The sequence below is a fragment of the Somniosus microcephalus genome, chromosome 4 (assembly GCF_052327205.1).
Source record: "Somniosus microcephalus isolate GS21.2 chromosome 4, FLI_Smic_1.0, whole genome shotgun sequence".
NCBI lineage: Eukaryota > Metazoa > Chordata > Chondrichthyes > Squaliformes > Somniosidae > Somniosus > Somniosus microcephalus.
The window spans coordinates 207,936,149-208,008,237 of NC_140990.1; the positions used below are offsets into that span (position 1 = coordinate 207,936,149).

The 72,089-nt window shown below is 44.8% G+C and overlaps 1 protein-coding gene across 1 annotated transcript; it reads left to right on the plus strand.

The window, feature by feature from the left end:
- Positions 1 to 19,448: 19,448 nt before the first annotated feature.
- LOC147120180 (ETS translocation variant 5-like) lies at positions 19,449 to 52,641 on the plus strand. Its single transcript, XM_085985742.1, has 13 exons — positions 19,449 to 19,946; positions 20,387 to 20,537; positions 20,706 to 20,793; positions 20,900 to 20,947; positions 21,128 to 21,181; positions 30,669 to 30,795; positions 31,925 to 32,194; positions 34,143 to 34,393; positions 37,857 to 37,925; positions 40,226 to 40,294; positions 46,554 to 46,723; positions 50,043 to 50,144; positions 50,776 to 52,641. Exons 2-13 carry the CDS (start codon positions 20,487 to 20,489, stop codon positions 50,995 to 50,997), a joined length of 1,521 nt encoding a protein of 506 aa, XP_085841868.1. The 5' UTR covers positions 19,449 to 19,946; positions 20,387 to 20,486; the 3' UTR covers positions 50,998 to 52,641.
- Positions 52,642 to 72,089: the final 19,448 nt, after the last annotated feature.

Genomic DNA, 72,089 nt, shown 5'->3' on the forward strand with positions numbered 1-72,089 from the left:
TGTGACTCCTCCATAGCCTTTTCCTTGACGTAACAGCTTGAACTTTCGTCCTGTTGAACCGGCAGTGCCGACTTTTATAACCAACTGGCTGTCTTGATAATTTCCCACTTTTCAACTAATTTAGCTCCTTTCGTAGGTCCCCTCCTGAGCTGGTAGGAGTGATAATATTTTAGATAGTTATTGTCTTCTGCCTCTTCTTTTTCTTTTCTGCCTTTTTGAGACTCTCGGGGCTCCTTTCTCGGCTGCCAGCTGTAGCGCCACCAACTCTCTATGTTCCTTAGACCTTAAGTGTTTCATCCTGATTTCAGCACTTTGGGAGTTTTCCTCACAACTTGGGCAGACCACATCCTCGTAATATTCAGTGTCACTCAACAGGTCATGGTAATATTCGGGTTCATCCTGAGTTAGGCCAGCGAGAGGGCCTTCTACTTCCTCCTTACCCATCTGGACGTTAGCTGACTGTGGTTCCTTCCCTAGACATCTTTCTTGAAAAGACTTCTTCATGCATTCATCTTCATCCCGCTCTTCCTGGGTTTCCTGCAAATCCTTCACTAATGACCTCATTTGTGATTTCAATACTTCCCCTTCCCTCGGGGATTGATTGATCGGGCTATTCAATCCTTCTACTGGAGCAGCTGTTTCAACATTCTGTTGTTCACATAGACGCGATTCAGCGTACTTTTGGCATCCCAGTAAAGTCTGTTTTGCAACCTCAGCTATTTCCCAAACTTTTGGGAGCTCCGAACTCCTTCCCGTTGAAGATTGAAGCTCGTGTTCAGATTGTTCCCATTGCAGAGTCTTTTCCCTCAGCATATGAAGGAGTTGGCTGACCGTTAACTCTTCCACGGGAACACTGTGGATCAGAGTCTTCTCCATTTCATCCACCTTTTCCTCCAATGCTTCCACCTTCTGTTCCTCTTGTACTTTGGCTTTCAGCGCTCGGAAAAGTTGCGCCCTGATGCTCTCTAGCTCATGTTCAGGGACCATTCTTACAGTCTCTGTGTTTCTTACAGTTTCCTTTTCTTCCACTGAAAGGATTCCCAGTTGAATCTGTTCTTCAAGTTGTTGAACCTCGGACATTGCCGCCTCATATTTGTCTTGGGTTTCCTTCAATATTTTTATGAGTTCTTGGACATCTTGTCTTTCATGTTCTGCCATGTCTTTCACCTCTAATTTCTCATCTATGGATGGAACTTCTACCGATGAGTCTGTCTTGGCCTTGAGCTCATCAAGAATTTCCTGCAGCCTTTGGACTTCTTGCTCATGTTCAACCTTTAGTTGTTCATATGCTTCTACTGAAACTAGCTTTTCGGAGGTTGCCGAGTTAACCCCCTCCAGAATTGTAGCCTGGGCCTGTTCATACCGTTCTTTCAACTTCTCACACTCTGCTTGTAAGGAGTCGTAGAGAAGAACTGGAATAACATCCTGGCTTCCTGAAGATTCCTCTTCATTTGCTTCTTTCGCAATTTCCTGTTGGAGTTCAGCCAAGGCTGCTATGCTATCTGCCTCTCGAAGTCTCACTGCCATCAAATCTTCTTTATTCTTGCAGTCTATCTCAGCCATTTTCCGATTACTTTCATTTAACTGAGTGAGTAGTCCCTTATTCTGGGCTGAGAGATATTGCACCTTCTCATGTAGACCATAGCACTCCTTCTCTGCTCGACATAGCTGGTTACTGCTGATTTGGTTCTGTGTTTCAAGTTCCAACATCCTTTGCTTAGCTTCTTTCAGTTTCGCCCCTTTTAGCTCCTCTTGCAACATGGCCACATTATTCACATCAGGTAAAGAAGCGTTTCTCTTTTCCATGTCCAAGATTTTTTTCTGCATATCTTTAAGTGCACACTGCGATTCAGCTTCTCTTAACCTTGCTTGCACTAGCTCCGTCTCCAATTGCAGAACAAAATCCTCAGTGTAGCGTGGTTTGCCTTTATGCTGTATCTCTAGATCATGCAAATATTCTAACTCCTGAACATCATAAGGGAGATGTGGTCGGTAATTGGTCACGATGGCTCTATGGTCGCTCTTTGCTTGAGCTAGCTGCCTCTGCTGTCTTTCCAGGTTCTCCCATTCGGTGTCCCAGAACTTTTCCATTGTTTTCATCTCTTGTACGAGACGGTAACTCAACTGTTCTAATTGTTGTCGTACTTTGAAATAAGTTTGAGTCCGAGTTCGGTGTTCTTCCGTCGTGGATAAGTCCTTAACTTGAACAGGCTCAGAATTCTCTGTCAAACTGGAGTTCTGCTCTGAAGCTTTATTCTTCTCGGTAGCATAAGCCTTTATGCATGTCTTCGCTTTCTCCACCATAGTCGGCAAGTTCATTTTAGCCTTGTCGTCCATATTTGAGTTGGTCTTATCGTCATCCGTTTCAGAATCTGAGCTGATAGCTTGCACCGAGTCCTCACTCATTATGGCTTTTAGATAGTGCCATTCCATGTCTATTTTCTTGATCCACTCTCGTCCTAGAAGTGGTGGTCCTCCCTCAGATAATACGTACAAGTTCATTCTTGGGTGTTCTTTACCCCTCTCACCTTGACTCTTATCTTCCCCATGGGGTATACCTTATGCCCCGTGTATGTCTGTAATACGAACTTGGTATTCCTTAAGGGTATGTGAGAGAATAGCCGGTGGTAGTCCCTTCGATTGATGACTGATAGAGCTGATCCAGTGTCCAACTCCATTCTTACTTGGACTCCAGCTATTCTTAGCATGACCCAGATAGTTTGTAGATCAGCTTCCCTCCCCACATTGTGAATTCTCAGACTACCCAGCTCCTGGTTGTTTGGGTCTGAGTCTGAATTCTGTTCGTCTGAACTCTTCTCAGCCACCTTGTGTACCTTGCTGTACTTTTCTTGTGGTGGCTTCCTTTGGTTGTTGGTCTTCTTCCCTGACCGGCATACCTTTGCGATGTGACCCAGTTTGCCACATTTCCTACATTCTTGGTTCTTAAACCAGCATTGATTCTGGTCGTGCGTTGTCTTCCCACAACGATAGCATTTTGTTGTATTCGAGGTAATTTGGTCCACCCCGAGTGCCGCCGCCTTCAGCTGCATTTCTGCCGTTCCTTTTGCTGCGGCTTCGTGCGATGCAGCTATAAGAACAGCCCTGTCTAGTGTGAGGTCGTTCTCTTCCAGTAGTCGCTTTTGCGTCCCTTCTTTGGACAATCCACATACGAACTTGTCTCGCAGTGCCTCTGTCAGATTCCCTCCGAACTGGCAGCATTTCGCTAGCCTACGCAGTTCGACCAAATATTCCGCGTTGCTTTCGTCTTTCCGTTGCGTTCTTGCATAGAATTTGAATCGTTCAGCCAACATCAACGGTGTGGGGTTCAAGTGGTCCTTCAGAACAGCCACAATCCCTTCGAAAGTCTGATCCGCCGGTTTAGCTGGTGCTAGTAGATGCTTCAAGAGCCCGTATGTCTTTGCGCCCATCGAGTTTAGCAATGTTATCGCTTTGTCGTATTCCTCTATTTTGTTGACTTCACAATAGATCTCGATGCGTTCCACGTACGTGGCCCAGTCTTCTATCTCAGAATTAAAATCGTTAATATTCCCTCGCTTAGGCATCTTCCTTTCCTTGGGAGCAGCACAAGTATTTCTTTAAATTCTTATTTATTATTTATTTATTTCTAAGATGGCGGTTTTTCCCGCGAAAATGGCGGTTTCCCGCTCTTTCCTTCTCTCCCCGCCCCTTCAATGGCGGTCTCCCGCGTCTGTCGTCTTCTCCGCCTAATGGCGGCTTCCCGCGTTTCTTCCCTGGTGGGAGGGGTACGCTTTCCCCACAGCGGACAGGTTCAGCCGCTGGGCTGGCTTCCGCACAGCTCCCCTTACTCGGCTCTGTCTTTCTCTCCCGCTCGCACGGCTCTACCGGCGCTGGGTACCCCGTTCACGGAGAACAGTTCAGCCGCTGGACTGGCTCTCGCGCAGCCTCCTTTGGTCGGCTCTGCCTCTCCCACACGCCCGGCTCCCGTTCGCCTCCCAGCCCTCACGCAGTCCGGTGCTTCCCTCCCCGGCTGCGGCTGAGTTTCTCTCTTCCCGCACCTGCTCCCGGTCTCAGCGCTTCGTGGCTTCGGTCGCTGCCCGGCTTTTCCTGCCGATCGCGGTCCGGCTATCTCACGACGCCGTTGGACCCGACTTCCTGACCAGCTCTGCTCCCCCTCGACCGTGGTCGAGTGCACAGCCCTTATCCTCCGGATTTCGTTACACTTTCCCCTACTCACAGTCTCCGCGGCCGCCTTGTTTCCTGCTGATCGGCTCACTCCGCACCGTGGTAGAAGGGTAGTCAGTGCCTGTTGCTGATGGAAGCTTTTGTTGCTAAGTCTTCTTCCTTTCTATTGCTGCAGCCTTGTGTTTTCTCCCAGCATAACGACGAGGGTGGTTGCCTCTCTTCGACGCTCTTTAGTTGCTTTGGTAGTCTTGCCGCAGGGTACGATCGGACTCGTCGCCACTGTAAAGTCTGTGGGTTGTACTGTTAATAACGACACAGACTTCAGGAGTAACAAACAAACAGGTCTTTACTATTCGAAGGTCAAGGCGAATCTGCCCCAGCAATCCTGCCACAACACTTATATACTGGTGTGGTCACTGTCGGTATTACAGTATACAGAAGCAAAACAAGTAGTGCCACACCTAAAGTAGTTCTCTTAAAGGTGAACGGTTACATACAATAGTTTCCTTAAAGGTAGACGGGTACATACACTACAGAGGACACCAGGGAGCGCAGGGGTAGGATTGGCCCCGGACCCGAGAATGGTCCACGCGCAGGATCCCGTCCTCAAGGCGGCCATAACAACCATCCTCGGTGGAGGAAAAACAGAGGGCCCGTATGATACTGTGGACGTAGCTGTGAAGGAAGGGATGCTGTTTAAGGGGGATAAGTGGGTGGTCCCAGTGCAACACCAGCGGGAGTTCCTACAACTGGCCCATGAGGGCCCAGGTGCAGGACATCCCGGGCCAGAGTCCACCTGGCAGAAGGTGGAACAGGCAGCATGGTGGCCAGATCTCCGGACCGACGTCCGCGACTTCTGTGCAGCCTGCCTGGTGTGTGCAGCAAACAACCCAGACCCCCAGAAAAGAAAGGCATCCATGGGGCACATAAGGCGGGTAGAGGGACCATGGCAGTCGATCCAGGTCGACTACATAGGACCCCTACCGATCGCCCAGGGAGGATAAAAGTACTGCCTGGTGTTGGTAAACGTATTCTCCAAGTGGGTGGAGGCCTTCCCTTGCCGAACAGCCACCGCAATAGGGACGGCCAGGATCCTGGTCAGGGAGGTGTTTTCAAGGTGGGGACTGCCACAGTTTGTGGAGTCCGACCAGGGGAGGCACGTCACTGGCCAGGTGATGCAGGCCACCCTAAAGGTACTAGGAATTAGGGCAAAATGGCATGTTGCCCACAACCCCCAGTCCTCAGGTCTAGTGGAATGCATGAACCGCACCATTAAAGAAAGACTCTGCAAGGAGACTGGGGACTCACCGAACAAATGGGTAGAGGTCTTGCCTCTGGTCCTCATGGGAATTCGGGCCAGTCAGTCGAAAAGCACAGGGTACTCGCCCCATGAGCTGATGACTGGACAGCCCATGAGGACCCCGGTACACGTGTTGGTGCCCGGCCTCACCGAAGGTCAGCTTCGGGAAACAGACCGGGACCGCTTTGCTGGGAATCTGCTGGAACGACTGCAGCAGATTCACTGGCAAGCGGCCACCAATATGGGGAAACAGCACCGCAGCAACAAACTGCTACTGGAACCCCGCAAGTAGCAGGACTGGGAAGTCGGCGACCAGGTCATGGTCCGCAGCTTCGCCAGAGTGGGGGTGTTTGAACCACTGTACATGGGTCCTTATAGTATCGTTGATAAGGCCAGCCCAATGGTTTATGCAGTCCAATTACCCCGCCGGGTGAAGTGGCACCACATTAACCAATGTAAGCAGTTTGACCCCACTAGGGCAGGAAGCAAGAAGGTCCCCAAACCCAGAGAACCCCCAGAAGTGACAGGGGACGCCCCGGTGGAGGTGGCAGCTTTGACAGAGATCGATGTCGGCCCGAAGGCTGTGCCGCCCGGGATGGTCCTCTGCCACTGCGGAGACATCACACCACTTGACAGACAGGCAGGAAGGATAGGACAGGAAGTTCAAAGTCAAGGTCACAGGGAGGCTGGAGCTCAGTGTGAAACCAACGCGCAGCCGAAGGAAGCCCTACGGCACGCAGGAGAGAAGGGAATTGTGTTAAGCATAGTAACCGGAAAAGCAAAGGAAGGGGAGGATCAGTGGGAGGACGAAGGGATACTGCCCATGATGTGGGACTTTGTACCGCTGGTGAGGCGTAGTTCCCGGGCGGTCCGACCCAGGGTGACTTGGTCCCCCGTGTATCCTTCCCCGAATACAAGGGTTCAAAAGCAGAGGAAGCGCCGGAAGGGTAAACTCTGTACTGTGAGGGGTAAGTCCCCGTCACAATCCCCAGAACAAGCACAGGGGGACAGTTGAAGGAGGTCCTCCTGAAAGCCCTATGAAAGGGGGTATCTCGATCCCCTGGGCAAGGTCGACAGGATGACCAGGAAAGGGGAGGCAGTTACAGAGACTGACCTGGCCACCTGGAGACGGGTGGCGTTGTACATAGCACTGTTTTTTGGGGTTTTTTTTGAAAGATAGTTGGGGTGATTTCACAGTGAGGTGAGGGTGTTTGGTTAAGCAAGGAAAACAAAACTTGGTGCTACTCCAGTCGAGCCTGAAGAAGTCTCAGGCAAGACTGTGTTTTTCAATTTGTGTTCCAGAAGATGCTCCGGACCATTGTGATGATAATCACCTACCTGGGGACCTGCGCCGGACAGCGAGGAGTCCCTGGTGTACGGGTGTTCCGGGGGCAGGGCGCCAACCGTAACCACGGGAGAAGGGATCATGGAGGCTGAAGACCAGGCCACCTACTTCCACGAGGGAAGATGGCCTGGGTGGTTGGGCTCGAATTCCACCCGGTATTCGAGCCACAAAAGCTTTACTTATGGAGAGGCCTCCATCCCCTGTCCGAACATCGAGGTGGCCACTTCCCGGGTTAGGGTGACAGAGGGGAAAAGGGTGTGTTTGACGTGTAAGGGGGACGTACCTTTAGGACGCTGGTGGTGGCTCAGGAAATTGAGCACGGACATCGAGGACAGGAGCTCAGACTGGGAACGTCTGAGCAACGATACCTACCGGACCATCACGGGATCACCGGGGGAAGTCACAGTGTGTTGGGAAAAATGGTGGGCCTACGACGAAGGGATGTACGTATGCCCATGGGGATCAGCCCAAGTATGCCCAGCGGGGCTGTCCATCGCCTTTGTCAGGTGGTGGCAGGACACAGGGTACGGGTTGGAGTGGGATAGAAGCGGGGAAGCTTGCGTCACCCCTCGCATCCGAGTGCCCATCAATGCCACCGAGCTCCTGGCTCAGGTGAGGAAACCCCTACCCCCGCCCAAACACACTGATGCCCACGGATGTCCGACCACCACTAGGGGACCTGGGAATGGGTTGGTATTAGTACCGACGGGTAAGTTGGTGTACCAGGGAGTGCACTATGCAGTTGCATCTGTGGTCCTTAACCTAACAGAAGTTCGCCTACCTGCGTTCTGCCCCCGGAAAACCGAGTTGCTGTATCAGGCTCTGCTGAGGCAGATGTTCCGAAGCTTCTATGAGCTGGACTTCGGGGACATCAGTGTGGCAGACCTGTACACAAAAGAAGACACGACCGAGAGGGGCAGACAGCGCAGGGGGGTTTTGAACGATGTTTTCACTGGGTTTACTACCGGGGCCTTAGTTATGAACAGCCTGGATGATGTGCAGCTGGCCCTACAGATTAATGGGCTAAAGTCTCAGCTACGCAGCATCCTAGGGAAGGAGAATGATGTTTTGGGCTCCACGCTTCACGAGGGGGTGGCTATGACAGTGCACCTGAAGGAGATTGTCGCCCAGCTAGAGGCTCTTGCTCGGACAATAAACACCTTGATTAAGGAGGACTGGCTGGCCTCTGATCAGGCGGCACAGAATGAGGTGTGTGTGCTCTATGGGGCCTGGTTGCTGGGAGAGGGCCGCAGTAACTTGGAAGACCTTAGGCAAGGTCGGGTCCCCTCCTGGATCAGCAACCAGCACCTGGAGGCACTGCACCCCTATAGCCACACCCTCAGCCCATGCCAGCTCCGAGTGGCGTCGGAGGCCTATCCTGTCCCGGTTGACTGTGGGAAATCCAACCACATTATTATGGGTGTGGTTGTGCGAATGCCAGTGATGGGGTCATCTGCCAAACCAGCACCCCTGTATCGTGTGGAGAATGTCGGGGTCATTCGTGGGGGGGTACACGTCCGTTTCACAACGGTCCCACCCTATGTCATTGTGTGGGAGCACACAGTGACGGGTACTGACCTGTCTGGTTGCTGTAGCCGGGGAGCACAGGTGATACTGTGTCCCCAGCACTTGAACGCCTTCAGGAGGTCACAGTGCGGGTTTAGCACTGCTGGGGCAGAACCTATAAATTGCACGATGGAGGTAATGGCGCCTGGCCATGTGCCTCCACAGATAGCATATGTGGGTGGTGGGACATGTATTGTGTCGCCACGACTGCCCGCCGGTATAGGCACGGCCCGAGTGAGTGGTGTGATATACCGGACAGCAGCTTCTGCTTTAAACCTAGGGCAGAAGTTCAAGTGGCCCAGGAAAGGATCATTCCAATCCCGGAACCCTCCACAATTCACCTCATGGTACAGCACAATGTAAGTGACTTGCAGAACTATGTTGCCCGGTTTGGGTACTCTATACCACTCTTACCTGAGAAACTCACTGCCTTATTGAAGGCAGTGGACCTCAGTCAAAAACATTACTTCACCCTTGAACAGAAAAACAAAGACATAGCTCTTGGGATCGCAGACATACAGTCACCCGCGTGGTGGGAATGGGGAACGAGGGTAGATATCCCTGTCGGGCTTCGCATGGCCTCCCACACGCTGGTAATTGTACAACTGGTCATTGTAGTGTATCTCATTATAAACACCTGCAAAGCCAGAAGAGCCCTCAAAGCACACCGGTATCTGAAATTATTCAACAAGCAGCAACAGAAGGACAGCCCAGTATAACCATGAGAAGAATGCCCTTTTGTTTCCAGGTATTCTTTCCTCGTCGGAAACAAAGGACCATTCTGATGCACTGTATCGCAGCACTACTCGCATCCGGAAGCTGGCTAATACCATACGCTACGTAAGCTGTCAAAACTTATATACGGCAAAGTTGTACGAACTTACACCATCACGGATGGATAGGGTGAAAGCTGTACAACTTTGCAGGAAAGGACGCAAGGAACACACGCGGCATGGGGTATTTGTTATGCTCTATGTAATGGAAAAATGTAGTACCTTGTTTTGATGTATACCTGAAAGGGGATATGATTATTGTACCTTTTTCTTTAAGGAAAATGATATTGTTTTGTACACACTAACTTTGTAAGGGTTATTAGTTAGAGTAAACAACGGGGATGACTGACACTTGGTAGGCCTTTGGATTTTCTTACATGTCAATTGACACATCCCAGCTATATCCGGTTGTGTCAAGATGGGGGACTGTAGGGTTTGAAAATCCACAACCACGTTTTATTGGAGCCCTCTAAGGGCAAGGTGACCAAAATTGGATTGCCCTATACAGTTTAAAACCAACATTTTCGGCCAATGCAGTGGTCCCGAAAAGCAGGCTGGGATATCTGAATACAGGGGACTGTGGCTCAGAAGCGAGCCATAGATGTCGGCCAATCAAAACAAAGTGCATTCTCAAAGGCCAATCAGGGGACTGAGTCGGGCCTGAAGCAAGGAAATCCCCGGCCAATGGGGACGACCTGGCCCAGGTTTGAATATGTGACTCACCCCTAATCAAGCTATGAGTACAGGCCATCATCACCTTAATCAACTCGGACTAGGGACAATAGTTTTGGGATCACTACAGTTAAGAGATGGCCCAAAATAATCAAGTCCCAGGACTGACACAATGGGACAACAGACTTGGAGGAGCCGCTGTGCACTCAAAACAATACCCCTGCCCTCACACTTGTAAACACCACTTTAAATGGGCGCGAAGAGGCCGAAATGGAATTGGGTATAAAATACAGAACCAAGAGATTATTAGAGAGACCAGAAGAAAGAGCAGGAGAGCGAGTTAAGAAGCTGAGGGAGAGACGAGCTGGGGCGAACTACCATCTAAAGAACTCCAACCACGCTGATGAGAAGATCCACCATCAGGCCCCAGACTCAATCGGCATACTGAAAGTTTACTCCGCTACCAGACGGCACAACATCACCGCAAGAAACCGCACCGTATACCGACTCCCGTCCCGGGGACATCAACAAGAAGACACCAACGACCGAAGTGGCTGTGGAAGACGGCATTCACTCCCGATATGTCGGGAGCCTTTTCCATCAAGCACAAACCAACCAACAACAGCAACAACCCAACAACCGCACTCAAAATAGGCTGTGAGTATAATCCAAGGGCCCGCAACTGTCAGTCTAGTCTAGGTAGGAAAGTGGGTTGGTGGGATTGGACTTGGTAAAGTTAAAACAGTGTAAAACATTTTTGTTATGTCCGTTCTCTCCCATATTTTATTTATAGTTATAGAGTGTGTGTGTTTATTACGTTTGTGGTAGAACCAAATAAAATTGGTTGTCACCTGTTTTTTTCCAAGGACTACTTGTCTCCGAGTGTCTATTTAAAGTGCATCGTTCTCCATCCAAATTCTGGAGTTAGAACCAGATAGGGGCATTAGGGTGCTTCGAACCCGCCAAACAAGGGAACAGCAGGCTAGGGAAAAAGAGAGAGGACTATAGGAGCCCTTGGGCTCAGGAGTACCCCGCAGATTAGGTATAAACTGTGTGGGTCGTCACCGTATTCTAGTCCTCCTCTATAAGCTGTTGTTCTCTATCTCCTTAGAGGGTGTTTAGTGACACCCGACCTGCAGGCTAACATAAGGTGCAAGGGTATAAAGGAGACAGAGGCCCAATACATTAACAGGCACTAAAGACCCCTGTAATTGGGCAGAGCAAAACCCCCTACACAACCATGGCTAACAAGGGAAATTAGGGATAGCAAAAGATCCAAGGAGAGGACATATAAATTGGCCAGAAAAAGCAGCAAACCTGAGGATTGGGAGCAGTTTAGGATTCAGCAAAGGAGGACAAAGGGATTAATTAAGAGGGGGAAAATAGAATTTGAGAGTAAGCTTGCAGGGAACATAAAAACTGACTGTAAAAGCTTTTATAGATATGTGAAGAGAAAAAGATTGGTGAAGTCAAGCGTAGGTCCCTTGCAGTCAGAATCAGGGTAATTTATAATGGGGAACAAAGAAATGGCAGACCAATTAAATACATACTTTGATTCTGTCTTCACAAAGGAGGACACAAATAACCTCCCAGAGATGTTGGGGAACATAGCGTCTAATGAGAGGGAGGAACTGAAAGAAATCAGTATTTGTAGGGAAATGGTGTTAGGGAAATTGACGGGATTGAAGGCCGATAAATCCCCAGGGCCTGATAATCTACATCCTAGGGTACTTAAGGAAGTGGCCCTAGAAATAGTAGATGCATTGCTGGTCATCTTCCAAAATTCGATAGACTCTGGAACAGTTCCCATGGATTGGAGGGTAGCTAATGTTACCCCACTATTCAAAAAAGGTGGTAGAGAGAAAATGGGGAATTATAGACTGGTAAGCCTGACATCGGCAGTGGGGAAAATGCTAGAGTCCATTCTAAAAGATGTAATAGCAGAGCACTTGGAAAACAGTGACAGGATCGGACAAAGTCAACATGGATTTACAAAAGGTAAATCGTGCTTGACTAATCTACTGGAATTTTTTGAGAATGTAACTGGTAGAATAGATAAGGGAGAACCAGTGGATGTGGTGTATTTGGACTTTCAGAAGGCTTTCGATAACGTCCCGCATAAGAGATTAGCGTGTAAAGTTAAGGCACATGGGATTGGAGGCAAGGTACTGACTTGGATAAAGAACTGGTTGGCAGACAGGAAGCAAAGAGTTGGAATAAATGGCTCTTTTTCTGAGTGGCAGGTAGTGACTAGTGGAGTACCACAGGGATCGGTCCTGGGACCCCAGCTATTCACAATATATATAAATGATCTAGACAAGGGAACTAGATGTAATATCTCCAAGTTTGCAGATGACACAAAGCTGGGTGGGCGTGTGTGCTGTGAGGAGGATGCTGAGAAACTCCAGTATGATTTGGACAGGTTGGGTGATTGGACAGAAGCATGGCAGATGCTTTATAATGTGGATAAATGCGAGGTTATCCACTTTGGTGGCAAAAACAGGAAAGCAGGTTATTATCTGAACGGCAATAGATTGGGAGAAGGGGAAGTGCAACAAGACCTGGGTGTCCTTGTGCACCAGTCGCTAAAGGTAAGCATGCAGGTGCAGCAGGCGGTTAAGAAGGCAAATAGTGTAATGTATATACCTTTAAGGGGGGAACTATCTTTTACAGCTCATGTATACTGCAGTACCGGCAGCGACCACACCTGTATATAGCACTGAGTTGTAATCTGTACAGATCAGTTCCCGTGTGAGCCACGTTGAGTAAACACCTGTTGTACCGTTCTCCTGCAGTCTGTGTCTTATTATACACAGACACAACATTGGTGACAAGGCAAGTTCGAACCTACCTGCAACTCTGCATCACCTCCCGGGGATTCATTCCTGGTGATCAGTGGATTGGAGGTCAAGGCCAGAGGCTCGGGCGTCAACCATGGGCAACCACCCAGTCATCCAGCAGAGACTCGAGAATTGCGCGGGAGGCTGTCGAGAGCCAGGCTTGGCTTTCCAGTCGAGGTGGTCCAGCGAAACGGGCTGGCAACAGGTAGTGCGCATACCCTTTCTGGACAGCGGCGGGCTAGAGCCCGACCGAGCGGCACAGCAAAGGGCCGAGCAGCGTCGACGGGGGAGAGAGAGAGAGGGCAGAGTGCACAGGGCGCAGTCGGTGTTCAGGGGCTGAGCAGCGTCGAAGAGAGGGAGAGAGAGACGCGCAGAAACCCGCGAGGCGCCGCCATTGCCACGAGGACTGCCGAGAGCGGCGTTGGCAGCAGCGCAGGAGAAGCGCGCGAAACCTACAGGGCGCCGCCATTGCCACGAGAACCGCCGGGAGCGGCGTTGGCAGCAGCGGGGGAGGAAGGAAAGCATGGGAGACACCATTTTAAGCCATTGGGAGACGCCATTTTAAACCACACCCAAAATGCTGAAGAGCAGCAGTATCACCGCGTTTGACAATGAAGTCGAAGATTGGACTACATATGTCGAACGAATAGAGGTGTACTGCAAGGCAAATGAGGTGTCAGATGACAAGAAAACGTCGGTATTGTTAAATTTAATTGGTGCAAAGACGTATGGTTTATTATGAAATCTAGTAACCCCAACGAAGCCAATGGAAAAGAGTTTTGAAGACATAGTAACGATACTACAGGAACATTTAAACCCCACACCGCTGTTGATAGCAGAAAGATTCAAGTTTCACAAACGGAACCAGCATAAGGATGAAAGAAATGCTGATTATTTAACAGAACTGCGCAAACTATCGAAACACTGCCAGTTTGGAGCGGGACTGGCAGATACCTTAAGGGATAAGTTTGTGTGTGGGCTTCAAAGTGAAGGAACCCAGAAACGGCTTTTATCTGAAAAGGACCTTACGCTGGAAAAGGCTTTCAGCATTGCGGTATCATATGAAGCAGCAGCACGGGGCGCTGCAGAGATACAACAGAGACCGCAAGAATATGGCACAAACGAAATGTCATATAGAACAGGGAAGTGCTATCGCTGCGGCAGAACAACACACGACCAGAATGATTGCTGGTTCAAAGACAAAGTGTGCAGACAGTTTGGAAAAGTAGGACACATAGCACAAGTCTGCAGGTCGGGAAAGAAAACCAGCAATAAGAAACCTACCAAAGAAAAGTACAAGAAGGTACATAAGATGACGGAGAATAGTTCAGATGAACAAAAGAGTGATAACGACTCCGAAAGCAGGGAACTGAGTTGTCTGAAACTACATAATGTGATCACAATGGAGGATCACCGAACCATTTGGGTCACTCTCAAGATAGCAGGAGTCCAGGTAAAGATGGAATTGGACACAGGATCAGCCCTAACAGTCATAAACCGACGGGACTACGAGCGGCTATTCTCACACATACCCTTGAGAGACACAAAAATTATTTTGAAGACGTACACGGGGCAAAAAGTCTACCCCAAAGGAAAAATAAGGGTGACCGTTATATATAACGGTAAGGAAACACCAAAACTAGACCTGTATGTATTGCAAGATGGAGGACCACCATTACTGGGACGTGAATGGATCCGGAAAATACAACTGGATTGGCATTCCATACAGGCACTGACTGTGGCTGACAAAAAGGATGATGACGTCACACCTGGGCGACTGTCAAAGATCCTAACTGATGCGAAAGAAGTGTTCCAGCAAGGACTCGGAACACTAAAAGGCATGACAGCAACGATTAAAATTGAAGAAAACGCAAGCCCAAAATTTTTTAAGGCCAGACCGGTACCTTATCTGATCCGCCCAGCCGTCGAAGAAGAGCTGGAGAGTCTGGAACATTCAGGTGTACTGTCCAAGGTAGACTGGAGCGAGTGGGCTACACCCATCGTCCCTGTGATGAAAAAGTCGTTGAGCAGCACGCCTGGGGAACCAAGGAAGGTTCGCATCTGTAGGGACTTTAAGGTGACAGTGAACCCGGTCCTTCACACCGTACAATATCCACTCCCGCGGATTGAAGATATTTTCGCCTCGCTATCTGGAGGGAAACGCTTCACTAAGATTGATCTGGCCCAGGCGTATCTGCAAATGGAGGTAGAAGAAGCATCAAAAAAATACCTCACAATCAACACCCATAAAGGTCTCTACCAATACAACCGGCTGGTATTCGGGGTAGCATCAGCTCCGGCTATTTGGCAGAGGGCAATGGAACAAGTCCTGCAAGGGATCCCAGGGACCCAGTGTTATTTGGACGACATCCTCGTCACGGGCGAAAATGACAGTGATCACCTTGCCAACCTGGAGCAGGTGCACACTAGATTGCAGGAATATGGGCTCCAAGCTAACCGCCCCAAATGCGAGTTTTTTAGAAAACAGATCTCGTATTGTGGCCACGTTATCGATAAAGAGGGGTTACATAAGTCCCCAGAGAAGATTGAGGCAGTAGTCAAGGCTCCAGCACCGGAAAATGTGTCACAACTGAGGTCATTCCTCGGACTGGTAAACTACTACCATAAGTTCTTGCCAAATTTGTCTACAATATTACACCCACTGAACACCCTACTGCAAACTAGGGTGCCATGGAAGTGGAGTGATGAATGTAGACGAGCTTACCAGAAGAGCAAAACGCTAATCACATCGAAAGAGGTATTGGCCCATTACAACCCGGCATTACCAATTCGGTTGGCATGTGATGCGTCACCCTACGGTATTGGAGTGGTGCTGTCACACAAATTCTCGGACGGCTCAGAGAGGCCAATAGCCTTTGCGTCACGATCACTAACCTCGGCCGAGCGTAACTATGCCCAGATTGACAGGGAGGCCCTCAGCCTAGTGTGGGGAGTGAAAAAGTTCAATCACTATCTGCACGGGCAGAAACTCACCTTGCTGACTGATCACCAGCCTCTTGTCTCCATTTTTAATCTGAAGAAGGGCGTTCCGGTGATGACTGCGCAACGACTACAAAGATGGTCATTTTTTCTAGGGGCGCACCACTATGAGATTGAATATAAGGGCACGAAACAGCATGGAAATGCTGATGGGCTATCACGCCTGCCACTGTCTACTGCGGAGGAAGCACCAGCAGTGGATCCTGTCGAAATATTCCATTCGACCATAGTTGAATACCTACCGGTAACTAACGCTTGTATCGAAAAGGAAACCTGAAATGACCCGACACTGTCTCGGGTATATGATTTGACGGTGAAGGGATGGCCAGCACATGGCGACTCACTGTTGCCAGCATTCTCGACAAGGAGAGAACAGCTGTCAGTGTGCCGGGGGACCTTGATGTGTGGATCCCGAGTGGTAATTCCACCCAAGTTAAGGGATAGAGTGCTCAATGAGCTTCATGAGGGTCATCTGGGAGGGGTAAAAATGAAAAGCCTAGCCAGGGCTTATGTGTGGTGGCCGGGAATCGATAAACAGATCAAGGACCTGACCAAGAGCTGCTCAGGATGCCAGAAAGTCCAAAATGCACCACCACAGGCCCCTCTACACCCATGGGAGTGGCCCTCATCTCCATGGCAACGGGTGCATATTGATTTTGCTGGTCCATTCATGGACTCAATGTTTTTAATAGCTGTGGATGCGCACTCGAAATGGCCTGAGGTCATCAAAATGTCCTCCACCACCACGGAGAAAACTATTGCAGTCCTACGGACCATTTTTGCCAGGAATGGCTTGCCAGAACAGATTTGCTCCGACAACGGACCACAGTTTGTGTCCGAAGAGTTCCGGAGGTTCTTGAAAAAGAATGGGGTAAGGCATTACACGTCCGCCCCGTATCATCCAGCCACAAATGGATTGGCTGAGAGGTTCGTACAAACCTTTAAGAAGGCAATAAAGGCTATGTACAATGATAACATTCCGCTGCAGCACAAGGTGGACAATTTCCTGTTCGCCTACCGGAATGCGACACATGCAGTCACCAACCAGGCCCCAGCCATGATGTTCTTTAACTGAAGGTTAAGATCTTGCCTGGATTTGCTCAGACCAAACATACGAAGAGATGTTGAGAGTAAGCAATTGCAGCACATCCATGAGAAGCCAACAAGGAGCTTCAATGTAGGGCAACCAGTCTTGGCCCGCGACTACCGAACAAAAGAATGGCAGCCAGGAATGATATGCACATGGCAGGGCCCACTAATGTACACAGTGGACGTTGGGGAGAGCATCATGAGACCCCATGCTGACCAGATCCTAGAGTCACAGGAACAAGTCAACCCCATGCCTCGCCCATACGTACCTGGTGATGAACCCGACATACAGGTCGCATCTACCCCAGAAACAGTAGCATCGGAAGCTGATGAACCAACCGACGACAGGGGGCCAGAATCACCTCCGCACCAAGAGCAAGCCACTCGGGAAAGGCGCTATCCAGAAAGGATCAGGAAGCCTCCCCAAAGACTGAATATATAAATAGACTATTTTCAGCTAATGTTGCATGTTAAAAGTGTTAATTGTAATTAATTTGATATTTAATTGTTAAATGAGTATTATGGTACTGTTAATCTAAAAGGGGAGGAATTGTAATGTATATACCGTTAAGGGGGGAACTATCTTTTACAGCTCGTGTATACTGCAGTGCCGGCAGTGACCACACCTGTATATAGCACTGAGTAGTAATCTGTACAGATCAGTTCCCGTGTGAGCCACGTTGAGTAAACACCTGTTGTACCGTTCTCCTGCAGTCTGTGTCTTATTATACACAGACACAACAAATAGTATGTTGGCCTTCGTAGCGAGAGGGTTTGAGTACAGGAACAAGGATGTCTTGCTGCAGTTGTACAGGGCCTTGGTGAGACCACACCTAGAGTAATGTGTGCAGTTTTGGTCACCTTAACTGAGGAAGGATGGTCTTGCCATGGAGGAAGTGCAGCGAAGATTCACCAGACTGATACCTGGGATGGCAGGAATGACGTATGAGGAGAGATTGGGTCGATTGGGCTTATATTTGCTGGAGTTTAGAAGAATGAGAGGGGATCTCATTGAAACTTATAAAATTCTAACAGGACTAGACAGACTAGATGCAGGAAGGATGTTCCCGATGGCCGGGGAGTCCAGAACCAGGGGTCACAATCTAAGGATAAGGGGTAAGCCATTTGGGACAGAGATGAGGAGGAATTACTTCACCCAGAGAGTGGTGAGCCTGTGGAATTCTCTACCACAGAAGGCAGTAGAGGCCAATTCATTAAATATATTCAAGAAGGAGTTGGATATATTTCTTAAGGCTAAAGGGATTAAGGGATATGGGGAGAAGGCAGGGACAGGGTACTGAATTTGGATGATCAGCCATGATCTCATTGAATGGTGGAGCAGGCTCGAGGGGCCGAATAGCCTACTCCTGCTCCGATCTTCTATGTTTCTATGTTAAGTCTTTCTCTCACCGCCACCCCCCCACCCAAACCTCCCCCATTTGATAGCTGTATGGGTCAAACAAAAACAGAAAAAGCTGGAAACACTCAGCAGGTCAGTCAACATCTGTGGGGAGACAGGTTGACACGAGAACTAATGAAAGGTCCATACCTGAAACGGCAATGTCTGTTCTCTCCGCAGATGCGGACTGGTCTGCAGATTGTTTCCAGTATTTTCTGTTTTTGTTTCTGATTTCCTGCAGTTGCAGGTTTTTTTTTTGCCTTTTATGGGCTCCAGCTGTTATAATGGAAATGAAACAGCATCAGTTCACAATCAGACCTCCACGTTTTGCGGGACTAACTGTAGGGGACCTATAAAACCGGGTTACAGTGGGATTATGCCACTAATTTGAATTGAAATCGATGTAATAATAGATCGGCGATAGAGAGAGACCGGGCAGATTAGGACTGTAGGCAGTAGGTGCCTGTTCTCGTTGTTGACGATCGTTCCTCAAGGAAATGTAGCAACAATGGAACGAGAGGGGAGAGTGGAAATGGAAAGAAGGACTTTTAAGGTCGGGAATTAATCAAACACGTGGGGCTTGAGAAACCTCTCTCCTTCACTCGCCGGATAACACGGCTCGACTGGGCCGAGTGTGTCTGAGGTTTTGCCATTTCTGATGTGTTGTTTGCTTTCCTCCCACTCTCACTTCACATCAGCTACAAGTGTCCGCCTGGATATAGCCTGAGGCTGCCCGATCCGCGAGAAATAGAAGTCCTTCCAGCTCCTGAAAATCTAGGTCGCACATGCAAAGTTTGTGGCAAGGATGCAGTATTCTTTCAAACGGATTATTTGTGGTGAAAATGCACTAAGCATAGATCTTTGTTTCTGATGTATAACAAACGAAAATGCAAACTGTTAATTCGGTAGACCTAAAAATAAATACCACATCTCCTGGCCATTTGATACTGATAGCAAGATCCTAATGATTTAAAAAAATATATAGATCGTTTTTATAGTTACCAAAGTAGAATTCATCCGCTGTTTGCTCATTTATTTCCGTCTGCTTACTTTTTTTACTTTTAAAAAATCGATTTATTTGTGCATTTAACAATGCAAAGTGCATTGAACATTTCTTGGGGTTGAGCCGAGAGTGTTTGCTTCCAGATGCGTGTCACAAACACACCTTCCTACTTAAGAAAGTACGAAAAATGTGTCGGCTAATTTCACAGTGCAACTGATTAGGTTTTGGTAATCCTTTGGGGTTGTTCTACATGTGTGTTTTTAATGCTGTTTGTGACCTTGCACGGGATCAGGCTACATCGAGCGGCTCTATTGTGATCTCCAGTCCCTCAATGGCGCAGTTACTCAGCCCTGACCAATTTTTCGTGAATGAAACCCGTCATCAGGCCAGTTATCAATCAAGGGCACGCCCTACATTCTGATTGGTTGGTGCGGGCCTCTTTTTGTGTGTAGCTAGCTCGGTGTTGGAGCACAATCCGATTTCGACCAATCGGATTCATTGGTTCGCTTTCGCTGTTAGTCAATTGGTTGGCTTGCTGTTTCAATAATGACGAATAGTGTGGTTTGCGTGGTGATTGACAGGTGAACGGACCAATCGCAGTGCGGGTGAACTGCGCGAGCCCGAGTTGCCTCTGGGGAAAACAAGTCGCGTTCACTTCGATTGAGCAAAAAAACCCATTCAACTTTTTTCTGAGCGGCGACTCGGGAGTCCAAGTGCGTGGTGTTTTGTTTCGAATTTTTAAGAAAGCGTATGTTTAAAAATACTTTTATAAACACAATACAAACCATTTCACAGGTAAGCAGAAATTACATCCGAGGGTGCAAGGTTGTCTTGAATAAAGTTTATATTTTTTAATGGGTGGGGAAAAAAGGGGGAAAAGTGTTGCATCTAAAAGCTAAACATAGATGCTAATGAGAGCTTGTGTTGCAAATGTTCGCCATTTTCTTCATTATGCCTGTGCGATCGGGAGAAATGAAGTGCCGCCCGCCGTCTAGGAGGCCGATGTGATTTTGTGCAGATTAGTGAAGGTTTTTTTTTCACTGTGAGCTTGGGGCGGTTGCATTGAGTTTAAAGGGCGCTGAAGAAGCGAGTTGTTGTTTGCTGTGTGGGAGGCGGTGGGCGGCGGGGCTCAGCTGTGTTTTTTTTTGTGAATGGGGCGCTCGGATCCCGTTACGCTCCTACCTGACGCCAGCCAGCCTTCCCCCATTCATAATTTTCTCTCTGCTTTCTCGCAGGAGGAGCTGCGGAGCAAAGGGAAACAAAACAACCATTTGTGCTCTGCGAGTCCATGTTAAAGGTTTGTAGCGGGACTTTTAAGAGAAGAGCAGCTACAAAATGGACGGATTTTACGACCAGCAAGTTCCTTTTATGGTGCACAATGTACCGGTGAGTGAAAGAAATATTCTCTCTTTTTTAGATTTAGAATTCATTCTTAAATGTTAAGAAAGTTGCACAGATTTGTGCTTTGGATGGAGGGTAGGGTTAAATGCAATGTTTTTTTTTGTGCATAATTTCTTCTTCAATTTTCCATGTGGATTTATTTGGTTTTCTCAGAAAACACGTGTGGAAGAACTTCGGGGCCGGCAAATGAACGACAGAAAAAGGAAACTTGTGGAAAGCGACCTTGCTCACGATTCGGAAGGTAACTGAACTGTGGTGGATTGTTTCGGATCTTTACATCGTGTAGAATTCCCCAGTGTTCCAGTGACCTGTCTCGTTCATACTTCTGATCTGTTTCCTTTCCCCAGAACTTTTCCAAGATTTAAGCCAGTTGCAAGAAACGTGGCTAGCAGAAGGTAAGTTGAGCGTGTTTTTTTTTAAATCATCCTTTTCGGCCACGAATCGTTAACTATAATTGCATATTTATATTTAGTGGCAGAGATGAAATGTGCCCATGTAAAAGTGATTGACCTGGGAACACAATGGAGTGTTCTAAATGATTGTAATTGATTTCCTTTTCTCTCTCTTTTTCGCAGCCCAAGTTCCCGAAGAAGATGAACAATTTGTACCAGACTTCCAGTCGGTTAACTGTAAGTTTTTTTTACGTGGGGTAGGGGAGGCTGCTGATTCCGTTTTATGAGCTGGCTATTTTAGTACATATACTGTGCTGGGGTAACCTTTTCATTGCTGGCCAAAAGTGACTTAAGTTTCAGATTTAACCCTTTTTGCAGGATAGCAGTTAGCTCGCTAGAATTTCACCAAAAGCATTAATCAATTTTAAATATTCAGGGCAGTGAAAAATCGAATTATCTGCTGTCCCAGGCCGGGAAAGACTAGTGCAGCGCCGTATTCAAAATTAAAATATATGCCTGTCTTACTTTAACACCAGTTACAAAATGATTATTTGCAGTTTTTTTTGATTGGAGTATTCTAAACACAGATTATATCTGTATCCCTGCTGTGCTGAGGATTCTGTTGAGATACAAATTATTTGAAGAGTTGGAGCTGATCTTAGCCCAGTTTTACCCTGCACATCTAGAAGCTTTTGGTCAAATGCTATTGCCCAGGATATTGAAGCTTTCTAAAAATGTTGATTTTTCGATTTGATCTGTTTTCTTCAGTCTTTTCACTAAACCCTTGTGATTTTATTAATATGCAGTGGTGGTTCAAAACTGTGTATGTTGGGGTGTTTTGTAGAGGTGCATTTTGCAAGTCTCTTGAAATTTCTTCACAGCACATTGAGTGGCTATTCCTGGACAGGAGGGAGCAGGTTGGTTAATTCCAGACTTTCCCGACCAGTTTACCATCACTTGGAGGGTGCTGGGAGTAGATTTAAAGTGGGGCCACCTGACTTCCAAGCGGATAATCAAAATTCAAATTTCTGGAAGAAGGAACATTTTGAGTGTATTTAGTAAAGATAGACTTTTTGATTGGAGAGGAGAACATCACTTTGATTTTATAAATTTAGCAACCTTTTCTTTCTCTTCCCTCCTTCCTACCCTGACATATACCAGTTCATGAACATTTAACTGTTTTCACTCTTATCGAAGTTGGATAACTGTCAGAAAGTGACTGCAGATTTCGCTGGGATCCACTTTCTAGATTCCATGAACTGTTTCATTGACTAAGTTTATATAAATAGACTAGATGGAAAATGAGGATGAGATTTGTTGTTTTCCTCTTATTCTTGGCTCCTCCAGGCACATGGGAAATTGTAGACTCCTGTAATGGTCATGTGACCAGCTTGATATTTTGGGTTGGGGGGAGGAGGGGTTGGCACAAAGCCAGGGCCTTCAGTCATGTCTGTTCAGATTTATGATGGTTCTTGAGTGTTTGGTGTTTAACTCTTTATTGGCCTGCTGAGGAGAACTGACCACAAATGTCAACTTAATCCACTTCCATTTTACCTACACCCTGGAGACCCTAATGTTTCTCTAACAGACAGTTCTCTGATGTTTGGTTATCTTACGACTCTGGCTGATCAAGAACCATGACTGAAACTTGACAATCTGTTGGCAGCTTTAGATGGTATTAGCCATTGTGATCGTCTCTGGCGTTGGGTAACTTCCTATGTTTTTCTTTGTTTCCTTTATTGTGGTGAAGTTTACCACAATGGGACATTCACAATAGTAAATGAAAAGGAGAAAAAGACTTGCATTTATATAGAGCCTTTCATGATCCCTGGATGTCCCAAGGCGCTTTACAGCCAATGAAGTACTTCATGAAGTGTAGTCACTATTGTAGGAAATGCCGTTACTACTTGGTGCAATAATGGGCTTTCTTTCTACTATCTTTATCCCTTTGGTTAATTGTGATTACAGGCTGCAATGGCTGTGCAAGCGCAATGTTTTTACGACTACTGTAGAGTTTCCTCATTGCCTTTGCCCTGTCGTAATTTGCAACAATTTAAGTATAACATTTAACTAACTGGATCTCCCTTCACTTTATTTTAACCCAAAGCATTAAATGTGAAGTTTTAAGTCCAGACTGCACGCTCCTCTTGCCTTTTAAATATAAACTTGTGCCTCTGACGGAGGGTTACTGCAGGTGAACCTGCTTCATTCGGAACCCTTTATCCTCGTGTAATATTGCAACCACTTGGAGAACTGAGCGAGCTGACTTTTGTGAGCATGCTCCTTACGGGAGCCGCAGAGTGGTGGCTCCGACGCATGGATTGGGTCCCTGTTGAAGTTTCTAATCTCGTCTGCTGTCCGGTGTTTGCCAACGACTTCTCCTGTGTAACTCCTAATGACCAGTTGCAAAACCACATGAGAAGACACTTGGAACAGGTGGCCTGCCCACACTGTCAGGGAATAAAGGGTGGAGTGAGAACTGCTGGGGTGGAGGGTGGAGGGTGGAGGAGGTGGTACTCAAAGAATGTATTTTGCCAGATGATGTTCTGGCATTCAAAATAATGTGATTGATAGCTGAAAATCAGGGCGGGTAGAGGAGGTGGTGGTGCTGGTCAATATAGATAGTTCACTTTACTGTGATCCTTGTCTAAAGGCAGATCCCAGCCTTTGCGGGAAATCCGGAAACCCTGTGCAGTGCAATAATAACCCTGACTACTTATAAATAGCGATTTTCACAGTAACATTTGTTATTTCAGACAATTTTTAACCTGTCAAGTAAAGCATGGTATAAGATATGTGTGTCTATGCACTTTTGGCAAAAATAATAGCAACACAAATGTCTTAACATTTTCCTCCTCCCTCACCGCTACTAGGTGAGATGTATCTTGACTGCTCTCTTCCGTTTCCTTCTAAAACCTGTTTAAGCAAGAAAGCAATACTACCACCCCCAGGCCAAGTTTCTCAATATACTGTCCAACAATGGATAGTACTTCTTGAAATAAAATGGCTTTCTTCCAAAATAATCTGCTGTTGAAGCAAAATTTACCTAAAGTAACAATGCTAGCTTAGTTAAAAACATTGAGGCTTAATTACATTGAGGCTTAATTTTGTGTAGAATACCTCTTCTGTGTAAGGAGGAGTATTTTTTTTTTCTCCTGCCCCCACCATCTCAAAATCTCATTCCCATTGTTTTTGGAGCACTTGGAAGTCCAATGAACATCAATTTAAACCAGAGCTGGTAACCTGGAGAGCCTGGCTCTGATTCATCACGAGGCACTCCAATTTAATTAGGTTTAATGAAACATAGAAAGCCAACCTTGATTGCTGATTGGCTTCCCTTCCTATCACAATTACATTTGCATTGTAAACAGGGCTTTTTGACCAGACTAGGTGATCTCAGAAGCTGCTGCTTTACAGCCAAAGCATTATGGTGTTATTAACTGGAAACCAGCACAAAGCGATAAAGGTTCTTTAATTGTCATGAAAACTGAGGTTTTTATTGCATACAGTAACGCACTTGTAGAAGTTTACCAGAAAGCCTTGTATTGAAAGAATGCAGGAGAAGGTTACGTCCTTAGCTAGGCTGAATTCTGTTCTGTGCAATCATTCATTGCTAAAATGTATTTCTTTGAATACTGTCCAAACATGTCTGTGTGCAGAATGTAACTAAGCGGATTGATCTGAAGTTGTTAACTTAATGTAGTGTCTTAAGTCAGTTTTCCAAAGTTGCAGTGGTGCTGTGGCAGGTCAGGCTGCTCCTTGCCATTGCAGTCCTCCAATCTCTCGGGAGCTGTGAGATGCATTTGGAACATCTTTTATAGTTCATCCAAATGTGGCTTCAGTGATCCTTTAGTATAACTATGCTGAGTTCAAATGCGATGCAGCTAGACCTGCTTTAATTAGCTTGTAGGATTTTATGGTTGTGCAATGCCAGCTCCATTATAATGGCAGGAGCTGGTACAGTGCTCTCAAAATTGATGCCCATGTTCCCATGTTGTTCATAGAAACCTATCTATCTTTCTGCACACTCACTATTCCCGGTGTGGTAGGCTTGTGCTGGTAAATGGGCTCCAGTGCACGAGGCCAGACGAAGAGTCTGCACACTAGGTGTGCCAATTTGCTTTTACAGTCACATGTGCAGGTATTTTGTAATATACATGAACTGTGGCCCTGAGGAGTTTGTGTGGCAATGCGACAGGTGGGCATGCTCTATGCTGGTATGAGTAGGATATTTTGTTTAATGCATCTCAACTCCTACAGAAGCCTTTGGGTGCCAGATATCATTAGTTTAAACACTGCAACAACAAAAAACAACTGACTTAATACACATACTCCCCACCAGAGCTGTCCTGAATTTTTGTGTGTGTGTGTGCGTGCAATTCTTGATTGTGCTAATCGTTAATGTAGGTGAAGAGTTGAAGTTATTGCCTTGGAGCTGTGCTAATATTTAAGCAGGAGGAGAAAAATTCCGCCCAGCTTGTAGCTTTCAGATAATGCATCAATGCTTGCTGTGGCTTGGGTGATGGCCATCTCAGTCTGGTTCAGTGCTTCTTCATTGATAATTTGATATGGCTGGAGGCACAGCCTAGGTTGGGGGAGATACAAATTTTCTTTTAAACCAAGCCATATGAATAGCATGTTCTAATTGTGGCTCTTGCATTTCCTCAACACAGCAATTAGAAATAGTAAAGTGTGAGAAAGTGACAAGATATATCTTAATCTTGGAAATAAACCATTCGCTGCTCACGATGCGGTCTCCTCTACATTGGGGAGACCAAATGAAGATTGGGTGACTGCTTTGCGGAACACCTCCATTCAGTCCATAAGGGGGACCCCAAGCTCCTGGTGGCCTGTCACTTTAATTCACTGCTCCATTCCCACTCCGACCTCACCGTCCTCGGCCTCTTGCATTGTTCCATGGAAGCTCAGTGTAAGCTCGAGGAACAGCACCTCATCTTTCGATTAGGCACTTTACAGCCTTCTGAACTCAACATAGAGATTTCAGATCATAACCTCGGCCCCTATCTCACACATTTTTCATCCACACTTTTTGTTTGTGCTTTTTTTCCCCTCCCACATGGCAGCTGTCTTTCATTCTGCCAGCGCAATTCACAATTCATCTAGAGCCACCCTTTGTTTCTTACCCTGTCCCATTACCATCTCCTCTTGCCTTGAATGTCTCTTAATGCCTCTTTACTTCTCCTGCCTTCCATCCTATCACTGACCTTCCCTTTTGTTCTTTCATCCCCTCCCCCCTTTTCCCAGCCCCTAACTTGCTTCACAATCTATTCCTTTTCCTGCTTTTTTCCAGTTCTGACGAAAGGTCTTCGACCTGAAATGTTAACTCTGTTTCTCTCTCCACGGATGCTGCCTGACCTGCTGAGTTTTTCCAGCGTTTTCTGTTATTTCAGATTTCCAGCATCCGCAGTATTTTGCTATTGTACTGGTAGTATCTTCATGGTGCATTAAGTGTTCTAAAGTAGGAGCGATTTTTTTTTTTCTTTTTTTTCCTCCAAACTAGAGAATAGCATTTTATAATTATTTTCCCTCAACAATTGCTGTTTGCAGTTTTTTGTCACTTCTTCAGCTCATTATTTACATATCATTTGTAACCTGCTCCTGAAGACTGATACTCCATCTATTGCCTTCCCAGTCAGCAGAATATAAAAATGTGTGCATTATCAGAGCTGGTACTGGAGAAAAATTAAATTACATAAGGTCATGGCTTCACAAACCACCATATTTAGTGTGATGTAAAAGTGAGATTTTGGTGCATGAAATAAGTCAAGTTTTATTGATCACACTTGGCTACGAGCACTTGGTTTCAAGATCGATAGGTTCACTGTGTAACAGGAGTTTCTTTCAGTTATGTAATTGTGAGTACACTGGTTTCAAAAAGAGAGGAAATCGCACTCATTCAGTCCCCTTTAAAGCATATGTTCAACAGGAAACTGCAGGGCTTTGTGTTCTGAGCTGATGGCTAATGTAGGCCATTGCAGAAGTTATAATGCTGATGTAATACCATTTGCATGGAAATAAGCCTATATAGACAGAACTGAATGCAAAGTGATTGTTAAATATAAAACAAAGTTCACAGGAAAAGAAACTCAACTTGTGATGCTAAACATGTGGATTTTTGTGAGTGAACTGATTATTATGAATGGAATGAGGACTTTGGCTTGCTGTTGGCCGTCTACCTCTAACATTGCCCGTCTCCACCCCTGCCTCCACTCATCTGCTGCTGAAACCCTCCTCCAGGCCTTGTTACCTCCAGACTCGACTATTCCATTGCTCTCCTGGCTGGCCTCCCATCTTCCACCCTCCATAAACTTTGAGCTCATCCAAAACCCTTGCCGCCTGTGTCCTGACTCTCACCAAGTCCTGTTCACCCATCACCCCTGTGCTTGCTGACCAACAATGACTCCCAGTCCCTGAATGCTTCCATTAAAAAAATTTTCATCCTCATGTTCAAATCCCTCCATGGCCTCACTCCTCCCGATCTCTGTAACCTCCTCCAACCCTACAACACTGAGAAATCCAACTCTGGCCTCTTGTCCATCATCCCCTTCACACCACCATTGGTGGCTGTGTCTTCAGCTGTCTAGGCTCTAAGCTCTGGAATTCCCTCCCTAAACCATGATAGCCTCACCCCCAAACCTAAAACCTACCTCTTTGACCAAGCTTTTGGCCACATGTCCTAATAGCTCCTCCTTTGGCTCCGTGTCAATTCTTTTGTCTGATTACGCTCTTGTGAAGTGCCTTGGGATGTTTTACTGTGTTAAAGAAGCTATATAAAAGCAAGTTGTTGCCATTTACTAAATAACTAGTCCCTGTTATATTTGAGGCATGTAATATACAAGAAATTAAGGCACTCCACTTGAAGATTGTGGTTTGGGACTAGTGAATTTGATGGTTTCAGTTGTCAGTCAAGAATCCATTGGCGTCATGTTTTCCCTTCATCACAGCCAGTGTTAATTAAGAACAAGTATTGGGCTGTATGTGAAACCCTGGCTTATGAAGCATAAGCTAGTGATCTTTAATTTTCTAAAGTGTAATGTTTTAGCGGGTGTTCTATAGAACATAATAATTGGTAAGTAATCTTTGACGACTTTGGTGCAGTTGATGACTGTGATACTGAAATGTGCTGTCGCCTGACGACAGACCATACTACAAATATCAAATTCTACCCACGTTGACTGCAGAATAAAAGTCCTAAGTTGACACAAGCTACCCACGATGACTCAAAAACTGCAAAACATAAAGCACTTGAGAAAATACAGCAGTAGCTCAGTCTTTGCAGGCTACAGAAATAATCAGCACATTTAAATGACCCAATGACTTGGCTTATTTATCTGCTTACCTGTACCAGTTCACCAGTGGAAAATGATGCTCGAATAGTAAAATGCTTAGAAATGGGGCATTACTTGAAGCAAATCTGGTTTCATTTCCACCATATGCTGCAAGTGAGTCCAGATTGTTAAAAATGTACGTTGTAATCTTCCACAACTTGCAGACTTGAAATATAAATTCTTTTTAACAGCCACAGTTGTATATAATTAAACGAGGATTATCATTTTCCCTCTGGTTATTGTAAGCAGTTTTTATTTGCACAGTTGAATTCCTGCAGTCAGCTACCAGCTGTGTTTGTGAGGCTTATCGGCTTATTCATCTGTGGGGAAGTCATCCCTTAGTGAACTGTTGCATCATCTGCTTAGAAAAGATGGATGGAAGCAATTAGCCCAGGGCCATCACCTATAGTGTAGTTTGTTCTCTTGGTCCAGCTGGAAGTGCTCGGGTGATCCACAGCTGTGATTAGAGTTTAGTACTGATTGCATCTCAGTGGTACTGCACCACAATTCAGCCAGTGTTAATATGCTCTGGAGTTTGGTAGTAGTCCTCTGTAAAGTTTTGGCTGTGGGACCCATTTCACTGCTCTTATGCCACAAATTTTGAAAAGATAACCTAGCCTTTCGCAGATAGACATCTTCAAGCTGCTGGTAACATGGCTGAGTGGTGTCTAGTAACAGCAATAGATTTTTCTTTGCTTCGATTCAGGTGATCATGCAGATGGTGATGGGCTGGGCCCTGTTTGCAATTTTTTGTGGATACACTTAATCATTGTGATGATAAATCACTTTTTCTTTTAAACCCATAGACTCCCGTTAAGTATAATGGTGACAATGCTAACCTCCATTTTGCATCTGTTTTGAAATGTCACTTGTGTACAAAATATGTAACCATTGTTAGCCCATTCTGGTGAGTTGCAGCTGCTGCTATTTTGCAGCTGTGCGCCATTCTCATCCAGGCGCATTGAGCCATAGTGTAAAGCTATGGGAATAATTGACTTCTGTTCAGTGCTGAGTAGCGACTTAGCAAAATGATAGGATTGCTAACAGTAAGGGGAGAGATAAATTTAGGTCTTTTTGGGGAAATAATTATTTTAAAAAAAATATATATATATATTATATATATCATAAAGTCTTAAGTGATATAAAAGTGTCTTTTTATACTCGTTTCTGTAATAAGAGAAACTCATTTACCAAACTCTGTCAGTTCAATAATCTCCTTTTGCTCGGTGTCAATTTTTGTCTAATTCTGCTCCCTTGGAGTGCCTTGGGACATTTTACTACGTTAAAGGCACTACATAAATGCATCATGTTAAGTTGGGCAGCCTTGTCGCATGCTTCTTGTATGTGTTGAAAATCTGTCTTGTATGCATGGATCAGCAAAAGGCATGTTCTAGAGCAAGGAAACTCTATTAGCACTGGACCCTGACTTGAACATTGACTTTAACCAGGGTATGTCTTTCTGCCACATGAGTTCCTGCTGAGTACAGTGGTTACAATTACATCTTGAGGAAGCATCTTTACAAGGATGCTGACTGGGATAAAGCATGTTAGCCACATGTTTTAACGCTTACATTTTTACTCTTGGGCATTATTACATTTTCTTATGCATTTGGCAATTAAGTCTAGGAAATAAATTGTATGACCTGGTCTTCACAGACTTGAGTGGAAATCCTGGAGTTACAGGTGATTTAAAAAAAAAATTTAAAAAAAACTTGCATTCCCTGGAAAGGGTTGGAATCTCTCTCTGTGGAGTGAAATTCAAGCTTGGAAAGATCATTGACCCTTACACTTTGTGGGAAAGCTAATGTCTGGCCTTTTTGAATGGCCTCCATCTGTAAACTATTCACTCCCTCTGTGAGAATGTTTCCTCACAGTAAACTTTGAGCTTTGGAGCACAACAGTTAGATCCGTCTTGTCTAGTAATGCTGATTCATTACAGTGCAAGAATTCATATCTGTTGTATGCAGGTGCTGAATCTTGTGGAGAGTCATTTAATGAGTTTGAAATCAAAGTGAAATCTGACAGTCTCAATGAACATTAACTATGTACTTGTATTGACTTTTAAGGATGTGTACTTAATTCATAAACTACTGTTGTGGAATGTTATGAACTTGTCTGTTCCAAACCTGATACAGTACCTCCTTTTATCCCAAGTTAACATATGGACATCCCTTTTTTTGTACGCACACAAATAAATAAATAACATGGACCTGTTTACAGCCTACCCCCACCCGAGTACTTTCATCTGGACAATTATGGATGTCCCTAAATGTCTGATCAAACTCTAGTTAGTACGTATTCGTCATTGCCTATCTTAGTGTTGCATCTGTCACTTTCTACAGCTAGAGTTACAATGTGAACTTATTTTATTTCAGTGGTATTTCATGGACCTCCCCCGGCAAAGATCAAGCGAGAAGCTCACAGCCCTAATACGGATGTGTCCTGCCGTCACAAGCGGAGTCTCAGTTCGAGCTATGGAGAAAACTGCCTCTACAGTTACAGGTATGCAATGAGTTTTGCTCTTGTGTTCTTCCAATGATGGTACTTTCTTTTAGCGACTGTTGAGACCATACTCATCTCATGATTGTCCCTCAAACCTGCTGAAACGTTCTAGTTTTGAGGCAAATATTCAACAATCAAGTGAGCATCCCCTATGCTGGTGTACATGTTTATACAATTTTATATTTTACAGTTTTTATTGGTCTGATCACATATTCTGCAGCATGTGGTGCCCATGATTGCACCCTGAGGCCTGCAGTTAAACTGGGAATATTCAGGCTGAACTGGGAGTATCCTATTGTTCCATATAGTCTAGTGATTACAGATATGTTTGAATGTAAAGTAAATTGAAGAGTGAATTTTAGTGTGGTAAGGAAGAAGAAAAAAAATTACAAAACTATGCTGGTCGATTCCTATACATTTTAATACCAAGCCCAATCAAATTTATTTTAGTATGTGGGCTCATATTTTTGAAGTAAGGCCATTCTTATTTGGAAAAATAATTAAGGATTGTGGTGCTTGCTAAAAGCTATAGAGCTTTAGGTTGGTGTGGTACTGAGCTGTTAAGCACCAGGTGGGCTTCAGATTTAATTCTTGGTTTGCGTTAGTTGCTGATTTTTAGCCACAGGTGCAGTGAGGGTACGATAATTTGCCTCTGAGCCCCTGGGTGTTGGGGAGGAGAAAAATCCCTCTGCATTCTGTTGGAAAGTGTACCTAACCAGGCCTAGCGTAGCTTCAGGTGTGATGCCCCTCATGCACCAGCTGTCTTGATGGTACTTTGCACCTAGCCTCACAAACTAAGCCTTCAGCTTGGTGACGATCATGAGTCACTACCTTCAGGAGAGGTGGTAAGGAAATTCAGGCCTGGGGAATGGGGGCTGGTAGAGAAACTGCTGCGATTCTTTTAATAGACCTTTATAGCATTTGGGCCATCCCCAAAGGTGGTGCAGAAACCTCCTCGGGGTATGTAGTTTTACATAAACCTGTCACAATTAGCAACTCTTTATGGTACTGAGTGTTGTATTTACACCTCAACTGTTCACTATTGCTAACCTAAAATGCAAACCGCAAGATATGCTAAGTGAATCGCCTGCAAAGTATCTAATCGTTGTGCTTTCATTTCTGTTTGCAGTGCCTATGATAGGAAGCCCCCTGCTGGGTTCAAGCCATTAACTCCACCGGCCACCCCAGTGTCTCCAGTCCATCAGAATTCCCCCCTCCCTCGCCTTCCCCCTCCAGCAGTGCCAGCCTCGGCCCACCGTCCTACTTCATCCCCAGTGCAGGCTGCAGTTCCTGCACCAGCTCCGCAACGGCAACAAACCTTCGCAGTCCCTCGACCTCCCCACCCCCCACTTCAGATGTCCCAGACCTTGACTGAGTCCCAGTATGCACCAGAGCACAGGTAAGAGTGCGATACTGATGCCTTGTACTGGTCCCAACATAGCGTTTCAAAGTGCTCCATGAATGAAGACTTCCAGTTTGCACATTATGGCCCCGTTTCCTAATCGCTTTGACATTCTCAGATCTGTGCATGTTGTAAAATCCTTTCTGATCAATTTTGTTTCACCAAGAAGGTTTGATTCCAGGTCTGTGCTGAATTCACTGATCTCAGCCAGAGCTGCAGTAGAGATGTCACAATTGGTGTGGGTACCCCTGAACTAGGGAAGGAGGGGAAATCAGCTAGGTTCACTGTGCTGATCACTGTCCAGCAAACCCCTGCTAGAAAGTGTATGTACAGTGCGGACGGTCTCGTGTTCAGCTGTGGTGCCCCTTGTGGTGGAATAACCTGCCCAAACCCACACTCTGGGCTCATGTGAAGCTTGTCAACTTAAGTGAGGGGACTGGTAGCAGCTGTGGAACTGTACCCCAGTGTGAGCCAATGCCTTCAGTGGAAACAGTAGGGCAAAGAATTGAAGGGGGAAGGGAACGTTTACCAGGAAAAGCTAACCATGGTGCGTTTTACTCCACTTGGCTTTGCATTATGAGCAAGGGAGAGAACGCTCTCTTGCCCCAAGAAGCCATTTGCTCAATTACTAGACACAGTACACTCTGCACTTTCAAAATACAAACTTTTTGTGTGGTTTTGAAATACTGACCCCTCAAATGGGATGAGTTATCAGCAGAAGTAGAATACAGCCAAGTGCACAGGGCTCTCTGTCTGATGTTCCCCTGCAGAGGAGGGGAGGAACTTTATTCCTAAAGTTAAACCTTTAATCTTTGTTACTATGCGCAAATGGAGTTATTTTGGGAGCATCAGCAGAATAAAAGGCCCGTTAATGTTGCTGCAATCCTGAAGGAGTGCAGAAAGACATGTTAAAGGAGCGCAGTATTTTGGGCAGTGGCAGCTCCCTGGATGGCACCTGCTTCCGTGGCAGCTTTTGCTTCCCACAACTCTTGGTTTTCACTTCTGCCAAGTGGTATGCGCGGGATGCTGGCTCAGGACCATCTGGAAGTGTTTGTTCCGATGGAGACATACCAGCGGTGCTATAGATTTCAGCTTGGCAGGCAGGTTGATACGAAGTGGAAATGGGACTAATCCGACTGCAGTCAGCTGTGAAGGATCGTTTTACATGGAAAGTGTTGCCGGAGACCCGGATGATTTGCAAAGAGCTGATTTGTGTGGAATCGCCTTTCAAGGTGCTAAAGGATTTCTCAAGTGGTCTATTTTGGAGATGTGCTGACTTGCCTGCCGAAGGGAAAGTAGTGATGAGGCCAAAACAACATTCCTTTAGTGTGAAAGTACTATTTTATGATGATGCTGTAACCTGTATGTTCTGTTCTGGGGCGTCCAGGTGTTCATTGAGCGACTGGTTAATGCACAGCCCATTAACAAATAAATGCTTCTTTTCAAAATATATATTTACACCCCCTTAGTCCCACGCGTGTAGTACAGTATGTCTGACCAGGCCACGTACACAGTGTAGATTAAGGACAGCCCTGCACAATGTGATTTACAAAGGGCTAGAGGTTCCTTTGTATGCTTAGCCTTCCAAATAATAGTCTTTAAGCTTGTATATGTGCACAAATGATGTACAAGATGTTTAGCTAATGCTGGTGCTTCATTATGCACCTCCTGAGTCTAGTATTCAAACAACCTGCATTTGTGCCAAATTACAACTATTGCAGGTAATTTGATTAACAATCCAATCATCGTATTGTGGGGGTACAGAAACGGACAGGGGGGTGGCGGGGAAGAGCAGAGTGGTCAGGGGCTTTTTTGAGTTGCATAGAAAACTTTTATTCAAGCTTTAATATCTAATAAACAGCCTAATAATAAAAAGAGCCCTTCTATCCCAGTGCGCTGTGTTGAGAGGTGACTGAATGTTTCTGACTTTGTTTTATCGTCAAAGGTTCCAGAGGCAGATGTCTGAACCATGCCACCCATACCCACCCCAGTCAGGAGTCCCCAGCGACAGTCGGCAAGTTTACCAGCGGCAAATGTCAGAACCAATGCCTTCGCCGTCTCCTCAGGGCTTCAAGCAGGAGTACCAAGACTCTCGTTACGATCACGTCACTACAGGCGTCGGTGGTCCCAGCAGACAAAATTTCCAGCCCCCTCTCGGGATTAAACAGGAGCCAAGAGATTACTGCTATGACTCAGGTTGGTTCTCTACTCTGGCTGAGGCCTACAGATCGCATTGCTCTGTTACTTCAGTTGGTGTAAAATGCAGTCTTTCCTAACTGTCAAATGATGGGTTGTTGATGGTTTGAAAGAATGAGCCTGGTCCCTCTTCCTGCCCTTGGGTATTCTGCATCACTTTTATTATCTTTTGACATCAGCAAGCTGAGAGATTTGTTACCACGGCGATAGGCCTTGGTTGGCATTTCACACATTTAATTTATGGAGGCTGCTTGACAGACATAGCTGAGCACGTTCTGCAAAGTGACCTTTCATTTCGCTCAATCTTGCATCGTAGGGGAGGGAGAAACCCACAAAACCTAGCTTTTGGAATAATTCCCTTCTGGTATTAATTTCGAATGGAAATGTTCTGCCTTGTTAGGTGGCAGATCCTTTTTATATTCTTAGGTATTTAAAAAAACAAAAACAAGATCCTATAGCTAGGCTTTGATATTTAAAGGATTGCTCTGTTTTATGTAGTTTGCAATACTGTTTCTTCAAGGGTGTTATTAATTTGATGCTCTGATGTAACTGTAAAATCTTCTAATCGGCTTAGGCCTAAAAATACCATAACCTATAGGAAGCAGTGAGTGGCGATCTGCAGTAAAGCCAAGCAGATGGTAAAGATTTAAAGCTGAAGGACAAACTCTAATGGCGTCCAAAGCTGTGGCAGAACAGTTTTTTAATGTAGGTCATGGTTTCAAGTACTTTCTTCAAAAATGTCTCCATTTACCACCGTAACATGTCATTGGTTGGTCCGTCCGTCAGATTAAAAAAAACCAGGAGAGGCAGGTTTACAGGCAGGGAAATCTGAATGAATTGGACGATAGCCAAGAAACAACTGCTTTCATTGCACATATTGCAGTTACCTGTCAGTCCAATGGCAGTAGCCACATACTGTTTCGATTTGAAATGCTGATCAAGCTTCACATGCTGGCTGGCGGTAAGTCAGCAAGGAGAATTTATTTTAATAATTAGACTCCTCCTCTTCTCTCCCCTCTCCAAAAAAAACACAATCACTTCCCTTTTCCACTTGCAATAACAAAATGCAACGAGGCACAAAGTATGAAATGATGCTAGTTCACTAAAATGGTTGTGTTGCAGATTCTGCAGTCAATTGCCTTTTTAAATGCAGTACACTGTCTGGATTTCCTGTGTAATTTTTCTTAAATGGTCAAATGCATCACAGTTCCGTATAATTGATCAGTCTGTTTCTACTAATGGAGTGTGTCTGGTCAGAAGAAGATAGTTTGGAATTTGACTAGAAAGTACAGTGATAAAGTAGAAATCTTAAACTGCGTGTAAATGCATAGAAAGACGTGCATCCTTGCTGTGGATTCGGCCTGATTTTTGAACATCAGCAGCTTATTGGCACAATTGGTTCTCTTACCTGATTTTCTTCCCTCTTCCCCTAAAAGTATCCAAGTACATTGCCCAAGTGGCCCTCTTCACGTTTGTTTGTAGACTATTTGACAAGTGGAGGGGGTTTACTGTAACTGAATTGGATCCCGTTGTCACAAGGTGTCTGCACATATGCACTTTGCAACAGGAGTCACTATTTAGCAATCGGCAATGGAACCTTTGATAATTTGTCCCATGCCCCACTTGCCCCCATGTGGCATTTGTCGCACCTTAACTGCTAAACACCACCCACCCCCACGCACAAAGTTCGACTAACTCCTCACACATTGCAGATTGAGCCCAGGACCTTCCTGATCTGAGAATCCATTCCACATGAGTCAGCACACTGGCTGTAACTCTCAATTCTCCATATTTGTATCCATTGTACAGCTGCGCTCTGCTGTCTCTAGAGGCCAGTAACTGCATAGTCGGCAAGATTAGAGCAAGGCAACGTCCTCCTCAAACATAACCTGCGTGGGCCAATGTTCCCCCTCATTTTTTGGGGGGTGCGCGGCCCATTCAAATTTCCACGCACGCACAGTTTTTTTCCATTTTAAAAGCCGGTGAGCAGCTTGTGTGGGACCTCCAGACTGCTGTGTGGCCACGTAGCTTAACGGGAAGGTTGGTGTGGCCTACTTCAGAGCACAGGAGTGCCTGCTGCTCCAATGGTAAAGTTATAGCATAGCAAGATCACCTATTGGAGCATTAATGAGCAGTGCCAGCAAGTTGAGTCCTGGGACCCCACACTTCTGGGTTGGTCACTTGCAAGTAGCTTTTGAGGCAGTAGTACAGTGCAGGATGTTGTCTGCAGCAGATAGGTGGTACACTCATTGCCAACAACATTCTGTAATATAAAGGACCTGACTTCCAGAGACCTCTATTTTCCCTGGTCTTTGAGCTTAATCCTCAGCTGGGTTTTTTGCTGTATAAACCGGTCTCCAGGTTCTAAGGGACTTGGATTAGGAGTATCAAACCAGCTAATGTAAATGGTGGGGGAGAAACAGTGCAGAGAAGTCACGGGTTTCTGACACTCAGCCCTGCCCCCCCCCCCCACCCATAACCTGTTGCAATTTGCTGTGAAGTGCTTTGGGGCGCCCTGAGGTATTGAAAGACGCTATACAATTAGTTAATTCTTTGTCTAGTGGCTGATTGAAAATGACATTGGTGGAGGTCTGGGTGCTTGTGGATGTTCTGGCCACAGTTGAAACCTAACCTAAGGAAAAAGGGGAGAAAGTAACTCCTGGAGGAGGGTGGGGGGTGGGGTGGAAACAGAGTTTGTGCCATCACAAAAAGTGACGTATTGGGATTCAATAATGCCCCATTCAGTGACCACAGTTTAAAGAAATATTTGTTTTAAGTAGGTTCCTCCTCCCATAAAGAGCCCTGTGTGGTGCAAATGATGTCTTTAATGATGGGTGGGAGGAGGCTTGTATGGAGCATAGACCAGTTGGGCTGTGGTCTGTTTCTGTGCTATAGACTCTTATGTAAGTCGATAGAATTCTGTTTCTTATATAGGTGGTGGGTCTATCTGCTTAGGCCCCAAATTTCCGAGTCTTTGCTCCTGGTGTAGAATCTTGCAATTTCGGGACTTTACTGTAGACCGAGGCAAGAATCAACAGCCTAAGAACAGGGAGCACTTTGAATCGGATACACTGACCTCTGCCCAGTTCTCCCATTGGCCTCCTGTCGGGCAAGACTCTACACCACAGACAGTCTCGCAATTTCAGGGCCTAAACATGGGCTTCATTTTAAAATGTCGTTCTCGTCCTGCAAAGACCAACAATTAGATTGTGTTTTCATGTTGCAAGTGGCGACAGGTTGTTTTAAGATTTAATTTTCACTCGTCTTGGTGTGTGAATTATCTATGCATACCTGTTTGTCTTGGTTTGCTTGCTGAGTTGCCCAGAGATGTTCCGGAGACGTTTCAGTGGGCTGCAATCCCCATATTATTTGTCACTTATTTAAATAAACTGACTATAATACAGTTGTCTTGTACAGCTCTAGTCTCCATCGGTAAAGTCCTGTTTTTAATTTTTCTGTACAGAAGTGCCTAATTGCCAATCCTCTTACATGACTGGAGGAAGCTATTACACCGGTCCCAACAACCAGGAAGGTAAGTTACACCAACTCTTTTTTTCATATTGTCTATTGTGATATTGTCTATTGTGATAGTGTATGTTGAAGGGTATGGAGCTCCCAGCCCCATCTGGCTATAACTACCCTAATAACCCTGGAGCGCACTTGTCCTACAATAGTCTGATTTTAATGGTTATGGTATACAGCTGAATTTGCAAGTCAGTATTTTGATTCTGCGCAAAGGCGTTCCAGGCAGCGGGTTATTAAGACCATTTCAGATTTCTAGCATCTGCAGTATTTTTGTATTAAGACCATTGGTTTAGATACGGCACAAACGTGGCAGATACATCCGATTTATAATGTGTTCATCTTGAGGAAAGGCACTGAAGTTTCTGCATGAAGAATGGTCACTTGGGCCAGGTGCTGGCTGGCTGCCTGCATCTGTGGAACTACCTCGGCAAGAGATGGTGCCTTCAGAAGAGGCAAGACATTTGAGCAAAGAAGTTTTTAAATTACACACTCCAGAACTGAGGTGATGATTGCAAATCCATGGACGGGCTGGGCATTTCCTCGGAGCTACTCCCTTTCCACCTCCATCGCTTCACCGGGCGTGCAGTGGAAACCCTGTTTATGGCATTTTTGCCACACTTCTGGTGAGGTTATGGAGCCAGAGCAGGAGCAGCTCGGAGGAAATACCCAGCCCTAAAGCTTTAGCCTCGTTCCTTTACAAAGGCGTTTAAAGAAAAAAGTGCAGTTTTATATTTTAAGTTACATAAATATTAAATGGGGGAAGAGTTCACACATTAACCACCAAGCCATACAATGTTTGTTCTATTTAATTTGCTGAAATATCTGCTTATCTGATTGAAAAGTGCAGCTGTGAAAAAGAAAAAAATCTATTTTGGAACCCTGAGGGTTTAATGGAACCGTTGCCATTCTGATCTACTGAGGTCTCGGGCAGCTGCTTGTTTTAGCTGCTTGTTCCTGTTGCTTTTTGTAGGTTTTCTGGGTAAGTGTGTTATCTGCTGTGGCTAATGCATCTGCTGCAACTGTATCTTGAAACTTCTCCTGAAGCATTGCTTGATTATATATTTAGAGAAAGCTAGATTACTGAAAACCTCACCTTGACATTGAGATGCTGCCACCTGATGGTGTCTTTTTTAATCAGGTGTTGTCCTACTTAAAACTGAGTCACTGATTGCAAGAGGAAACAACCAGCTTTATCACAAACTCCTTAAACTTTAAGACCAGAACATGTTTTAAAAAAAATAACATCATTACTTTTCACTAGAAATGCTGTGGCATTTATTCTCTCTCTCTCTCTCTCTCTCTCTCTCTCTCTCTCTCTCTCTCTCTCTCTCTCTCTCTCTCTCTCTCCTCTCCTCCTCCTCCTCCTCCTCCTCCTCCTCCTCCTCCTCCTCCTCCTCCTCCTCCTCCTCCTTCTCCCCCCCCCCCCCCCCCCCCCCCCCCCCCCCCAACAGAAGGCAAAAACACTAATCAACAAAATTCTTCCATCTGGGAATAGTAAGGTTGCTGCAAGGCTGTTTTGGTTTCTCCTAGTTACTGAGAGTAGGTTAATATAAATGCTGTACAAGAATGTAGCCATGTCACCAGGATTTATCTTTAGGCTATCCATTTAGAATGCTAAGCAACATTGAAGGTTTATCCAAGGTTAGAATATCGTGGAATATAATCAAAAGAAATTGCAGCGCAGGAGGCCATTTGGCACACAATGTCTGTGCTGATGCTAGTTGTCAATGGAAATAAAAATCGGGAGGGGTGTAAAACAGGCTGCGAAGTCACCACCCATTTTACACTATTACACAAAGTCAAAGTTACTGCCAATATCATTTCCTTTTGTATTCAATATTCCTGTATATAAATCTGTAATCTGAGTTGCCTTTTTAATGGCCTTTTCTATCTGCAGCTCTAGCTTTAAAAAAATGAAAAAATCTACATATCTGTATTCCTAGATCATTTTGTTCCTCCACTTTGTTAAAGATCTTACCATTTAGGGTATACGTCCTTTCACAAAATCTACTATTTTGCATTTCTCTGCATTGAACTGCATTTGCCACCTATCTCCCTACTCTGCAAACTTGTCATCTTTCAGGGCCGACTTATATAATCTGTATCTGTCTATATTCCAATTATCTCCTTGACACACCAGAAACTATTGGATTTGTGTCACGCCAATGTCAACTTGTGAATTTTTAAAAAATGCAAGCTCATATTTTACTTGGAGAATTTTCTGATTGAGTCTGAGTAGGTTGGCAATGGAAATCTATCTCTAATTGATTAGTCAATTGAAAATGTGCATCTTTATCTTTTTCCCAGGTTTCCCTTATGAGAAAGATCCCCGACTGTACTATGATGATACATGTGTGGTACCAGATAGGATTGACAGTAAGTGCTGTACTTACTTAGTTTTCAATTCTGGTTAACTTTGGTTCCAAAGAAATTCCATGATGGTTCAGTGTGGAACTGAATCAGAAAAATCGGTTTTGATCATCAGTCTCTACTAAGTTAGTTGATCTCAGCCGGGGGATTAGTAGGATCATGACAATTGTTGGTGCAGAGGATTATCAGCCAGGGCTTCTGCTTCTCATCACCATCCAGTTGCCCTGGCTGGAAATTGCACATGAGGTTGTATGGTAAGAACCGGATTGGGGACACTTGCATGCACCCTCTGCCGCCCCACCACCACAGTCACTAGTGGTGTTCCGCAGGGGTCAGTGCTGGGACCCCAACTCTTTACAATCTATATTAACGATTTGGAGGAAGGGACCAAGTGCAACATATCCAAGTTTGCCGACGATACAAAGATGGGAGGGAAAGCAGTGAGTGAGGAGGACATAAAAAAAACCTGCAAAAGGACATAGACAGGCTAAGTGAGTGGGCAGAGATTTGGCAGATGGAATATAATATTGGAAAGTGTGAGGTTATGCACTTTGGCAGAAAAAATCAAAGAGCAAGTTATCTAAATGGAGAGAAACTGTAAAGTGCTACAGTACAAAGGGATCTGGGGGTCCTGGTGCATGAAACACAAAGTTAGTATGCAGGTGATCAGGTAGGCCAATGGAATCTTGGCTTTTATTGCAAGGGGGATGGAGTATAAAAACAGGGCAGTCTTGCTGCAGTTATACAGGGTATTGGTGAGGCCACACCTGGAATACTGCGTGCAGTTTTGGTTTCCATATTTAAGAAAAGATATACTTGCTCTCGAGGCGGTTCAGAGAAGGTTCACTCGGTTGATTCCGGAGATGAGGGGGTTGACGTATGAGGAAAGGTTGAGTAGGTTGAGCCTCTACTCATTGGAGTTCAGAAGAATGAGAGGCTATCTTATCGAAACGTATAAGATTGTGAGGGGGCTTGATCGGGTGGATGCGGTGAGGATGTTTCCACTGATGGGTGAGACTAGAACTAGGGGGCATAATCTTAGAATAAGGGGCTGCCCTTTCAAAACTGAGATGAGGAGAAACTTCTTCACTCAGAGGGTAGTAAATCTATGGATTTGCTACCCCAGAGAGCTGTGGAAGCTGCAACATTAAATAAATTTAAAACAGAGATGGACAGTTTCCTAGTAGATAAGGGAATTAGGGGTTACGGGGAGAGGGCAGGGAAGTGGACGTGAGTCTAGATTCGGATCATCCATGATCCTATTGAATGGCGGAGCAGGCCCGAGGGGCCGTATGGCCTACTCCTGCTCCTACTTCTTATGTTCTTATGTAAGTCATTTTACCTGGATTCACACATGGGAAATGGCTACTTGGGGTATTTCTGGGTGGCAAGTCACTCATGGGGACCATATACCATAGCAAGAGCCATGGTTTTTCTCAAAGGGAAATATTTGGGGTGGGGTCGAGGCAAAACCTATTCCAAATAGAGGCCCATTGTTAATAAATTAAGATGCTTTTTAAGTGATTAAGACTTGAAGTGTTCTCTATGATCACTGTTAGAATGGGGTGAGTCTTCACATGTACGCTGATGATACTAGCTCTACTTTTCCACCTCTCTCGAACCCTCGACTGTGTCTCTACTGTCAGACAGCTTGACTGACATCCAGCACTGGATGAGTAGAAACTTCCTCTAGTCAAATATCAGGAAGACCAAAGCCACTGTCTTCGGTTCACAACACACACTCTGTTCACTTGTCATTGATTCGATCCCTCTCCCTGGCAACTGTGAGGCTGACCAAGTCTGTTCACAACCTTCGTGTCCTATTTGATCACTGGTCGAGCCTCCTACATCATATCCGTTGCATCACTAAGATCGTCCATTTCCACCTTCGTATCAACGCCTGTCTCTGCCCTTGCCTCCAACTTGTCTGCTGCTGAAACCCTCATCTATGCCTTTATTACCCCTAGCATTGACTATTCCAACGCACTCCTGGCTGGCCTCCCTAGTTCTACCCTCCATAAACTTAAGATCATCCAAAACTCTGCCGCCCATGTCCTAACTCGCACCAAGTCTCACTCACCCATCTCCCCTGTGTTCACTGACCTACATTGGCTCCCAATTAAGCAGCGCCTCGATTTTAAAATTGTTATCCTTGTTTTCAAATCCCTCCGTGGCATTTGTCCCTCCTTATCTCTCTAATCTCCTCCAGCCCTATAATCCCCCCTAGACCTCTGCGCTCCACCTATTCTGGCCTTTTGAACATTCCTGATTTTAATTGCACCACCATTGGCGGTTGTGCTTTCAGCTGCCTAGGTCCTAAGCTCTGAAATTCCCTCCCTAAATCTCTCCGCCTCTCCACTTCTTCCTCCTTTTAAAATGTTTCTTAAAACCTACCTCTTTGACCAAGCTTTTGTTCATCTGGCCTAACATCTCCTTATATGGTTCGGTATAAAAAAAATGTTTGGATCACGCTCCAGTGCACCCCGAGACTTTTTATTATGTTAAAGGCGCTATATAAATATAAGTTGTGTCAGTGATTCACTTCCAGGCCAACTGTATTGACGCAATAATTATGTAAAGACAATTTTTTCCACGTCAAACAAAAAATGTACAACAGAAGAATCAGGACCCTTGTATTTAGGATAGGGCTTTAAACTAATGAATAGGGGTTGGGCTAAGAGGAAAGTCAAGGCTGTAGAGCAGAGTAGTGATTTGGGTAGAAATAAGCAGAGTGGGGCAGGAAGGGAGAGAGTGCTTAACAAAGGTAATAGTGACTAAGGTGACATTAGGACAATTAATAGCACAGATAGAAATAATTGGGTTTGATCTAATGGTCATTACGGAGACATGGTTGCAGGTTGGGAACTAAATATTCCAGGATACTTGACTTTTAGAAGACATAGGCAAAATGGGAAAGTGGGGGGTGGGGGTAGCCCTGATAATAAAGGATGGGAGAAAAGATCTTGGCTCGGAAAATCAAGATGCAGAATCAGTTTGGGTGGACCTAAGAAATAACATGGGGCAGAAAACCCTGGTGGGAGTATTTATAGGCAATGTTCCCTCTTATTTTTGGGGGGGGGGGGGTGCGACCCCTTTGGAAATACTGCGCGTGCGCAGCCCCTTATTCAGAAACTGGCAAGTGGCCTGCATGGGAGCTTCACGCTCAACTAAACAGGAACATTGTTTACAGGCCCCCTAACGGTAGTTGTAATGTCGGGCAGAGTATAAATCAGATTAGAGGTGCATGTAACAAGCGTAATACAGTAAACATGGACTTCAATCTTCTTTTAGACTGGGCAAACCAAATTTGCAGTAATAGTGCAGCGAACGAGTTCATGGAATGCATTCAATATAGTTTCCTAGATCATTATGTCGAGGAACCAACCAGGGAATAGGCTATTTTAGATCTATTATTATGCAATGTGACGGGGTTAATTAATAACCTTGTAGTAAAGGAGCCTCTAGGGAAGAGTGATCATAATGTGATAGAATTTTATATTGAGTTTGAGAGTGATTTAGTTAAGTCTCTTAAATCTGAACAAAGCAATCTACGTATGTAGGACTAAGGTAGATTGGGAAACGAGATTAAAAGATGTGATGGTAGATGAGCAATGCGAAACATTTAAAGAAATAATTCTTAATTCGCAATGAATATAAGGAATAAAAACAGGCAAAGTGGTCCAACTGTGGCTAACGAGAAGTTAAAGATAATCAATTAAAGGAAAAGGCTTATAATGTTGCAAAATAGAGTAGTAAGCCTGAGGGTTGGGAGGGTTTTAGAATTCAGCAAAGGATGACCAAGAAATTGAGAAAATATAATGAGTAAACTAGTAAAAAACATAAAAACAGATTGTAAAAGCTTCTATAGGTATGTAAAAAGAAAGACTAGCAAAAGTCAATGTGGGTCCCTTATAGGCAGAGACAGGAGAAATTATAATGGGGAATAAGGAAATGGCAGAGACATTAAACAAATGCTTTATCTGTCTTCACAGTAGAAGACACAAACATTTCAGAAATAGTGGGGAACCAAGGGTCTAGTGAGAATGAGAAACTTAAAGAAATTAGTATTGGTAAAGAAATAGTACAGTACTGGAGAAATTAATTTGAACTAAAAGTCAACAAATATCCTAGACCTGCTGGCCTACATACTAGGGTTTTAAGAGGTGGATACAGAGATAGTGGATGCATTGGTTTTGATCTTCCAGAATTCCCTAGATTTTAGAATGGTCCCCATGAATTGGGAGGTGACATTTGTAACCTTGCTATTCAAGAAAGGAGGGAGAGAAAACGGGGAACTATAGGCCAGTTAGCCTGACCTCCATAGTAGGGAAAATGCTAGAATCTATTAGGGAGGTAGTAACAAGGCACTTAGAAAATCATATGATTAGGCAGAGTCAACATGGTTTTTATGAAAGGGAAATAGTGTTTGACAAATCTTAGAGTTTTGTGAGATTGTAACTATCCGGGTAGCTAAGGGAGAACCAGTGTATGTAATGTATCTGGATTTTCAAAAAGCATTCAATAAGGTGCCACACAAGAGGTTATTGCCCCCAGTCCCATGAGCCCTAATTTTGTGTAATATGTTAGTATGGATTGAGGATTGGTTAACTGACAGAAAACAGGAATAAACTGGTCATTTTTGGGTGGGCAGTAACTAGTGGGGTACTGCAGTGATCAGTGCTTGGGCCTCAGCTATTCACAATCTATATCAATGACTTGGATGATGGGACCGATTTGTAATGTATCCAAATTTACTGACGGTACTAAGCTAGGTGGGAAAGTGAGCTGTGAGGAGGATGCAAAGAGGCTGCAAAGGGATATAGACAGGTTAAGTGAGTGGGCAGAAATGAGACAGATGGAGTATAATGTGGAGAAATGTGCGGTTATCCACTTTGGTAGGAAAAATAGAAAAGCTGAATTTTTTTTGAAGGTGAGAGACTGGAAAATGTTATTCAGAGGGACCTGGGTGTCCTTGTATACAAACCACTGAAAGTTAACATGCAGGTACAGCAAGCAATTAGGAAAGCAAATGGTATGTTGGCCTTTATTACAAGGTGATTGGAGTATAAGAGTAAAGATGTCTTACTGCAATTATATAGGGCCTTGCTGAGACCACACCTGGAGCAATGTTCCCTGTAATTTTGATTTGAGCCACATGGCCCCTTTAATCGACTGCACAGCCCATTCAAAATACCACGCAAGCGCACCAGCAAGCCAGCTGCGCGGGACCCCTGGAGCGCTGCGAGGCCGTACAGCTTACAGGGAGCATTGACCTGGAGTATTGTGTACAGTTTTGGTCTCCTTACCTAAGGAAGGATATATTTGCCCTAGAAGAAGTGCAACGAAGGTTGACTAGACTGATTCATGAGATGAGGGGATTGTCCTATAGGGCGAGCTTGAGTAGACTTGGCCGATATTCCCTAGAGTTTAGAAGCATGAGAGGTGATCTCATTGAGGGGGCTTGACAGGGTAGACGCCGGGAGGATGTTTCCTCTGGCTGGGGAATCTAGAACTAAGGGTCACAGTCTCAGAATAAAGGGTTGGCTGTTTAGGACAGAGATGAGGAGATGTTTCTTCACTCAAAGGGTTAAGAATCTTTGGAATTCTCTATCCCAGAGGGCTGTGGAGGCTCAGTCATTGAGTATATTCAAGACAGAGATCGATAGATTTTTGGATACTAAGGGAATCAAGGGATATGGGGATAGGGTGGGAAAGTGGAGTTGAGGTAGAAGATCAGCCATGATCTTACTGAATGGTGGAGCAGACTCAAAGGGCCAAATGGCTGACTCCTGCTCCTATTTCCTATGTATTCTAACCCTTTGTGATGGGTGAGGAATGAGGCTGGTGCCTGTGCGTGTGTTTTTGTTGAAAGGGATAAAATTGAGCTATTCATTATTGCTTACGGTGTGTGCCAACGGGTGAGGCCGAGACCGAGTGATTGAGCCAATAATGTCCAATACAAGCCTTTTTCCTCTCTAATGTTTGTTTAAGTCACTCGTGCTCGTCAATGGAATTATTGTCGGCTCTTGAAGGAACCGACCATGTGGAAAAGGAAAATCTCTGCACACATTCTTCACGCCAATATAAAATATACAAAACACTGACCTCTCCTGTTGAGCAGAGTTATGCGAAGCAAGATTTTTTGTTTTTGTTTGTTTGTTTTGAAGTGTGGGGTTTAATTCTGTGACTCTGTTTGTTGAGATGGAAAGCAGTGCATAGGAAAAATGAAAACAGCTTCTCATTTTTGGTTTAAATTTTTTAACAGACAAAGTCAAACAAGAATCCCCCGTGTACCGTGAAAATCTGCCATACCAGCGCCGTGGTTCTTTACAGCTGTGGCAGTTCCTAGTGACCCTCCTGGATGATCCATCTAATTCCAATTTCATCGCATGGACAGGCCGAGGCATGGAGTTCAAGTTGATTGAACCCGAAGAGGTATGTGCTATGTCGAAACCCTTTTTCTGTCAGTATTTGGTTGTATTTGACCTCTGCACTTCTCCAATGCTGGCCCCTTGCGCATCCTCTATTTTCCTCACTCCACATGGCCGTGCCTTCAGCTGCCGAAGCCCTAAGCTCTGGAATTCCCTCCCCAAACCTCTCCGCCTCCCTTCCCCTCTCCCCCTTTTAGACCCTCCTGTAAACCAATCTCTCACCTGTCCCAATATCTCCTGATGTGGCTCGATGTCAAATTTTATTTGATAACGCACCTGTGACGAGCCTTGGGACGTCTTACCACGTTATAGGTGCTATATAAATGCAAGTTGTTTTAAAAAAAACATACCACAATATCATTAATGATTGCATCCTTTTGCTTCCTCCTATGGTTTGGTTCCCCAGACTTCACCATCCCATGGAACTCTGACAACGTGTGAACAGATCACCCCAGAACGCATTACATTGTTAGATTTATTTTTGTATTTAAGAGATGCTGCGGAAAAGCAAAAGCTAAAAGAATAAAGCGAGAGTGATTTTTTTTTAATGGGAAATGGAATGGTTCGTCTGAACTACGCACTTGTTTAGTTCAGCAGAATTATTTGAATAAGATGAACTGAACTTTTTTTCTGTTAATAAATTCAGTATCTTTATCATGATATATCATGCTGCTGAGTGTTACAAGACAAAATAACTTTTAAGGAACACAACCTTTTCTTAAAACAACTGTGTACTCCTTATAACCTTGAATCAGACTTAACTTTCCATTGTTGTACAGGAAGATAAACTGATCATCCCACATTTATTTCAGGTTTACCTAGAAATAGTACGTAAAAGCTGGGACTCCGATTCAGTGGTGGTATTCCTGGAGTTCAAACAAGCTAAAAAGTATGGACTGAAGCCCCATTTCCATGGAGACCGGGCCATTTTCTTGTTTTTGCATATTAGGATTTCTACCATGCCCCAGGGTTTTAATAGAGCCATTCATCTGTTCTGCTAGGGTGTGGTCACAAGTCTTCATTCATAAGGAGCAGTAACTGTGTGCAGCCATGTCTCCAGTAACTTCTTGCATCCTTTGCTTGCCTGGAGCTGCTGTCTATTTTTAAAAATTAGTGTCTGTGTGTGTGTGGGATGAGATGAAGGGGTGGTATCAACTGTCTTAATTTGCTAGTATCCCACAGCTACACACACCAAAAACGCTGTGATCCCCACAAATTACTTTCTAAAAAAAATTTAAAAAAATACCAGTGTGATCTTGTCCCATTCAGAAAATATTTCCTCTTAACAGCATTGTACAGCCCAAGGGTACACACATCCTGCTGCCCAGGGTTTGCTAAGATAACAGAAAAGGAGCCATGGAGTGAACCAGATACAGGCTCCCACTGGGGCCAACAAAGGTTTTAGTGAAACCACACGGTATTTTTCAGACTTGTACAGACAGCTGTGCAGAGGATGGAATTACTGGAAACTAGTGCTGCCAGTAAATGGATCCCGATCTGAGTGAAACTTCGAGATTGGCCGGATCACCCTGCTTAACATAGACTGATACAAATCAATTCTAGGACAGTTCATATAAAATCTGTTCGGGAGAGAAACTCCAAATACAGCAATTAACTGTCATATGTACCTAGTTCCTGCTATTTACATGAACAGTTATTGGTCAGGGTTATCTATGCTTTTTCTTTGTGGGCCCCATATATAGGAGACTTTTTTTAAAGTTTAAATTTAATGTTCCCATTATTTTGCATATCTCTCCATTTGTTGATGCTAGCCGATCTTGGTTTTGATTTGGGAATGTTCTACCTACTGCTGAAACAATAGCAGTAAGAACAGCCTTTTCCAAACCTCCAATCCCACAACATTCAAACAGAACAAACTAACTGAAAAGAAATATAAACACAGGGTGGGTTGCCAGTACCTGGGGAGGGGACGTCACTGGCCACAATTTGGACTCTCGTGATTCATGGACGCCTTGGGATATAGTGCTCTTCCTCACTCCTCCTTCCTTCCCAACGGAGACTGACGCATGGCATTAACTGCATATGAAATTGTATAAATGTTTGCCCTGAAAGGGCCATCAGACTGTTCAATGAAGTAGATGGTGCAACTCTTTAAATGGTGTATTTCTCTTTTTAAAAATGAATACAGGAGAGTGCTATATCAATATGTTTTGTCAGTGTATTGGGATTTGCTGCATCACCAAGAAGAGTTAGGAAAGTTGGGGGAGGCTGTGACCTGTAAAAGTGACCTTCGTTATGATTGGAATAACGGTGGATGAAAAACCCCACTTCAGGAACTGGATTACGCTGCTATGGCAACAGTGAAACTTGTATTAAGTGAATATGTGTAGTGCTCTTGAAGTGAGCTTTATGCTTGTCTGAGTGATGCATGTTTTAACAGATCGTGACTGAAATCACAGCAGCTTTACAGACCTAAGATGCCTGCTTGTGGCTTTGAAAATGCATGAAATGGAAGATCTTTAATTACTGGCCAACCGAATCAAGTTAGATTTGAATCAAAAGCTTCCTTCTCTGATTTGTATGTCAGTGGTCAAGGTGATAATACAACTCATTATTTCCAGAGTGCAAGCTCATTTTTAGCCCTAATTATAAGAACCATGCGCTAGACATGAAGGATGCAGTATTGGAACTAGCCTTGGTTGTTGCATCCATTTATGACGAATGCTTGGTACATGCACCTTGTTCATCTGATCACCTTGGAGACCTCCAAGGGATTTGAAGGGCGCATTAAGTTGCAACACTTGATGGCCAGTGAGCTAATTTTAGGAAGACCACAAGATATACACTAGCCTGCTTGGATTTAGAGATCATTTATTATTCTGATTTTTTTTTTTGAATGAACATTATGTTCATTTTGTCTTTGTTCAATTATGGTCTACAAATTCATTTGCAGTTTCATGTACTTGTGTTAAAGTACTAGAGTGGGTGTCCTTGGAAGTAGAAGTACTGCCATTTTCACCCTTTTTAAAAAAAGATGTACTAGCTGATGAGGACTAAACACTTTCCAAAATCTCATTAAAATCATGCTTGCCACATCAACAATCCTATTAGCAGGCGGCTGTTGCACTACTACTGTTACAATGGTGACCTATGGGCCTTGCTATTACCTTCTATTGATTTCCAAATTCAGACTCCTGCAATTACTGAAATGCACGCTAATGGGATATAGATCAATAGCGCACAAACACAGTCTATGGTCATTTTATCTTTGCATTCATTTAAGAGTTCATTTGTGCTGTGTCCATATCTACAAATATATAAACGCAGATTTTCTTGTTCCCCTCTCTCCTGTTCTGCTGCAGGTTGCTCGGCGCTGGGGCATCCAGAAAAACCGCCCTGCGATGAACTACGACAAATTGAGCCGCTCACTTCGCTATTACTATGAAAAGGGTATCATGCAAAAGGTGGGAAAGAGATCACGATTTAAAAAAGCATAATGGCCAGTGTTTCCATTAAGCTGCATGGCTGTCTGGAGCTCCCGCACAGGTCGCGCACTGGTTTTTAAATGGGGGCGGGGGGGGGGGGAAACGCGTGTGCGCAGGAATTTGAAGCCCGGTAAAGGGGCGGTGCACCCAAAAAAAAAAAATTAAAGGGAACATTGATAGTGGCCTCCACAGTGTCGACACCGATCGCCCTGTGACAGCCTCTCTTAAAGTGGCAGCTTGTGTGTGAAATCTGCTCACTTACTATCCAATCAGCATAGCCCTAAATATCCACCTCTAAATATTTTAAGCCCACTACGATTTAATATGTCAAAATGGAATTCTGGTTTTGTTTTAGGTATAAATGTTGGGTTGTGTTCAGTCTTTCAAAACGACATATGTTCAAACATTGGTTTACAGTCACGTTTATGTAAATTGTGCCCATCGCATATCCTATTACTGTCTCATGTCTTGGTTAATCATTTTAACACTCTCCCTGCGTTGTTTTATTTTAACGTGCAATTATAATTTTTAAATCCATTCTCTAGTCTGAAATACTATAGTTGATTGACAAGTATAACCCTAATATCTGTTGGTGTTTTTTTCACTTCAGGTTGCAGGGGAACGGTACGTGTACAAATTTGTGTGTGACCCTGAGGCACTTTTCTCGATGGCTTTCCCAGACAATCAACGCCCTTTCCTGAAGACTGAAATCGACTCTCATATTAACAAGGAGGATACTGTCCCCCTCACGCATTTTGATGATAATGCGGCCTACTTGCTGGAAATGGATCCCTGCAACAATCTCCAGTATCCAGAGGGCTTTGCATATTGACTGAATCACAGCAGCCCATGTGACTGAATGCATCACTGTCCAGCTGAAAAAGAGCATCCTATGTGGTATGGTTGCACTCGGCTGTGTTAAGAATCCAGCTCTTCAGAACATGCAAGAGCCTAAAAGTTGTACAGTAGCATCACTACTGAAGAAGCTGCCACGTGCTTCACTGACGATGCACTAACAAGCGTGACTTAATATGGCTAAGTCCTCCACTTTGATAGTTATGGGGTGGGGGTGGGGGGAAGCCTAACTAATAGGCTGTGTTACTATCAGAAATGCGTTCAGGTGTGGCGTTTGTGATTGTTCAGTGTGGCATTCACAGAGCTTGGATGGACCGTGTGACTGTAGCGTTTGTAATGACAATCTGCTTTGCATTGAACACAGTTCTTTCAGCTGCCTTTTTGATGTTAAAGGGCTTCAACTTGCACAATCCTGCAGTCGTATCATGGGTCAGACTCAAAGAAAACAGTATGCACTATAGCATGTAGATCTGTTCCTTGGACTGGATACGAACTGGTGCTGTATTAAAGTAGCTAAACATAATAGTCCAGTCTACCTGAGACTTAAATACAGTACAGCTTGTAGTTTATTTTGTTTTTTTTAAAAAAGCTTCAAAATGTTTTAACCCTTCAAAACCTGAAGTTCTTTGACACCTTGCACACATTATTTTTCCTCTTGCTCCTTTTCTAAACTACACATGTATATGTAGCAATTTTCAAATGTTCTAATCCCATTCTGTCTTTCTCAAATGGACAAAGAGCTTTATTCAGGTTTACAACTGCCATTTGATTCCCCCCCTTCTCTTCTGCCCCGCCCCCTTCCCATTCAGTCATCCAATCTTTCTACAAAAGAAAAAGCTGGAATCAATTCTTTGATAGCTCGATCCAGCTCTAGGTATTCAATACCATTTGTGTATAAATCGTGCCCCATAAGCGGTTCTATTGAGGTACTATTCTATCACTGCCTTTTGAGAGGGGAGGAGGTGGGGTTGGGAAAAGGGAAGCAGGCGACAGGTATTTTTCAAAATATTTTCAAAAAATGTATTAAATTTGTAAAGTTTTTTTTGTCTTTCTACTTGAGGCAAAATCTTTTTGTTAATGGCACTGCACTCCTAAGTATAGAGTTCCAATATTTTGATGGTAATGTTACAGCTTTAATCAGGGGGTTAGGGCTTACTGTGTAACACAGTTAATTCTGCTGCAGGTTGTACATGCCTGCTTCAAGCTTTGCACCGAATACCTTTTACAGTTTAATGTTTGGAAGTCTAAATATTGGTGTGACTGTTTCTGCACATTTTATCTTGCAATGGCATATTGCAATTGTATAATTGCAACATAACCACATTCTTTCCATTCTTTATGTTTTATGTATAAAGTCCCCAGGGTTTATATTATTTCTTGGAAACAAAATTATTTTTACACCAGATCTCAATTGTATTTTATTTTAGCAATTCATTTTTTTTGCTTTTACTTTTGAATCATGTGCTGCAAAGTCTGTTTTAATGACCATTAGATACATTAACCGAGGCGATTTTACAGCTTTTATTTTCAAATCGAGTTGTGCATTTAAGGGAAACCCTGTCTTGTACACCAAATAAATGTTTGATTGCTACTGTGTACAATAAAGTTTTTGTTTTTTTTGCCTCGCACTCATTTGTATTTTATGTCCTTGTCAAATAAGGAGGTGAAGGCATGACGGCTGGCCTCTGTTCCTGAGCTAAATGGGAGGAAACTCACCTAGAATTGTCGGGCTTGATTTTTATTCAGTGCCTTCTACAGATTTATGTTAACCAGTGATCACTGTTGCATGCTGGAGTTCCCTCTCGAGCTCCAGTAGCAGTACATGTATAAGCCTTGTATCTACTTGGGTACACAGTGGTGCTCCAAATTTTGCAGGAAACTAGATTAGCAATAGGAGGGATCAGACAGAGGGTAAATGCAAGGCAGATTGGGATGGGTTTGGAGTGCATGTGCATAAATGCACAGAGTGTGGTAAATAAGGTTGGTGAGCTGCAGGCACAAATTGCCACATGGGATTATGATATAGTGGCAATATTGGAGATTTGGCTCAAAGAATGGGGGGATTGGAAGCTTAATATTCCTGGCTGCAACAGGCATTCAGGGAAGGGGGGGAAAATAAGGAGGCAAGTGGCACTGGAAAGGGATGTACTTGAGGGTTTAAGATGGAATTTGGTTTGAAGTAAGGAACAATGGAAGAGCTATTATCCTGCTGGGTGTCCATGAAAGGCCACCAATTAGGGTGCTGGAGATAGAGCAGCAAAGTTGCAGGCAAATTTCAGAAAGATGCAAGAACTTTAGACCAGTGATAATGGGGAACTTCAATTATCCTAATCTAGACTGGGAGAATCACAATGTTAAGGGCAAAGAGGGTGAGGGAGTGGGACTAGCTGCAGTGCTCTTGCAGAGAGCTGGAACGGGCTCGACCAGGCTAAGTGGCCTCCTGTGCTGCAACCCTTCTATATGATTCGAAGAGGGGGTGGAATTCCTGAAATATGTACAAAAGAGCTTTCTTGATCAATATGTTTAAAGCCCAATGAGGAAGGAAGCAGTTCTGGTTCTGGGAATGAAGTGGAGCATGTTTCAGTGGGGGAGCATTTGAAAAACAGTGATCACTATCATTAGGATTAGAGTAGTTATAGAAAAGAAGGCAAAATCAAATGTGAAAATATTTGACTGAAGGAGGGGTAATTTCAGTGAGTTGATGGATTGGAATCAAAGATTGGCAGGTAAAACAGTAACTGTGAGGCCTTCAAAGAGGACAGTTTGGGGAAAGACAAGACACATTCCCACAAGGAAGAAAGGAAGGGCATCCAAAGCGAGAGCTCCCTACATGAGTAAAGATATTGAGATTAAAATGAAACACAAAAAGGAAACATGATAAATGTTGGGTTCATAATCCAGTAGAGAGCCAAGCTGAAGTACAAAAAATACAGGGGAGAACTGAAAAAGGAAATAAGGAGCAAAGAGAGTATGAAAATAGATTAGCGGGTAACATAAAAGGGAACCCAAAAGTCTTTTATTAAACATATAAATAGTGAAAGAAAGACTTGCATGCATTTATATAGCACATTTCATGACCTCTGGACGTCCTGAAGTACTTTCTGATGCGTGGTCAGTGTTGTAATATAGGAAATGCGGCAGCCAATTTGCACACAGCCAGTTCCCACAAACAGCAATGTGATAATGACCAGATTTTTTTTTTTTTTTTTTTTTAAAGTGATGTTGGTTGAGAGATAAATATTGGCCAGAACACGGGATAACTCCCCTGCTCCTCTTCACATAGTGCCATGGGATCTTTTACGTCTAACTGAGGGGGCAGTCGGGGCCTCGGTTTAACATCTCATCCGAAAGATGAGTGGTAGTCGAAGGATGGGGCCAATTCGGGACCAAATAGATGATCTGTCTTCACAAAAGAGGAGGATGCTGCCAATGTCACAGCAGATGAGGCGGTAATAGAGAAATTGGATAGGCTAAAAATAGATAGAGGAGGTACTTAAAGGATTGGCAACGCTCCAAGTAGAAATGTCATCTGGTCTGGATGGGATGCATCTGAGGTTGGATGGAGATAGCAGTGGTTCGAGCCACAATCTTCCAATCCTCCTTTGATATGGGTGCGGTGCCAGAGGACTGAAGGATTGTAAATGTTACACCCCTGTTCAAAAAAGGGGAGAGGGTTAAACCCAGCAACTACAGGCCAGTCAGCCTAACGTCGGTGGTGGGGAAACTTTGAGGTAATAATCTGAGAAAAAATTAATCATCACTTGGAAAAATAGGTTAATAAATGACAGCCAGCAAGGATTTATTAAAGGAAAATCATGTTTGACACTTGATCGAGTTCTTTAATGAAGTAACAGGGGATTGATGAGGGTAGTGGAGGTTGATGTTGTGTATATGGACTTTCAAAAGGGATTTGATAAAGTACCACAGAAAAATGTTGGCAAAATTGAAGCTCGTGAGGTTAAAGGGACAGTGGCAGCATGGATACAAAATTGGCTAAGAGACAGAAAGCAGAGAGTAGTGGTGAATGGTTGTTTTTCAGACTGGAGGGAAGTGTGCAGTGCTGTCCCCCAAGGGCTGGCATTAGGACTATTGCTCTTTTTGATATATATTAATGACCTGGACTTGGATATACAGTGCATAATTTCAAAGTTTGCAGATGGCACAAAATTCGTAAAAAGTAGTAAGCAGTGAGAAGAATGGTAACAGACTTCAGGAGGACATAGACAGATCGTGAAAAGGACAGACTAATGCCAGATGCAATTTAATGCAGAGAAATGTAGTGATTCATTCTGATACGAAGAATGAGGAAAAGCAAAATAATCTAAATAATACCATTTTAAAGGGGGTGCAGGAACAGAGATAGCTGGGGGTGTACGTACACAAATCTTTGAAGGTGGGAAGACAAGTTCAGAAGTCTGTTAAAAAAGCATATGGGATCCTTGGCTTTATAAACAAAGACATAGGTGGAAATTTTAATCCCCAAAAACAGGTGGGTTTGGATGGGGTGGGATGTAAGCTCAAACCCGACCCCAACCCGCCCACTTATGGTTTTAATGGAGGCGGAGAATGGGGAGGAGCTTCCAATCCGCTCCCAGGAGGCAGGTTGACTATTTAAATATTATAATGAGGCTGCGTGCCTCAGATTTAATCTCCATTTTAAATTTCACCCTGGTCGGCCAGGTTACCCAGGCCTTGGGAAACCCAGCAGCTAAAGGGAGGCGCGGACTGCTGGATCCAGCAGGTAAATGCCTTTCAAGTGCCTTTCCAATTAACTGATGGATCAAACTTACATGTTTCCCATCCCCGTACACCCGTAATCGAACACCCACCCCCAAGCCACAATCTCCCACCAACCCAACCCTTCCGATCCCTGCCCCCCCCACACGCCTCCAATCTGCATCCAACTCCCTTCTCCCCGCCTTCCCACTCCCTCCCTCCCTCCAAATGTCTCCAACCCTCCGATGTCTCTGCCCTCCACCCCCCTGATGTGTCTCCAACCCCCGGATTTCTTTGGCTCCCCGATGTGTCTCTGGCCCCCTGAAGTCTCCGACTCTCTAATGTGTCTCTGCACCCCCCCCAAATTTCTCTGACCCGCCGATGAGTCTCCAACCCTCCGATGTCTCTGCCTCCTGCCCCGATGTGTCTCAGGCTACCCCGATGTCTCCGGCCCTCTGATGTCTCCGACCCTCCGATCCATCCATGGCCCCCGACACACAAACTCTCCCTCCCTCCTCTCTGCTCCCCAGCTGTGGCCTGGTGCCGAAGGCCTTCCCGCCTCTCATCCAAAAGGCAGCACTCCCTCACCGCTGCATTCATAGTGTCAGCCTAGATTATAAGGCAAAATCTGTACTGGCCCTTAAATGCGCAATCTTTTGACCCAGAGGTGAGAGTGCTACCAGCTGAGCTAAACTGACACTCTGTTTGCCAGTTAAATCCCACTAGTACTGTAGTGTCCGCGTATCAATAATACACGGACTGCAGGAGAACAATAATAACAGGTATTTACTGAACAGAGGGTAAGCTTAAACTGAAAGTACAAAAGCCTGCTATGGCTTTATATACAGGTGTGGTCACTGCCGGTACTACAGTATAAAGTCAGTTCTCTCTTAAAGGTACATACACAACAATTCCTCCCCTTTTAGATAAACAGTACATAACATTCATTTAACAATTAAATAATAACTAATTACAATTACAATTTTCTCTGTACTATATACATCAACTGAAATAATCATTTATAAGTTCGGTCTTTGAGGAGGCTTCCTGATCCTGACTGGATAGCGCCTTTCTCGAGTATCCTGTTCTTGCGGCGGAGTCGATTCTGGCTCATTGTCATTGGTTGGTTCGTCAGCTTCCAATACCACTGATTCTGAGGTAGACGCAATCTGTACTTCGGGTTCATTACCAGGCGCACATGCTCGTGGTATGGGTTTGGCTTGTTCCTGTGACTCTAGAATCTGGTCATCATGGCGTCTCACGATGCTCTCTCCAACGTCCACTGTGTACATTAGTGGTCCCTGCTGTGTGCATAGCGTTCCTGGCTGCCATTTTTCTGTTCGGTAGTCGTGGGCCAAGACTGGTTGCCCTATTTTGAAGCTCCTGGTTGGCTTCTCATTGATGTGCTGGAATTGCTTATCCTCAACATCTCGTCTTATGTTTGGTTTGAGCAAATCCAGGCGACATCTTAGCCTTCGGTTGAAGAACATTATGGCTGGAGCTTGGTTGGTGACTGCATGTGTCGCATTCCGGTAAGCAAACAAGAAATTATCCACCTTGTGTTGTAGTGGTATGTCATCATTATACATCGCCTTTATTGCCTTTTTAAAGGTCTGAACAAACCTCTCAGCCAATCCATTTGTGGCTGGATGATATGGGGCAGATGTGTAATGTTTCACCCCATTATTCCTCAGAAACCGCCGGAATTCCTCGGACACAAACTGTGGCCCATTGTCGGAGCAAATCTGTTCTGGCAAGCCATTCCTGGTGAAGATGGTCTGTAGGACTGCAATAGTTTTCTCCGTGGTGGTGGAGGACATTTTGATGACCTCTGGCCATTTCGAATGGGCATCCACGGCGATTAGAAACATTGAATCCATAAATGGACCAGCAAAATCAATGTGTACCCGTTGCCATGGAGATGAGGGCCACTCCCATGGGTGTAGCAGGGCCTGTGGTGGAGCGTTTTGGACCTTCTGGCATCCTGTGCATCTCTTGGTCATATCCTCAATTTCTTTATCGATTCCCGGCCACCACACAAACGCCCTGGCTAGGCTCTTCATTTTTACCCCTCCCAGATGACCCTCATGAAGCTCATTGAGCACTCTATCTCTCAACTTGGGTGGAATTACCACTCGGGATCCACACATCAAGGTCCCCCGGCACACTGACAGCTGTTCTCTCCTTGGCGAGAATGCTGGCAACAGTGAGCCGCCATGTGCTGGCTATCCCTTCACCGTCAAATCATAGACCCGAGAGAGTGTCGGGTCATTTCGGGTTTCCTTCTCTATACTTGAATTTGTAACAGGTAGACATTCGACTATGGTCGAATGGAATATCTCAACAGGGTCCACTGCAGGTGCTTCCTCCATCGTAGGCAACAGTAGGCGCGACAGCCCATCAGTGTTTCCATGCTGTTTCGTACCCTTGTACTCTATGTCGTACTGATGTGCCCCTAGAAAAAGTGACCATCTTTGCAGCCGTTGCGCCATCATCACCGGAACGCCCTTCTTTGGGTTAAAAATGGAGACCAGAGGCTGATGATCAGTCAGTAGGGTGAATTTCTGCCCGTGCAGATAGTGATTGAACTTCTTCACCCCCCACACCAGGCTGAGGGCCTCCCTGTCAATCTGGGCGTAGTTACGCTCGGCTGAGGTTAACGAGCGCGACGCAAAGGCTATTGGCCTCTCTGAACCATCAAGGAATTTGTGTGACAGCACCGCTCCAATGCCGTAGGGAGACGCATCACATTCCAACCGAATCGGTAGTGTTGGATTGTAGTGGGCCAATACTTCTTTTGAAGTGATTAGGCATTTACATTTCTGAAAGGCACGCTTACACTGATCACTCCATTTCCATGTTACTCCAGTTTGCAGCAGGGCGTTCAGTGGGTGCAGAATTGTAGATAAATTCGGCAAGAACTTATGGTAGTAGTTCACCAACCCGAGGAACGACCTCAGTTGCGACACATTTTCCAGTGCTGGAGCTTTGACTACTGCCTCAATCTTGTCTGGGGACTTATGCAACCCTTCCTCATCAATCATGTGGCCACAATACGAGATTTGTCTCCTGAAGAACTCGCATTTGGGGCGGTTGGCTCGTAGCCCATATTCTTGTAATCTAGTGAGCACCTGCTCCAGGTTGGCAAGGTGTTCACTGTCATTTTCGCCCGTAACCAGGATGTCGTCCAAATAACACTGGGTCCCCGGGATCCCTTGCAGGACTTGTTCCATCGCCCTCTGCCAAATAGCCGGGGCTGATGCTACTCCGAATACCGGTCGGTTGTACTGGTAAAGACCTTTGTGAGTGTTTATCGTGAGGTATTTCCTAGATGCTTCTTCCACCTCCATTTGTAGATACGCTTGGGCCAGATCAATCTTCGTAAAGTGTTTCCCTCCAGATAGTGAGGCGAAAATATCTTCTATCCGTGGAAGTGGATATTGTACTGTATGCAGGACTGGGTTCACAGTTACCTTGAAGTCCCCACAGATGCGAACCTTCTTCGGCTCCCCAGGCGTGCTGCTCAATGATTTCTTCATTACAGGAACGATGGGTGTGGCCCACTCACTTCAGTCCACCTTGGATAGCACACCCGAATGCTCCAGACTCTCCAGTTCTGCTTCAACGGCTGGGCGGATCACGTACGGTACCGGTCTGGCCTTAAAAAATTTTGGGTTTGCGTTTTTTTCAATTTTTATCGTTGCCGTTACTCCTTTTAGAGTCCCAAGTCCTTGTTGGAACACCTCTTTCGCGTCAGTTAGAATTTTTGACAGTCGTCCAGGTGTGACGTCGTCATCCTTTTTGTCAGTCACAGTTAGCGCCTGAATGGAATGCCAAACCAATTGTATTTTTCGGATCCATTCACGTCCCAATAATGGTGGTCCTTCATCTTGTAGTATATATAGATACAGTTTCTGTGTTTCCTTGCCATTGTATTTAACTGGCACCCTTATTTTTCCTCTGGGGTAGACTTTTTGCCCCGTGTATGTCTTCAATACAATGGACGTGTCCTTCAAAGGTATGTGTGAGAATAGCCGCTCATAGTCTCGTCGATTCATGACAGTTAGGGCTGATCCTGTGTCCAATTCCATCTTTACTTGGGACCCTGCTATCATGAGGGTGACACAAATGGTTCGGTGATCCTCCTTTGCGATCACGTTGTGTAACTTTAGACAACTTAGTCTCCTGCTCCCGGAGTCATTATCACTCTCCTGACCTTCTGAACTACTGTCTGTCATTTTTTTTTACTTTCTTGTATTTCTTAGTAGTTCTTTTAGTGTTGGTTTTCTTTCCCGACCTGCAGACTTTTGCTATGTGTCCCATTTTCCCACATTGCCTGCATACTTTGTCCTTAAACCAGCAGTCCTTCTGATCATGGGTTGTTCTGCCGCAGCGATAGCACTTTTCTGCTCCATACGCCATTTCGTTAGCGCTGTATTCTTGTGGTTTCTGTTGTATTTCCGCAGCTCCCTGTGCTGCTGCTTCGTAGGATACTGCCACGCTGAAAGCCTGTTCTAGCGTCAGGTCCTTTTCCGAAAGTAGTCGTTTCTGGGTTCCTTCACTCTGGAGCCCGCAGACAAACTTATCCCTTAAGGTGTCTGCCAGTCCTGCTCCGAACTGGCAGTGCTTCGATAACTTGCGTAGTTCCGTAAGATAGTCAGCATTGCTCTCATCTTTGTGCTGGTTTCTTTTATGGAACTTGAATCTTTCTGCTATCAGCAGCGGTGTAGGGTTTAGGTGTTCCTGTAAGATATTAACAATCTCTTCAAAACTTTTCTCCATTGGTTTAGCTGGGGTAATTAAATTCCGCAATAGGCCGTACGTTCTCGCGCCCATCAAATTGAATAATACCGACGCCTTCTTTCCATCGGCCACCTCATTTGCCTTGCAGTACACTTCAATTCTTTCCACATACGTGGTCCAGTCTTCTACCTCGTTGTCGAAAGCAGTGATACTGCCACTCTTCGGCATCTTGGGTGGTTTAAAATGGCGCCTCCCGCGCTTTTTCTTCTTCCCCAATGGATTAAAATGGCGCCTCCCACGCTTTTCCTTCTTCCCCAATGGAATAAAATGGCGCCTCCCGCGCTTTTCCTTCTTCCCCTTGCTGCCACGCTGCTCCTAGCATTCTACAGGGTAACGGCTTCGGCGCGTCTCACTTTTCCTTCCCCTCGTTTTATTTTCTCTACGCTGCCCGGTTCTTGAGCACCGACCGCGCCCTGTGCGCTCCACCCTCTCTCTCTCTCTCTCTTTTCCTCCCGACGACGCTGCACGGCCCCTTTGCAGAGCCGCTCGAGCCCGCCGCAGTCCGGAAGGGTCAGCGCACTGCCTGCTACCAGCACGATTTGCTGGAACACCTTGACTGGGGAGCCAAGCCCAGCTCTCCACAGCCTCCCCTGCAATTCTCCGAACTCCGATGGATCCCTGGGCGGTTGCCCGCGGTCGACACCCGTTGCTCTGACTTCGACCTCCAAGAAGCTTCTTTTCAGGGAAAGATCCCCGTGAGGTGATGCAGTACTGCAGGTGAGTTCGAACCTGCTCGTCGCCAGTGTAGTGTCCACGTATCAATAATACACGGACTGCAGGAGAACAATAATAACAGGTATTTACTGAAAAGCTTAAACTGAAAGTACAAAAGCCTGCTATGGCTTTATATACAGGTGTGGTCACTGCCGGTACTACAGTATAAAGTCAGTTCTCTCTTAAAGGTACATACACAACAAGTACCCCTGTGCAAATTAAGGATCCCTAAACCTCAGCTCTTGCCAACCTGTGCACATTTTCTGGGCTTGGATAAGCAGGTGTTCATACAGAAAACAGTGCTCCTTAGTAGGTAGATGAAAACTTTCTGGATTTCTAAGTTGTTTGGTTTGGAGGATGTCAAGTATGATAGGTTTCTTCACATGTTAGTCACCTGGAGGACAAAAATAAATCCACTTATAGCATAGCCTTATGTCCAAGATTGTATGGGTGGGACACTAATCTAACAATACAACTGGCTCTTTCTACTACTTAACCTTCAGCAACTGCTAAACCTAATAAGATTTTCTTCTTGCTCCTTAATAACAGGATTAAATGATCCACCTGAGTGCTCCTATTCACACTTGGCAATGACCGTGTGTATACAAGCTGTACAGACCAGTGCCTGGAATTTCCACGGGGATTCTCCAATGGAAGATTGGCAGAACTCCCTGAGAAATGGCGTAAAAGGCTAAAAGCGGCTGTTTACATTGGCCCAGAAATTCGGCTCTCCCCGGGTGAGTACGCACGGGGTACTCATCCGTAGGCCGAATGGAATTGCCGGTTTCCTGCATGCACTGCGCATGCGCAGGAAACCGGCACTTCCAATCCTCTGAACGAAGAGGTTCAGAGGTCGAATGCGCGCGCAGGGGAGGCTGCGCGTGCGCTTTGAACTTAGTTTTTTTTTACAAGTTTTCCCAGGAGGGTAAGCCTGCAGGATTTACACATTTAAAAAGCAGGCGTAAGGCCTGCTTTTTGCAAGGTAAGTGGTCAATTAATTAAAATTTAAACATTTTTTCCACAGGTTTATTATTTTTAAATACTTTAAAGCAAGGTAAGTTTATTTTTAGCCCCGTTATAATATAAAATTATTTTTTTCAAAAATTTAAATTATTGTTTAAAATAGTTACTTAATGTAATTTATAGTTTATTTAAAAAGTGTGATGTTTTAAAAAAAATTATTTGAAGGTTTACTGCTATTTTGGGCCCGTAGTATTTATAAGTTTTGACAGGTCTACCTGTCAATCTTATGAATGGGCTATTCCCTCCTCCGATTGGCTGCCCATGGCTCACGTGATCCCAGGGGACGCATCGCACTAACTACGCCCCTGGGACACGCAAGCACTGCGCGCCGGCAGCTGGGCCAGGCCCCGGAGTGGAATTCCACGGGGCCCTACAGCTCAACTGCCAGCGCGCAAGGTAAGTGCAGGTTGGGGGCTTACACCCGCGGGAAGCCCCCGAACCGAATTTCTGGGCCATTGTTTCTCCAGCGTTTCCAGCAAAGTTGCAGTGAGAGATTGGCAGATATTCTCCCCCCCCCCACCCCCCTCCCACACAAGATCCCAAGTTCAAGATGTTAATGATCTCAGCTAGGGCAGCGATTGGGGTACTACAATAAACCTCACTGTCCTTGGTCTAAGGAAAGGAAAACATTAAGCTGAGTGTGCTATCCAGCACCTCCTTGCTGAAAAGTGTGTGAGTGGAAGTTGCAGAGAACAGCATTGGGCTTTGCTGTGATACCTTCCATGGTAAATAGCCTACTTTTCATTCACTGTCTAGTTTCAGATATAGAGCAAAACTACATGGGTCAGGTACTAAAGTGTGCCTGTGGAACTGTCCTCTATCAGGAGGCAGCATCTTCAAGGGGAAGGAAAAATTTTAATTCTTTTAAAAGTTGCTGAGCTTTTATTATTAATCTGTGGTCTTATGGTATTGAGAGACAGCAGTCTTATATACAAATAAACTTGGAAGGATCTCTCTAGTCACTGCGTCTGTTCCATCCGTTCATCAACATCCACTTGACAGAAGTTTCAATGACCTGGAAGTGATATGGATTAACCTTTGACCCTGGACATATCTTAAAGCCACTAACAGGAGCATTAAGAGCTGCCTTCCAATTTTTACCAATAACTGATGTACATTATATACAGTCTGATTGATATTATGGAGCTAAAGCCACTGTAAAATGGATATCAATTTGTTGGAACTATCTTCCTGACATAAAGATTACTAAAATGCTGAATGGAAACAGCATTAAACTGTGTTTAAGCTGCTGTTAACCAAATGCCATAGCATTGCCTTGTTGAGAATCTCAGTGACTCAAGTTGGTAAATGCATTGCCCAGTCCAGAAGTCAATCACGTAGATTAGGCAAGTGCCACCTTCAGTCCCTGATTTGTGTTCCATTACAGTCGAATCCGCCTAATATTATACTCTAATACAAAAAGAAAATACTGCAGATGCTGGAAATCTGAAATAAAAACAGAAAATGCTAGAGATACTCAGCAGGTCAGGCAGCATCTGTGAAGAGAGAAACAGAGTTAACGTTTCAGGTCGATGATCTCTTAATGTCTCTTAACCTCTCCTGTCTTCTGTCCTATCACAGACCTTCCCTTTTGTTCTTTCATCCCCTCCCCCCTTTCCCAGCCCCTACACTTGCTTAAAAATCTGTTCCATTTCCTTTTTTTTCCAGTTCTGACGAAAGGTCATCGACCTGAAACGTTAACTCTGTTTCTCTCTTCACAGATGCTGCCTGACCTGCTGAGTATCTCCAGCATTTTCTGTTTTTATTTAATATTATACTCTGTTAGATTGGACAAAATTATAACATTATACATACTATAAAATAGTAAACACTTGCAAACACTTCCAGACTGTTTTGAAGACATTTAACATTTCAAGGATTAAAAAAACATTTTCACTGTTAAAAGGGTTATTTTTTTTAACAAAACCAATTATTTTCAACTGTTTTATCTTTGAAACTGAATCACACGAGATTGTGTCTTCAATTATTGCTGGACTAGCCAACATTTTTTAGTCAAATCGGTCATCAGATGAGCATTGCTTATAATATCAAAAGCCACAGAGCATCTCAAGACAGGCTACTGGAGTCGGAGGATGAGGAGTAACGTCATCACCTTTAAAATTCTCACTAATTTGATTATCTAATTACTACTCGGGTCAGCTCAAAACTTTGAAAAAGGTTCGGGTGCTCAAAGAGTCAGTCTGTCTATCATCTCAATACATTGAGCCAGTGACATAGAAGGTTTTCTGTAACTGATGCAATTGTATCACTGATGGTATATTTTTAGTATTCAATAATGCTATTACATTTTTGGGTTTTAACCCCAAATGTACCATGATATATTTTTCTTGGGCTCAGTGTGTCAGATCACTCCCATAGTCAAGCCATGACTCCCCATGAACCAGATTGTGCCTTTACTTCTCCAATATGAAGACAATTTATAGCCATCCCAGGGATCAAACTGGAAACCCTAATTACTGTATTTTGACTCCTGGTTATATCACATGCCCTCATCTGATTTCTTTAATTTTAGAAGGCAATAGAATAAATCCTTGACTCGACCATCGTTTTGGTTATAAGTTGCCAAACAGCCTTTCTAGAACAGTTTAAAACACTCCAGGGTAGTACTGTGGGAGTGTTGCACTGTCAGAGGTGCCATCTTTTGGATGAGACATTAAACTGAGGCCCCGTCTGTTCTCTCAGGTGGATGTAAAAGATTTCATTTTTTCTTTGCCAGGATTCCCGCCTAGAAGTCAGCCTGATTGACAGGCTTGGCTTCCAGTCGGGCGAGAAGGACTCAGGAGCAAGCCACAGCCTACTGGGAGCGTTGGGAGGTTCCGATCCCCGACTGCGCGGGAGTCCAATCCTGGGAGGGGGTCTGATCCCCGATCCCGGGGGTCTTTGTATGGGGGGTGGGGTCTGATGGGGGATGGGGGAGTTCTACCCAATGGAAGATAGTTAGCTTGGGGTCCGGGGAGATGCACTCCTGCTTCTTCTGGCCCACAATCCATGCTGTAAAGGCACTTACATTCTCCCCGAAACTGTCCTCACCTCCTTTGACCTGCCTGGTTTCACAAGGCCTGGGAAACACAGTCGGCCAGGGTTAAGCCTGCAAAGCAGGTTAGATCTAAGGCTGCCAGCCTCATTAAAATATTTAAATTGCCAACCTGCATTCTGGGAGCTGGTTGGTTACCCGCCCCTTGTCCTGCCTCCGTAAAACCTGGAAGTAGAGGGGTTGGAGGCGGGTTGGGATCGGGTTTGAAATTTTAAAAATTTTAACATCTCACCCGACCCCAACCCACCCGTTTATGTGGGTAAAAATTCACCCCATTGACACTGTAGATTCGCAGTAGTTACAGGCTTAACTATCCCTCCTCAGAAAATATAAAGATAACAGTTGTATCTGCTGTAATAAACTGCGATGTAAACTGAATCAGACACAAAGGGCAGGATTTTCCTAGCGGAGATGGGATGTTGGCGGGAGAGCTGGTTGGCGGGTTGCAGTCCTGCTCCCATCTGCAACCGCTCTCTCAAAATGATTTTCCGTAGATTGGCTTCGTTAAGCCCGCACAGCGCATTTCCCAGCCAATAGGAAGCAGGTCTGATGACGTCATTTGATGACGCATCATCAGGTTTCCTTAAAGGGACCACAGCTACATTGATTTTGACAGTTGTGCTGTCAGTGTTCTACAGCATTGAGGTGCTGCAAACACTGACAAGCACTGCACAGAGGTGCACGGCTGCACCCAGGCTCTCCCATGACTCCCTCCATATGCTTAAGGAGGGGCTCACAACACACAGGAAGGTTCTCTTCCCTTCCCATGGGCAGAAGAGACCTCCTCGGGAGATCAACACAGCCTGGTTGCACATTGCACAGGAGGACACAAGCAGGGATGTCGTCAGGAGTGCCTGGCTGCAGTGGCACAAACCTTTCAATGATCTCAGTAGATCACGAAACGTTACTGCAAAGCCACACTCAACCTCATCCTGCTGTGCTATTCATCTGCTTTCCCTACCCTACTCCTGCACATCTTTACTCACACCAACTTACCTTGCACCTCCACCCATCCCTCTCTATCTACATTATCACTTCCCCATCTCACTAGCCACTCCTCACACTCACCCTCATCCTACTGCAAGCATACCAACTAACAACACACAAGGGTAGGCACTTGAGAGGTTTAGCCAATGTTCATGTGAAGTTTCTGGTAATGTGTTGTCAAACATTGAAATCTATAGTTTCAACACTTCACCAGATCTGTGCGCACCTTGAGAAGTGTGTTAGTGAGTTCCAGTGAATGTTGAGACATAACACCCCCCCACCCCACCCCGCTATTGTGATGAGTGTGAAAGGAATGGCTTGGACATTATAGGGGTGCTTTATGGTGCTGGTGTGGGATGGTGTCAACCTGGCGCATCATGTGGCAGCCAGGGTGTACAGCGTCAAGTGAAGTAAATCTGGCCTTGGTGATGCCATCGCTGGCCTCCCGGCCAGCAATGTTATCAGGTGCTGGTGCCCTGTGACCTGTGCAGCATCAGGTGATGGCGGAGAAGGTTGGTGATGTTGGTGTTGGGGCTGATCATGGAAGGATTCAGAGGACCAAGGTGAGATTTTTTCAAGGGCACCGATGTTGCTGGAATAGATGGCAACTGCAGTTGAGATGACAGAAGAGATCTGTCAATGGTGACAGAGGTTGTTCCAATGAGGTGGCACTGGACATACAGTTGGCTCTAAACATTTGCAAGCTATAGAAAGCTCTATATGTCTTACAGCTGCAGTAACCAACAGTTTCTGAGCTCTGAAACTGAACAGCTGCAACATGGCATCCTTCTGCAGCTTTCAGGTTATCAGATAAATCAAAGCAGGCTCAAGTCACAACAGGGTGAGCTGCCGTGTTCCCCGCGCAGCGGGTAACCCGTGGGGGAGAACGTAAAATTACAAGGTAGGCTCAAAATAGCATTAAATTGACTGTTAACAAGCCATTTAATGATATAAATTGTCTCCCCCGCCACTTGTTGTCGGGTCAGTTATCCGCTGACAGACCAGACACCTGGGAGACTCGTGTGGAGGTGGGTTGACAGCGGGTTTCCTACCCGCTGTCAATCTTTGCTATTTTGACAGCGGACCCGCCTCTAAACCCGCCCTCTGAGCGCCGGCAAAATTCAGCCCAAAGTATTTTGCTGCTGACCATCCATGGAGTCTCTCTGGTCTATCTCTCTCTGATGCCTTCAAAATGACTGCTGAGTTGAACAAGACAGGCAGAGAAATACTTTGCAAAAAATGATTGGGACAAACCAAATTTACATTTCAGTTTCTCCAACCAGAATATCTAGGTCCAGTCGAAATGTGGCGGAATCCCAGCATTTCTGGGATTCAGACCATTTTACAGCCGTCTTCCCACCGTCGTAATTGCTACGTACGTCCTCTCCAGCCCCAGGAATCTCCAGGCCTAACAGTTGCTCACAACTGATGTTAGACTATCTTGACTATAGATACCCTATTTATCCTTCTCTCCCACTTTGAACAAGGGTGTTACATCATTTATCTCCAGTCCCATAGCACAATTTGCATATTTATATGAATTTTGACAACAAACATGACGAACAAAATATTCAGCAATGATATGATGACTCATTAAAGTGGATAGGCCCATAGAAACTTGAAGGTTTATAAAAGAGCATCTGCCTATGTGTTTGGAGGTCAGAAGCTCCTATCTGTTTCACTCCCTAGCTGCAGTAATGCAGGTGTCATTTACCAAGCAAGCTACAAGTGACGTATTAGCTGGATACAGTGTCCATAAATGGATGTATCAACAGAGCAGTTATAAATGGACATAACTCCTACTTAATGTCTCTCATGTTCCCTTTTGTTACAGATGCAAACTTCTCTGGGTTTAACCAAATCCAAAACAGGCTTGTACTTTTAACCTCGATTTCTTTGTTCTAAAGTCCAGGAGGACTGTGCTAACCCAGAGGAGATTATAAAGGGATTAAATCTGTAACCTCTTAACAGCAAGTGACATGAATAGACTAAGTGTGTTAGGTGTATGTTGAGCCATTTATAACAACTTGCATTTAAAAGAACACGGGTCAGCTATGTGTCAGATTTGTCTTGCTTAAAATCTTATGGTTCAAGCACTCTCCACGGATGATCGGCAAAGTATCTTCAGCAATAATAAAATACTGTGTAAAGTCCTAAGATAATTATTGCATTATATTTAAAATCAGATTAAACTCACTTTCAGGCACCTGACTGTGCGAGCACAAGCCAGAGGCCTAAGGCAACCCTCCAGTGTAGCTCTGTCTACTGTACAGGTTTGCCTGTGCTTTGAGTGTCCAACTGCAGCACCAGAGACAAATCAATCTGGACCATAAATATCAGCCGTAAGGCTCTCGACTATAAGTGACCTGGATCACACTGTAAGGTTGACACAGATTTAAATTGTGTCAGAACCTATCTAAAATTTTCTTCCACATTATGTTGTGTCGTGTATTCAATTTTTATTTTTAAATCAAGTTTCTATAAGAATTAAATCTAGTTTTACAGTACTTTACTGTTGCTTGAGGGGGACCTGGAAGGGTAAGCTGGGTGAGCTGAATCGGCTCCGTCACCTGTACTTGTCCAATGTGGTCTCAATATCCTGAACAGGTCGCTGCATTATTGTGATCATAGAGCACTGTGGGTAAAAAGTGCCATCCGAACTGGTCTGAAGATAGCTGATTAAATCCAAGGATGAATGATGCAGGAAACAACCAACTGTGTGCAACATTCTCCTGCACATCTTCCATGTTACACAGCTAAGCCGTTTGCTATTTTTCTTAAAGTGTAAACCCGTGATTAGCTCATCACTATTACTTAAGGGGAGGTAAACAAAGCTGCACCTCTACATCTTTGCACATTATTGTTATACTATTAATAAGTTGTCAGCTTTAAATGATGTGAGCTTAGAAATTGCATCCAAGGCCCCAAAATGGCTGTCCGGAAGTGCGCTGGTTGCCATATTGGGTAAGGACAAAAACATAGGCCTGCTTTACCCATGCCTGAAGCAGGTGTTAGGGCCTTTGCATATGCAAATAAGGAACCTAACACCTGCTTCAGGTCCCCTCTCCAAGATTGGTTTGCCCTGAGGCAGCCAGCACCATCGCAGGCTGCACTCAGGGAAACCAGCCCTAGGGATTGCCTGTAACATAGAAGGCAAGTAACTTACCTGAACGTAAGCACTCCTGCTCCTCCTGACCCCACATTAAATCCCTCCCAATTGCCAGCGCTCACGACTCCCAATCGCCCACGCTGCCGGCCCCAACTCCCAATCACCGTCCCCTCCCGGCCCCAACCCCCGATCGCCCACCCTCAGCCTCCACGACTGCCGCCCCCCCTCCCCCGATCCACACCCCCAGCCCCCCTGATTCCAGGCCACCCAATCACGACCCCCAGTCTCTGCTACTCCAGGAGCCCTGATGCCGACCCCCATGATTCCAGGACACTTGACCTGCGGCCCCATATCGTCTTCCACCCTCATCACTGATCCAACTCCCAGACCCACTTACTTGAGTGCTTGATTTTTCTCTGGTCATCGCTGGTGGGTTATTGTGCCGGTTCTATTACAATGAGGGCTGAGGCTTAATACCTGGGAGCCTCAGACCTCACCATTCTGGCACAGGGTTTTCACCCTGCAAAGGTGGGCACTCCCAAATATCTGGGCCGTGATGTTGTTCTTAAATTTATACAAGACATTGGTTAGGCCACAGGTGGACACTGTACTTGGGTACAGTGAATGATGCCATAAATTAGAGGTTATAGTTATGAAAAAGGCTCAAACGTTAGGAATAGATAAGATTAAATGGGGATATAATAGAGGTTTTCAAAATTAGGAACCATTTTGAGAGGGCAAATAGTAAACGTTTGTTTCCATTGGTTGGTGAATTGGTAACAAGGGGGCATAAACTCAGGTTTATCAGTAAAGCGAAGGGGAAAATTAGAAGAATATCTTTCATACAGAAGGTTATTAGAACACTGAATGCTTTACCACAAGTGTCTATTGTGGCAGAGACTATAAAAATGAACTGAATAAGTATTCAAAAAAGAAGAGTATAAAACGATACAGGGAAAAGTCAAAGAAAATGGTTTGAGTGGACACCTCGTTCACCAGCACAGGCTAAATGGGCTCCTTCTGTGCTGTAATTTTATAATCGGAACAGATAATTTAGATATTCTTGCAAATGGAGGTAATTTGATATTTAGTGGTAGTGTGTCAACATTTATAAAAGCTTAAAACTGTATGCATTTTTCTAATGAGTTATTTTTTATTGGCTGATAAACAACTTAGTTTTTATCATATCTTTCTTATCTGACCAGGATTACAATTTCTTGACAGTGTAGTGTAGCAAAGTATCCAACATTCACTTGATTTACAAGGAAGAGGCAAAACAATGGATGGCAAGCAAGAGGAAAAAGTGGGAGAAGCAAAAGTGTGTGAGGAAAGAGTTAGGGCAGGAGCAAAAGTATCATCTAAAAGAAGGGTTTTTCAGAAAAACCCCTCCACTGCCTTTGATTTGTTATGCTGCTGGGCCAATATCCAGTATTGAATGAGTAGAAATTTCCTTCAGTTAAATATTGGGAAGACTGAAACCATTGTTTTCAGCCCCCGCTACAAACTCTGTTTCCTAGCCACTGATTCCATCCCTCTCCTTGGCCACTGCCTGAGGCTGAAGCATACTGCTTGTAACCTCTGTGTCCTATTTGACCCTGAGCTGAGCTACCGACCTCATATCCTCTCCATCACCAAGACCACCTACTTCCAGCTCAGTAATATTGCCCGTCTCCACCTCGCCTCAGCTCATCTGCTGCTGAAACCCTCATCCATGCTTTTGTTACATCCAGACGCGACTACGCCAATTCTCTCCTGTCCCGTATCCTAACTCGCACCAAATCTCAAGTCTCATTCACCCATCAACCCTGTGCTTGCTGACTTACATTGGCTCTCGGTCCACCAAAACTTCAAATTTAAAATTCTCATCCTTGTGTTCAAATCCCTCCATGGCCTTGACCCTCCCTATCTCTGTAACATCCTCTAACCCTACAACCTTCCAAGAAACCTGTATTCCTCCAATTATGGCCTCTTGAGCATCCCCAATTTCCTTCACCTCACCATTGGCAAATGTGCCTTCAGCCGTCTAGGCCCAAAACTCTGAAATTCCCTCCCTAAATCTCTCCACCTCGCTCTCTTCTTTAAGATGTTCCTTAAAACCTACCTCTTTGACCAAGCTTTTGCTCACCTGTCCTAAAAGCTCATGTGGATCGGCGTCAAATTCTGACTGATAACGCTCATGTGAGATGTTTTACTACGTTAAAGGCACTATATAATTGTAAATTGTTGTAGTTGTTGGTTTTGAGAAGATTTTTGAAAGCAGAGGGTAGGTGTGTAGGGGCTACTGATGGTAGAATGGGGGCAAGGAATAAGGAAGGAAAATAAGTTAGAATGAAAGTCTGTAGTATATTTTTCTGTGTTTAGAAATGAATGCTATGCTTGCACCGTGCAGACTTATATATCCAACATTATACGTGTCAAAAATTGTCAGTTACTCTGTGTATGATCCTTGGCATTTTGGATTCCAGACTTGGTTTTACAGAGATGATCAAGCACTGAAACAGTAGCTGCAGTTTCATCTGACTTGGGTCCACTCTTTTTTCTGGTTAGTTATAAGTTTCCACTTTCCATTGCAACATTCAGAATCTGAATTGTTCTCTCAAATCTACCAATCCCAACAGACTGACGGACATATAACTTACATGAATGTTTAGAGAATGGCTTA

Coding starts and splice junctions, on each gene's coding strand:
- LOC147120180 (XM_085985742.1), top strand. CDS start 20,487: ATGGACGGATTTTACGACCAGCAAGTTCCTTTTATGGTGCACAATGTA. Junction 20,794..20,899: donor CCTTGCTCACGATTCGGAAG/GTAACTGAACTG, acceptor TCCTTTCCCCAG/AACTTTTCCAAGATTTAAGC. Junction 50,145..50,775: donor AAAAGGGTATCATGCAAAAG/GTGGGAAAGAGA, acceptor TTTTCACTTCAG/GTTGCAGGGGAACGGTACGT.